The 71,266-nt window shown below is 47.9% G+C and overlaps 1 protein-coding gene and 1 long non-coding RNA gene across 5 annotated transcripts; one reads left to right on the top strand and one right to left on the bottom strand.

The window, feature by feature from the left end:
• Window positions 1–13,063: 13,063 nt before the first annotated feature.
• Window positions 13,064–14,945, bottom strand: LOC142831908 (uncharacterized). The gene is made up of 3 exons (XR_012907086.1): window positions 14,877–14,945; window positions 13,586–13,755; window positions 13,064–13,487 (listed from the first exon to the last, which is right to left on the bottom strand). It is a non-coding gene; the product is annotated as an uncharacterized LOC142831908 (long non-coding RNA).
• A 26,535-nt stretch (window positions 14,946–41,480) lies between these two features.
• On the top strand, window positions 41,481–66,030 carry Lyrm9 (LYR motif containing 9). Of its 4 annotated transcripts, none has more exons than XM_075991456.1 (4): window positions 41,481–41,507; window positions 57,756–57,896; window positions 59,970–60,062; window positions 61,274–66,030. In XM_075991456.1, the coding sequence occupies exons 2-4, from the start codon at window positions 57,771–57,773 to the stop codon at window positions 61,289–61,291; spliced, it is 237 nt and encodes a 78-aa protein (XP_075847571.1). In that variant the 5' UTR covers window positions 41,481–41,507; window positions 57,756–57,770; the 3' UTR covers window positions 61,292–66,030. The 4 variants fall into 4 exon arrangements, with proteins under 4 accessions (XP_075847571.1, XP_075847572.1, XP_075847568.1 ...); XM_075991457.1 differs by lacking the exon at window positions 41,481–41,507 and adding an exon at window positions 49,047–49,068; XM_075991453.1 differs by lacking the exon at window positions 41,481–41,507 and adding an exon at window positions 49,191–49,246.
• The last annotated feature ends 5,236 nt before the right edge of the window (window positions 66,031–71,266 follow it).

Below are 71,266 nucleotides of genomic sequence, written 5' to 3'. Positions count from 1 at the left end.
GGGTTCCTAGTGGGTGCTAAGGCTATTTTCCTCCCGCTGACGATAGGAATTCTTTCTCACAAGCTGTGTGGAGCATCTAGTGCTGGCGGCCGTCATCCTTTCTCCACTTTTTAGTTCTCTAGGCTTGGTGGCTGTTGTTGCTTCCCAGACCCTCCCTGACAGTACTAATGATGTACAACTAATTCAGCATAGTTCTGTTCATGCCAAGTCCTTGGGTTGGCGACTGTGTTTCCCAGAGCGCAGAGGTCGTCTTGGACTTTCTCAAATGACCTCAGAGTCTAGGAGAAGAGGGGGCTGAGTACCATATATCTGGCCAGTTGATTCCAGGGAGCTGTGGAGACTCAGACACAGCCTAGGCTGTGCTCACCCCAGCAAAGTATAGACTTCCTGGCGCCCCCACAACCCTGGTTAAAAACAGAACAGAAACTCGGGCATGGCAAGACTCCACCAGCTGGAAAAACCCATTCTGCAGCCAGTGGGCCCTACCTTGATGGCCCTGAGTTCCCATTACCGCCTGTGAGAGCAGGGGAGCCCCCGTGTGACTGGTAAGGATTGTCCTCTGGGCTCTTTAGTCAGGAAGATAAAATGGACACGATGGTTAAGTGGATAAAGCCCAATGGACAGCTTGGGGTGCAATCCTGGCCTCTTATACCTCAGTTTCCCCAGGTTGCCCATGTGTGCCTCACAGGGGTGTTGTAGGGATTTGATATAACAGAGACAAAGACCTCAGTAGACCCCAAGACCTTAGCACAACTGACTCCATGATGGAAGTAAAACCCAGGCTGTAAAACTTAGCGTGTAGGCAGCACCACCTGCAAACATGAAAACAAAGCCTAATCCGTCAAAGTCTGTGATGGTCCTGGTAAAGTCTTTAAATGTACTATCCTTGCTTCTTGGCTTCTGTAGTTCTGCTTCTGGCTAACTGTTCTTGTTAACTGAACTGTGTCGACTGGGCTATCCTGGGATCCCAAACACCCAGTGAGAAGTTGTTTTCTGGCTAATAGTTTCTATTGGCTTAAGCCCATGTCTGAGCAGTCTTCTCTGGTGACACCTCACAGTCGAAGGTCCTCCCACAGCTGCCGAGTCTTTCATTTCTGGACAAGATTTCATGTAACCCAGACTGGGCTCCTCAAGTTTGCTATGAAGACCAGGATGACCTAGAATTTTTGCCCCTTGACACCACCTTCCAAGTTTTGGGATTGTGGTTGTACACCAGCACTCTCTGATTTTAGGCAGGGCTGGGAATCAAACCCAGGATTTCCTTCATTCTTGGATAGGCACTCTACTAACTGAGCTACACCCTTGGTCCCACATAAACTATTATTTCCATTTTTATCTCATGTAGAACATCTATCTGGAACTTCAAGAAGAGTCTGAGATGCTTTTCAGCCCCATGATTTAGAGTCCTTATTTATTTGTTTGTTCTCTCTTTGTAACCTTGGCTGTCTTTTTGTAGACCCGGCTGCTTCAGAACCCCAGAGTTCCCCCTGCCTCTGCCTCCTGAGTGTTGGCGTTAAGGGTGTGCACCACCGTACCCAGCAGATAAGTCCTCGTTTACATAGGATATTAGCAGGCACAGGAGTGCACACCAACAGTCTGGGTTATCCCAAGCAGGAGAATCATGTGAGTCTGGGAGCATGCAGTCAGCCTAAGTAACATAGCAAAGCTCCAACTGATGATTTTTATCCCTACTCATCTCAAGCAAGATTTTCCGGAGAATCTCTTGTGAGCACTCTCCTGGGCCTGCCTCAAAGACACAGACTGCCATCCTGACTTTGCGGCGTAGGAGTGAAACATCCTCCACTGGGGGGATCTCTCAGTATCCCTGAGACTCACCTGAAGCCAGGTGTCGGGACATTCAGTGAGCTAGTGTGAGTCCCAGGACGATGCAAGCTGGGTCTTGTGGGGAGGGGGTCACCTTTCAGAGTGTGTGAAAAGGCGCCTAGATAGCAGCTTTGTGGAGGGGATCCCCAAGACTCCCACCACCCAGATCTCCAGCCTGCCTTTTCCCGAAGACCAAAGTCTCTGAGGCCAAAGGGACACATCAGAGGGAGGATTGACAGGGAAAGGACGACACCACCTTATTCCTGCTCATCCTGCATCCCTCTGCCTGGCCCTGTATCCTTAATTAATCACCAAGTCTGCAGTGTTAAAATCTCTAGAGAATTATTCAAACCCCAAGTGTCTAGGCACTGCCCGGACCAATGAAATCAGAAATCCCTACCCATGGGGCCCAGGCATGCATGTTTTCTTTTAAAGTCCCCAGGTGATTCCAGTGTGCAACTGAGGTTAAAAATAACCAGATCACCAGGGAAGGTATAATTGCCCAGCCTGAGGAATGACAAGTGTGAGGGACTGTATCCAGGCAGCCCCTTTGAGTCCCACACTTCCTGCATTGTTGCTTCAGAGGATGCTGTTTTATTGGGCCTTCGAGGTGTTCAAAACCTGTGGCTGGGTGCTAATGAGACAGAGCCATAAGCTATGGCAAAGCCCATAAAAGCATCATTTGTGCCATGCCTGTGGTACGCTAATCCTTACGCAAATTTATAAACCGGTTCCCCTGTCTTAGAGATGTGTAAGTTGGGCATTGGGGTTCACGCCTCTGATCCCAGCACTCGGGAGGCAGGAGCAAGCAGATCTCTGTGAGTTCGAGGCCAGCCTGGTCTACAGAGTGAGTCCTAGGACAGCTAGAGATACATAGGGAGACCCTGTCTCAAAAAGGAAGAAAAAAGGGAGGAAGATGCAGTGGAAACTAATGTTCTTCTCATAGTGCCCTCAAAACATACAAGACTGCCTGGCGGTGGTGGCGCACGCCTTTAATCCCAGCACTCGGGAGGCAGAGGCAGGCGGATCTCTGTGAGTTCGAGACCAGCCTGGTCTACAAGAGCTAGTTCCAGGACAGGCTCCAAAACCACAGAGAAACCCTGTCTCGAAAAACCAAAAAAAAAAAAAAAAAAACATACAAGACTGCAGGCATTGGCAAGCTTGAGGGGAGTTTTTGTTGTTGTGGTTTCGGATCAAGGGAACATGTGAGAACCACTTTGAAAAGCAATTAAAGGGCTGGAATATAGCTCATTTGGCAGAGTATTTGCCTGTGTCTGAACCCCTGAGTTTGATCCCCAGCACAGCGAAAACTGGGTATGGTATTGTACACTTGTAACCTTAGCAACTCTGGGAGGTAAAGACAGGAGGATCAGGAGTCAAAGTCCTTCTTAGATTTATAGCAAGTTTGGGGCCAGCCTGGGCCTTGTCTGAGGGTGGGGAAGAGAAGCAAGAAAAAGGAAAGGAGGAAGAGGAGAAGAGAAGAGGCAGCTGGAAATGTAACAAAGATAGTCTAGGTATGGATAAAGACTCTAGGCTGTTACCTCTGCCTGGGGCAGTTATGTGTTCTAAACCAGCAGTTTCACATTGGGCAGATCATATGGACCCCCACCCCAACACACACACCATCACCACCCCGGAATCATAAGAAGAATCCAGATGTCAGGCTACCTCTCCACCGACTAAATTCCCACTCTCAGATTTGCTTGTGCACAGATGTCACATGTCCAGGCATTGTAGTGTTCAGACGGGCCAAGAAGCTGTGCCCTCTGCAGCCCCCAAAGCCACAGTGTGACCCATTGCAGCTAAAGAGGTCTGTATGGTTCTCTCCTTTCCTCATTTCTCCACTGGATACTGGATGTCTCAGGGTTCCATTGCAGGGAAGAGACACCATGGTGATGGCAACTCTTATAAAGGAAAGCATTTAGCTGGGGCTTGCGTACAGTTCCAGAGGCTCAGTTCATTATCCTCATAGTGGCACCGAGAGCTGCTGCACCTGGCATAGGTTTCTGAAACCCCAAATCTTACCCCACCAGTGACACACTTCCTCCAGCCAGGCCACATCTACCCCAATAAGGCCACCCCTACTCCAAGAAGGCCACGTTTCCTAATCTTTTTGAATTGTGCCACCGCTGAGAACCTATGGGGGTCATTCTTACTCAAACCACCACCATGGGACTTCCTGAAATCCCTCCCTGATAAACTTGAGCTTTGGAATCACAGTTTTAGGGATCAAAGGAAGCTGTGATCTTGAAAAGCGAAATGTCTTGCCAAAGTTCAGGGCCGGTCATGGCAGAAGCCACATTGGAACTCTTGTTCTCCAAGGCCACTGTGGTCTGAGGGAGAAAATGGGGATTAGGTAGACTATACTACAAGAGGAAAAGAAAGGCCAAACAAGGACAGGGAAGAAGGCAGCTTTGACTTTTTGCCTACTTGTTCTCACAGTGCTAGCAAGTCCGTTTCCTCGCTGGCATTAGAGATTACTTCAGGATTCCACTGTAAACTGAAGACCAACTAGACACAAGTCAGGCACGATAGCTCACTCCCATAAACCCAGTGCACTCAAGAGGCTGAGCAAGAAGATTGCCATGTGTTTGGGGCCAACCAGGGGTACACAGTGAATTCTAGACATCCCTGAGTTACAGGGAGGTCCTGTCTTAAATAAAAAAACAAAGAAATGCCACCCCAAAACCTTAGACAAAGCCAAGTGTGATGGCAAACACCAATAATCCCCCAGTTGGGAGATGGGGACGAGAGGAGCAGGAGTTCAAGTCATTCTTGGCCGGCTGCACAATGAGTTTGAGGCCAACCTGGGCTGCACAAGACCACGTCTCAAAAACCACACAAAACCAACCAAACTAACTGGCAGTCCATTCCAGCAGGTTCTAGAATCTAGACTCAAAACCTTTAGGAACGTCTTTATGATGAGCAGGATCAGGGTTCAGGAGTGTCTTCCCCAAGCTGGGATCCTCTGCACTGAGCAAATGGGAAGATTTCCCTAAGTGAAGGCATGAGACCATTGCCAGTGTTAGATCAGCTAGAGTGGAGGCCCAGGGCTGAATCCAGGGCAGAGTGGGTCAAGCTCATGGTGGGCTGGGGTAGAGGTGAACTTGAGGTAGGCTAGAGGAGAAAGGTGGGGTGGATGATTTCTGAGGATCAGAAAGTGCCTCCAGCCTCCAGGGTCTTGCCCTAATCTTCCACCCTGTCTCTGCTTCCAAGGCATGGCTGGGTAAGAGTTACACAGTTTGAACCTTCTACTTAGACTGTGGGGGCATGGAAGCATAACCCAAAGCTGGGTCTAGAATTGTGAGAGGGATAGGGGGAAAAGACAGACCAATGTCAAATCCTGTTGGTCAACCTGGGCTGTTCATTCAGGACAGCCACCCCAGGGGGACAGTGGTGAGGGGCCCATTGCATCTCCTCTTCTCTGTTGAGCCACATAGCCCTTCTTACAGTCCCAGAGGCCGAGCCTGTTCAGAGCACAGGGCCCTTGTGGCTGCTGTGCCGTCTTGAAAGCTGTCCCCTCAATTCTCAGACAGATCAGTCCCTTTTCCCCATTACTGAGAAAGCTTCTAAAATGTCATGTCCTCGGAGATGCCCTCCTGGGCTTCCTTCCCTCACGCCCTCCCTACAAGTCTCTCCCATGATCTCATTTTCTGGCCTTACTGCACACACTACATCTGTAATTCCCCTTAGGTCTATCTCTCGTGTCCTCCCTTATCCTGTCAACCTCCTTCTAGACTACGTGATAGGAGGAAATTTCTGTCTATCATGGGTATCCTAGCTCCTAGGACACATAATGACTGGAGTGGGCAGGCCCATGGAGCCATGCAGGAGGGGGTCTGGGTGAGCTCTGAGAGCTCTGAGAGGGGCTCAGTAGTCAGGCTGATCTAATGAGCTGATCCGAACAGGACCAATCAATACAGACAGAGACCTAATCAGGTTACCACCCTTCTCTCCCTGGCCAATGTCAAACCCTGAATGGCTTCACAGCTGCTCAAGGTCAGGTGTGCTGTTCTCACCCTGCTCCCATCCCCCACTGCCTTCCCAGGAAATCCATACATTCTGCACGCACGCACGTGTGCAGCCCACGTCGTTGTTCTGACTGCCTCTTCCTCCTCCTCTTCTCACACACTAGAATGTCCTTTCCCTCCGCATTTTATTTCTGGACCCAAGGTTTGATGTGGTCACGCACACTCTGACATTTAAAGGCTCAGCCTAGAAATCAATCATCATGGTCCGTCCTTCAGCACTTGGGGACCTCCATGGCGGAGCCAGGGCCCTTCTGGCTCACAACTCATTGATTTGTAATACAAGCTGTGTGTGCTAAGGTGACACCGGAGACTGCCTCAAGAAACACAAGGGACTGTGGAGCAGTACGGCCGGGAGTCCCAGGAGCCAGAATGGCCAGACTGAAATACTAACTTCTGTCATTTGCTGTCTCGGTGACCTGGGCCACTTTCCCTACATTTCTGAGTCTCATTTAGTGGGCAATGATGGGAACATCTGCACCATGGAAGGCATGGTGACAGAAAAATGAACCAATGACCCTAGGCATGGAGAATAGCATCTACCCCGTTCTGTCTACCAATGGTCATTGTTGCTGCGGTCTGCAGTATGGGGTTAGAAACAACACTCACCTCCCAAGACTGTCGGTATGAAACAAGGCTGCTCATATATAATCCACTTAGCGCATTGTGCATGCTCTAGCAAGACCAGCTCAACTCCACAGTAGAAGGGGACCCTGTCTGAGACTATAAACAGGGGAAAAAGAGTCTCTGAAATGATACGCATGATTGGGGTAAGAAGATTTGATCCATGCATTCATGTACTTCCCAACTTGTTCAGGGACCGTCACTCTGGGGAGCAGATGGAGCCTGAAACTGGTAGTCAGAAGTGTGCCCCAGCTTTGTCCAACCTGCAGGGAGACACGAGACCATCTGGGCTGGGGTCACGGGACCTCATGTGACTCTGCAGACCTGATTAGTATTTGTGGGAGGTAGAAATCTGACCCCTGGAGCTCTGGGCTCAGATACAATGTCCTTTTCATAGCCACCCTGTGTCTGGGGCCAGGACCCGATCATATGCCTATGTGGATTGAGGGCAGAGGGGATGGAGGCCCTGAGGAGAGAAAGGTTGAAGTCACCCCAGGTCCAGAACTGTGACCGGAGATAACCCTGAGACCCGGAATGTGACCGGAACAGACTGCTTGTTGCCTGGCAGGAGGGAAGGAGGGAACCTGCAGGGACTGAGCTCTGAGCCGAGAGGGCCACAAATATTTGGGGCACAGAAATGATGCTTCTCAAGTCTGAAACCTCAGCTTTAATAGGAGGAAATCCTGGGATTCGAACTGAGTTCCACGGATTCCCAAATCTAATACACTGATGGTGTGAGTAGGTACCCCAATAGAGAAGGGGCAAGACAGAAAACTTACACAGCTGACACAGCCTCCACAAGAGCAGGTCTTGAGAAGCGAGGAGAGCCTCACATTAGGAGGCAGCAGGGTTCTGCTACAGGTCAAGGCCAGTGGAGTCCTGATGTGGGCACTGAGTGTTTAGGATGTGCCGTTCCCTCTGCTTGTGTCCTTTCTCATCTTCAGACCAGATGTAGTTTCCCAGGGACTTGCCAGCAGGTGCACACAGCCTTATTGCTAACATTTCTCACGCGTGACAAGTTTTGGACCATGTGGCAATGTGGTGAAGAGTCTGGCTTTTCCAGTCAGTTTTTCTGCATTCATGAGTTGGCCCATTCTTCCATCCCATTAAGATTTGTTACCTTCAAGCCCTGCAAGACGGGGTTTAATACGAGGCTAGTGCAATTCTTCAGGGAATATAACCAAGTACCTGGTGCACAGCAAGGCTCAACAACAGCTAGATTTTTTTTAAATGCAGGGTCTTGCTGTGTAGCCCAGGCTACCCTGGAACCTAAGACCCTCCTCTGCCTCTTAAATGCTGGGATTACAGGCATGCACCACCATACCTGGCTTTAGGAGTAGATATTTTAAGACATATCGATGTAGAAAGCTTGTCAATCAGATTTTTTTTTTTATGGTGAGGGTTGTTGTTGTTACTTGCTTTTTTTTTTTTTTTTTTTGAGACAGGGGTTCTCAGTAGCTATGGAACCTGTCTTGGAACTCACACTGTAGACTAGGCTGGCCTCAAACTCACAGAGATCCGTCTGTCTCTGCCTCCTGAGTGCTGGGATTAAAGGCATGCACCATCACCACCCAGTTGGCAATCAGATTTTTGTGAGTTGATTACGCAGCACCAGGTAACAAGGGTCAAAGTAAGAATTCTACCAGGTTCTTGAAATCTAGGTTCAAAAAACCCCTCTAGGAATGCTTTAAAAACAATCAGGCAAGGGCTAGGCTCGTCGCTGTGGGAGTCTGGACGGGCAGGCTAAGGTGGTCAGAGATTCTGGGCATGGGATGGTTACCTGAAGGCGCTGGAGGTGACCTGAGTGGAGGATGGGGTCAGAGGAGTATTTGAAGAGACCTGGGAGCTCTGAGAAGACCCTGAACACCAACCAGGAGGAGGCAGGAGGTCCGGGGAACTCAGGAACGTGGGAAACCACCAGCCACTGGGCAACCCATTCCATGCCAACCACTTGCTTGCCCATGCACAGTCCTGGGTAAGCCTCAGAACAGATTCCTGGGCCCCGCCCCCAAAGTTCTGATCAAACAGATCTGGGTGAGGGCACAAAACTGTAGTTTTAAAACATCAGAGAGGAGGCTGTAGCTCAGGGCAGACTGCTTGCTCATGCACAGCCCTGGGTTCCAGCCCCAGCATGGGATAAACTGGGCATAGTGGGGCATGCTGATGATCCTAATACTTAGGAGGTGGGTCAGTAGTGCAAGACCTGCCTGAGCCATGAGAAACATTCTCTGTGGAAGAACATTGTGCATCTATGCTTCTACTTAATATATGTAGAAACACATATGTACATATGTATCATAGACTAAATTCTCTCTGAAGAAATACACAGATTTTCTAATGATTGCCTATGAGGAAAACTAAGCATCAGCTAAAAGAGGAGTCTCCTCAATAAAAAAAAAAAAAAAAGAGGAGTCTCCAGCTATGGGATTGGAATTTTCTTTTTCATTTTTATTGTACTGAAATAATTATATTAACACAGTTAAACATCTTTTTTAAACATAAACTTATTTTATGTTCATGTGTGTGTGCCATGATGCTTGTAAGAAGGTCAAAAGACAACCTGGGGGAGTAGGTTCTCTTCTTCCAATATGTGAGTCCCGGGATTTGAACTCAGATTATCAGGCTTGGCAGCAGGTGCCTTCGAAGCCATATTGCTGGCTCCAATTAACACAATTTTAAAGATAATATATCAATGTAGAATTCACATTATAAAATTAACCTTAAATATTTTTTTTTGATCCAGGCATGACTCATGCCTTTAGTCCCAGCACTTGGGAAGCAGAGGCAGGGGGATATCTGTAAGTTTGAGGCCAGCCTGGTCTACATAGTGAGTTCCAGTCAGAGCTACATAGTAAGCCCTGACTTTAAAACAAAACACAACCACTTTTTCGTTTGTTGTTTTGCATTGGGGATACCCTGCAAGGTCTTTACCACTGAGCCACACAGCTAGTGAAAGGGGTATCTTAAAGTGGATGACTCCAGAGTGTGTCCTAGATAGAATGGTGTACACCCGCCACTCCTACTTAGTTCCAAAACACGTCTGTGGTCCCAAAATGAAACCTTGTACTCAATATGAAACTTTCCTTTTCTCTCCAGCCCTGGCACAATCTTCACTCTGTGCCTACGAATTAACCTATCCTGGGTTATTCCGTGTAAAAGGAATCACACACCACATATAACCTTTGTGTCTGGGTTCTCTCAGTATCGTCTCTTCAAGGTGCACACATGTGGCAGCAGGTACCAGTATACCCTTCATTTTTATGGCAGAATAATATCCCACAGTATAGCTATACCACAATTTGTTTATTCATTTGCATATATCCATTTAGGGTAGAGAATAATGGTGCAGGCCGGGCGGTGGTGGCGCACACCTTTAATCCCAGCACTCAGGAGGCAGAGGCAGGTGGATCTCTGTGAGTTCGAGGCCAGCCTGGGCTACAAGAGCTAGTTCCAGGGCAGGCTACAGAGAAACCGTGTCTTGAAGAGAGAGAGAGAGAGAGAGAGAGAGAGAGAGAGAGAGAGAGAGAGAGAGAGAGAGAGAATAATGGTGTAATAAATATCCCTGTATCCCTGTGCATGGAATGGCTTAAGGCTGGTTTTCAGTTCTTTTGGGAATATACCTAAGTAGTGGAATTAGAATAAATAAGATGTACATGTGTGCACACGCTTGTGTGTATACACATGGGCATGGGCGTGCAGGTCAGAGCACGACCTCCCTGTTTAAGGAAGAGTCTCTCTTCTCACCGCAGTGTACTCCTGGCTCGCTAGCCCTTCAGTTTGGGGGGTTTCTCTTGTCTCTGCCACCCATTTCCTGGCAGGAGCACTGAAAGGGTGGTTACTGTGCCTGGCTTTTACATGGACCCTGAGGATTCGAACCCAGGTCCTTGTACGTACAAGGCAAATACTCTACCAGCTGAGCCATTTCCCCAGCCCATCCACAACAACAATTCTCTTGTATTTTATGTTCATTGAGTGCCCTCAAAGAGAACAAGAGAGGGGCAGTCACCATTTGCCACAACACAACACTGCCTGGATCTACCCTATTTAATTATTCAGAAATCACAGAGAGATTTTTACGGGTATAAGAACAAAAAGAGGCAGAAGGGAAGGTTTGGGGTGAGTTGGTGAATCAGGCTGAGGCTCATTTTAGCATTTCATGTCCTTTCAGATTCCAGTGTTCCTCTGTAATTATATTCATCAATAAAATTGCTATTTCTGTAATGAAGGAATCTTTTTTTTAAAGCATATATTAATTGCACAAAGTAATGGGCCTCATTTCCATATGTGCATATAATATACCTTGATCATGTTCACCTTAAAAATGGAAAGGTTCTAAAGAAGGCTTTGTACACAAAGGGGGCATAGAGGCTCTTTTATTCTTGTTTTCGAAACTGAAAAACTTTCATCATTTCCCAAAAATCTAAGCAGGCGCTTAGCCGGCCAGCTATCGGGCCCTGTGGTCTCTGCTGGCACAAAGAGCAGGGCTGACCGCCCACCCTTTCCTGCCCACCTCGCTCCCTGTCCTTTACACACACACACACACACACACACACACACACACACACACACAGTCACTTGTAACATTGTTACTGACTTTGAAAGAAGCTTTCAGCTGCTCCATTCTTCCTCTGTGTGTTGAAGGCCTGTCAATGGGGCGGGAATTACAACCCTGGCTGCTCTTATCTGTTGCCTGGCTGGCTGGTGTGTTACTGACTGCATGTCCCGGGAATTAATCCCCTAAGTGTAGAGAGCGAATGATGAAAACCTGGCGCATAAATAAGGCAGCAGGCTGTGCTCCACTGACAACCCCCAGTTTGCGACAGTCTGTCTTGTCCCTGTACCGTGTGCTCAAGGCCTCTTAGCTCTGGGCCATTCATCTGCAAGAGACAGCCAGGCTTCTCTCATTCATTCCTCAGTGAACATTTGTGTATCTGAGCCCCTGCTTTATACTACAGTGGTTTGTTCTTATTGTCCTTGCTGGTGCTGTTGTTAATTTATATATTCTCTCATAATTTCATAAACATGAAATATAGTTTGATCATAGTCCCAGCACTTAAATTTTTATTTAGTTACTTATTTAGTGTGTGTGTGTGTGTGTGAGATGGCACACATGTGAAGGTGTGAATACAACTTTCAGGCATTAGTTCTCTTTCTAACCACATGGGTCCTGAGGATCCAACTCAGGTTGCCAGGCTTGGTGGCAAGCACCCCAACTCACTGAGTCATCTCCCCAGCCTCCCCATGATCTCCTATTACCTTCTCCCTCCCACAAGTCTCTTCCTCTTTTACATCTCTTGTTTATGCCTAGCCTGCTGCGTTTAGTTAAAGTTGCCTACGTACACATGGATTAGGGTTATTTTCTTGAGCAAAGGTGACTTAGCAGTGGCTCTAACACTGAGCATGACTCTCTCCCTCAGCAACCAATAACTGCCTGTTTTTCCCCAGGGATGTGGGGGGGCTCATGAGTCTTGAGGTGTCCCTTCCCTGCCCCCCAGCCTGCCATGCAAAACGGAATGTTGATGTAACCTTATGCTGGCCACGGCTGCTATGAGTTCATGCACACAGCAGCCATGCATCCCACAGACAGGGATTCACAGCACTCTGCCCCATCCTCTGGTCCTTATCTTCGTTCTGGTCCCTCTTCCACAACCTTGCCTGAGTGTTGGTGTTTTTCGAGACAGGGTCTATGTAACCCAGGCTGTCCTTGAGCTCCTAGTAATCCTTCTGCCGCTTGTTCTCAAGTGCTGAGACTGGAGATGTACACTTGAACTACAGGGGTCTGGATTGGTGGATTTGGGCGGTGCTGGGACTCTAACTCAGGGCCTTGTGACTCCTAGGCAGGTACTCTACACTGAGCAACAGCTCCTGCTCATGTGTATGAGTTGTATTGTATAAGAGTCATACACCTTTAATCCCAGCACTTGGGAGGCAGAGGCAGGCGGATCTCTGTGAGTTCGAGACCAGCCTGGTCTACAAGAGCTAGTTCTGGGACAGGAACCAAAAGCTATGGAAAAACCCTGTCTCGAAAAACCAAAAAAAAAAAAAGAGAGAGAGAGAGAGAGAGAGAGAGAGAGAGAGAGAGAGAGAGAGTCATACGAGTCTTACGATAGGAAGATGTTGTCCTTGATTCAAAAGGAGAAAATGAAGATTCAGAAGACTGAAGGAATTTCCTTTAAAGAAACACAGCTTAGAAAATAGAACTGGGACTTGGAGCTGGTGTTCCTGTGTACTAAGCCTTCAATACATGAGACTTTGTGGGGGGCATTTCATATGAAATCCATAATATCCTCCAAGAGAAATTTTATCTAAAAAAATGAATGCACCCATTAATTAATAACGCCAAAGACAACCTTGAACTTCTGATTGTCTTGCCTCTACCATCCACCACCACATCTGGCTTCTGTAGTGCTGGGACCCAACGCTTTGTGGTTACTAAGCTTTATGGTTACTAAGCAAGCATTCTACTAGTCAGACTACAGCCCAGTCCTAAAGCAACTGTCTTTAAAAAGAAAATCTTTTTAATTATGTGTGGGTGGGAGGTAGTGCAGGTGCCCACAGAGGCCAGGAGCTTCAGATTCTCTCTGGAGCTGGACTTGCAGGTGGTTGTGAGCTGGAGCTTAGGAGGAAGGGGGGGTGAGAGGGCGGGGTGAGGGGAGCTTCCATTTCCATACTACATACCAAATGTGCACACACGAGCATGTGCACACACCTTTTCCTTCTTCTTGGCTTGATTCTTCTTCCACCTTCCCAGCTCCACTCACCAGAGCTCGGCAGTTTTCAGATTGTATCTCTGGCTCCATGGGCCTCAGTTTTCTGTGTTTGTTAGCATTGCTTGGTCTCTTGGGTCTCCAAGGGTAATTCCCTCAACCCTTGTTTGTGCCTGACCAGCCTATGCCTGCCACCCTACACCTGTGGAGGGGACGCTTCTGCAGCCTTTCTGTCCTGTCTCCGCACATGCTCACCTTCCATTCTTTGCTGACAGATCTCCTGCCTGGGGCCTCACCACCAGACCTAAACCAAGAGAACAATTATTCGAATGAGTCAAACACTCACTCGAGCAAGAGCGATTCTTCCCTTGAACGACCCAGATAATTGTTTGTACTCTTTACCTCATTTTGTCTCCCTGGAGCTGGGACTTGTTCATCCTGTAACTCCAGATAAAAGTTGGTCCCAGTGCTCGATAATTCTAATAATTCTTATCAGACGGTGTCTTTTGACATTCCTCAGGAGTTATCCTCCGAAAAGAGGGTCCGTAGGTAGATGAGAATTAATTTCAATCCTGAGAAGTCAGAGGATGAAAATGAAGCCATCATGGCAAACGTGCTGCCTTCCCCCTTCCTGAAGGGACCCCTTTATTACACTCCCCAGCTCCCGACACACGTAGTGGCAAGGAGCAAATTACCATTTATTGAACTCTAATTATTACTCCTGCTTTTCAATACCGTTCTATCTGTGTGTGATCTGCACACACACACCCGCACTCCTCTGCTGCTAAATTAGCACCAAATCTCGTTAGCATGGCATCATTATTTATGGGCAGACTGGATGATGCCAGGTGACACAGTGCAGAGTCCACGACCTGAGTCTGAAGTGGTCCGGCCACAAACCATGGGGGACTTGAGGGGACTTGATACAGATTTATGGTCTTTTAAGACTTTTAAGCTTTTCATGGAATCCATACATATGCAAACAGAAAAGATGGCTCACTTTTTTTTTTTTTTTTGGTTTTTTGAGACGGGGTTTCTCTGTGGCTTTGGAGCCTGTCCTGGAACTAGCTCTGTAGACCAGGCTGGTCTCGAACTCAGAGATCCACCTGCCTCTGCCTCCCGAGTGCTGGGATTAAAGGCGTGCGCCACCACCGTCCGGCTCACTTTTTTTTTGTGAGGGGGTGTGGGATTTTTGTCATTGTTTCTGTTGTACATGTGACAAAGTCTCATGTAGCTCATGCTGGCCTCAAGTTCACTATGTAGCCAAAGATACCTCCAACTCTTAATTTTTTTTATATGAGTGCATGTCTGAGTACACTTTCGTGCAATCATGCGTGCAGCACCGTCAAAGGTCATGAATAGACGTAGGGACTCCTGGAACTGGAGTTCCAGACAGTTATGAGCCACTGTGTGGTGCTGGGAACTGAGTCCAGGTCCTCTGAAAGAGCATTAAGAGCTCTGAGTCACCAAGCCATCTTGCCAGCCCCAACCTCGATCTTTTTTCATCTTTTGACGTCTAAGAGCTAAGAGCACAGGCGTGTGCTCAGATCATAGAACTGCCTCTCTCAGGCGCTGCTCATTCTAAGAGGCCAGATCTCAAGGCTTAAAAAAAATTGGACCACACCCCCCTCCCCCGAAATGAAAATACCATGCTGAGGCCTCGCAGCCTCAAATTTAGGGTCCGAGTCAATACCTGTCTCCTGCATACTCCTTGCCACATCAGCCTCAGGCTAAATCACACGGCGAGAAACTTTCTGCCACCTCCTGGAAAGATAGAAAAGTCACACATGTTCCTCTGTGGGATTTCTCTCTGGTCCTTCCCCGACCACCTGGCCCTCGGCTCTAAATCTTTCTTGCCCTTACTTTCAGCTATCCCTCTTAATGATGCGTCCCTCCGGGCTTGAAAGGGCAGCCTCTCCTTCCCTTTAAGACTTGTCATGTTGCCTCTGGTACAAGGCTCTGTCCCTTTCTAAGGTTCTCTCAACAGAGCTTGATTACGGCCTCAGGGCTCTTTCTCCTAATAAAGCTTCTTCCTGGAAGGTAATGTACACCAGCTCCTTCAGCACCAACCTGCTGTGCCCTCCCCATTTGTTTAACATGCTCTACCACGCCCACTTTATGCCATGCTGAGATGGACCTTGGTTCACACTTGGCAGACTCTCCACTGTCTGAACTACCTCCCTATCCCCAAAGTCATGCTTTTCATCTAGACGTCCCAAAGACCAGGTAATGGGTGGGAAGAGAAGAGTGGGAAAAGGAAAAAGCCTGGGGTTGCTTTGTACTACCTCGGAACAACTCAGAGAGTACTTTCCCAATCTGGTTTAGACTGGTAGCGAGTCTGTTGTAAGGACTTCCTGTGGCAGGTAACCCTCGAGTGGATGAGAAAGTAATACGCCACGGGCCAAGTCTCATAATCTAGCAAAAGGGGAAGGCTGGCACGGCAGTGGGCACCCCATCAACTAGCTTTCAGGGACACAAGGCATCTGATAGATCTGGCTCAATAAACTCAGGTCTGTAAAATCAAAGGTCTGTGCCTTTTCTAGTAATACGGTGTTTCTCTTCCTACAACCACAGATGCCTTTAATCCCAGTACTCAAGAGCCAGAGGCAGGGGGATCTCTGGTGAGTTTGAGGCCAGACTGGTCTACAGAGTGAGTTCCAGGGTGGCTATGGCTACACAGAGAAACCCTTTCTTGAAAATACAAACAAACAAAAAAGCAGATACCACTACCTTCTGCTTTCCCTCATAGATCCTTCCGCTGGATTTCCAATTCCTGAAGTTCCCAATCACTGCCTAGAAAGGTTGGGGAGGGGACCTGAACCCTCCATAGGGTCCCACTTCTGTCCCGGTTGCAGGGCGTTTGCCCAATACCACCCACTGGGGAAGCTATGTGCTGCAATGGCTCCCCAACAGCCCTTTTGGGGCGCTGGAAAAATCAAAAGACTGTGGCAGGTCCCTGACCAGACCCAGATCTTCTCTGAAGCTGCTGTTTCTCACCCCACCCAAGTAGATTCAGACACCGGCATAGCTTGCCCTGCCTGTTCGAGATGCTGAGGCAGGGGGCTGGAGCTGAAGGTTGGAGATTGCCTTTTTAGGCACCTGGTCCTTTCACCTATTGTTCGCTCAGGCAGGCAGTTCCCTGCAGCCTAATCACCCTCAGCTCATTAACAGGCTCGCTCATTTGCATGTCTAAATATCCCTGCACAGAGAACATAGACCGGCAGTCTCCCTATACCCACAATACAGGGAAAGGGCAGCGAGGGGGCAGCTAGGAAAGGCGGATCCCACATGCCCGTCTCTGGTCCTCGAAGCCCACCTGGAGGCCAGCTTTATTGTGCTGTTTCATTTTTTTTCTGAAAACCTGATGGTTCTTACAGACTGGAGCATTGCTATTTTGGAACGACTGCCTCCTTCTTCCTTTGGAAAAGCTGTGGTCCTTTCCTAGTTTATCTCAGTTATTCTTATTCTCATGTCTTTCCTAGCTCTGCTTCTGGGAGGACCCAGCAGCCCCTCAAACAACAAGCAAACACGCTCCCCCCAGCCCCCCAGCCTTTCCACATCCATCAGCTTTCTGTAAATGTCTCAGCACACCCACCCTCTTTGCGCGAGCTCGGAAACGGGAACTTTCTATGTATAGATTGCCAATGACGTTTCATTTTTATACGGCTTGAGAAGCGTGAAAAGTCACCGGCTCGGATAGCACGGTCCTAAATAGCACAGACCACCATGGCACCTGTAGCAGCGTCACTGGCCTCGGGACCCTCGGTTGAGCATTTGATTAAGGCTCTCACGATGCCTCCTGCCCTGGTAGGCATGAATACATTGGGCGCCGTAATTGCTTAGTTGCCAGCTTCCTCCAGCCCTGGAAGATGAAATACCTGGAATGAAAGCTTGCTCCTGGCTTAATCACCCTTGCCACACCAACAAATATGAACACCACGGCACAGAGAGATTGAACAAGTGTATGAAGTCGCAGGGCTTAACAGATCTTGGTACACCTAGAATCCAAAGGCAGCCAAGCTGGCTCCCCCTGTGGTTTCAGTCACTTTGGGGGGCTCCTGCGGGTGTGGTGGTGGCGTAGCTGAAACAATGAGGGGATGTTGACTTTGCTGCATGCTTCTCCCATATTCCCTTACCCCTCCCCTGCCTGGCATCCTGTTCTTCTCTGAGGAACTCACTTCTGTAGTTGGTTGGGAGAGGGTGTTGCCCTCCTGGGTGTGTGTGTGGGAAATGTTGCTCTTAGCTTCTGCTGGTCTTCAGACCTCACTATCAGCCACCCAGATTGGCTGGGGGCAGGCAAATGGCCACAGAAAGTTGATCTTCCTGAAGGAACTCCTGAAAGAGAAACTCCCTTCTCCCCAGGCCAGTGAGGCTGTCAGGAAGATGCCTGCAGGGTAGAGAAGTGAGAGAGGAAGAGCCCCTGTGCAGAGCTGAAGGAGGAACCCATCATTGGAAGGCAAAGCAGGGAAACAGAGTCATTGGTGAAGCTACAAGTTGCTGGAAAGAGCTTTGCCTGAAGCAAACAGCACCTCTAAACTCTCCAGTTGCTTGACACACAGTGGGTAAACAAAAACAAGTCCCTTTGGTGGTGGATCTGCTTTGAATTTCCATCACTGACTTATGAAATGAAAGATTCCTAATGAATACATATGTCCACTCACAGCAGAGACAAACGTGAACCAGGGTGGGCACTGCATGCTGATGGAGGTTGGCCTTATTACAACAATTCTCTGTAAGGTGGTGATGTGGGAGTGTCATATATCAATCTGTTGATTTCATTGGTTAAGCAATAAAGAAACTGCTTGGCCCTTATAGGTTAAAACATAGGTGGGAGGAGTAAACAGAACAGAATGCTGGGAGGAAGAGGAAGTGAGCTCAGACTCGACAGCTCTGCTCTCTGGAGCAGAGACACCATGCTCCCCTCTCCAGGGCGGATGCGATAGCTCTGCTCTCCGAGACACACGCGATGAAGCTCTGACCCAGGATGGACGTAGGCTAGAATCTTCCTGGTAAGCACACCTAGCTGGGCTACATAGATAGATAGAAATGGGCTAGTCCAAGTGCGAGAATTAGCCTAGAAGAGGCTAGATAGAAATGGGCCAAGCAGTGTTTAAAAGAATACAGTGTCCGTGTAATTATTTCGGGGTATAAGCTAGCCAGGCGGCAGGGGTGCTGGGAACGCAGCCCGCTGCTCCAATTATTACAACAAGGTGGGATTTTGCCTGTGTGTGTGTGTATGTGTACAGGCAGTGTGACGTATGTACGTGTTCATATTTCTGTATGTAAACCTGCATGGGGTGAGTGCACATGTATCGGTGTGGAGACGAGGGATTGATGCCGGAGGCCTTCCTCCAACACTCTTCACTGAACCTGCAGGTCACCCATTTAGCAATACCAGCTGAGCGGCAAGCACCAAGGAGCCCCCTCTACCCTCCTCCGCAGCAGTGTAATTACAGGCTTTCCCACCACACCCGAGTTTTCACATGGGTTCTGGGGATTCGAACTCAGCCTCTCATGCTCGTTTGGTAGGCACTTTCCCACCCAGCCATCTTCTGGCCCCAGTATTTTGCCTCTGACAGGCATGGGGCCCCTGGCCCAGAGTCTGTGAAGTACCAGAAGGCTTCTTTGAGCTAGAGGTTTGCTGAAAGTGACAGGAAGGCTGTGAAGGGGAGGAAGCCCATAGTCTACTCCAGAGAAGAGCTTAGCGTGATGCATACTTAGAGGCTATGAATTCTCGGGCCCCACGGCGCTCTGCACCAGGTCTCCACACCTCAGACATGCGGTGGTCCTCTTGACATGACTGGCGAGAGGGTGTTCATGGCCTGCCAGAATTTGTTTCCTGGGTCCCTGCCTAAAGGTTTCACGGCTCTGAAGGCAGTGCCACCATCTTGGTTCCGAGCGTTCAAACACATGAGCCTATGGAGTACACTTCATTCACAGACTGTAGCACCGCGTATTTAGCTGCGTGCTCAGAGCTGGAACTCAGCTGGTGTCTCCCTTTCAGATGGTCTTAAAGCCAGGCACTTGGTTTGTCACTAGCTTGGAGCTCAGCCTGTAAGAGCTGAGTATCACCAAGTCTGCGCCTATAATTCTAGCACTTAAGAGGTGGAGGCAGAAGGATCAGGTGTTCATTCTCTGCTACACAGTGAATTGGAGGCCAACCTGGGCTACGTGAGAGCCTGCCTCAAACAAACAAAATGGACAAGCCAACTGCTGGCCACTAGGCCTTGCATGTAAAAAGCTCCTTCCTTTTGACATTCCCCAGCACAGCCCCTTACTGAGGGCTCTGTGCTGGCAGTCATGAGTGTCTCCCACCTGTCTCTGGCAGAAATCACTCAGCCAATGAGGAGCAGACAACTTTCCCTTTCCCTTAGGGATAAAAGACAGAAGCTGTTGTAGCCACGTATACCTGCTCTCTGGCTTGTTGTGGCTATGCGCCTTTCTGCAAAAAAAGTGTGTTTTCCTTGCTGAGACACCTATTTTTGAGTTGGTGGTCTGTTAATTTGTGACCCCCATCTCATCTCTAACACTCTATCACTCGCTATCTATCTATCTATCTATCTATCTATCTATCTATCTATCTATCTACCTACCTATCTTTGAGGCAGGGTTTCTTTGTTTAACAGTCTTGACTGTGCTGGAACTAGCTCTTGTAGACCAGGCTGGCCTCGAACTCATGGAGATTGGCCTGTCTCTGCCTCCTGAGTGCTAGGGTTAAAGGCGTGCACCTCTATGACCAGTTTCCATCTTGTTTTTTGAGACAGGCTCTGTCACTGAACCCGAGGCTTGTCATTTGGCTAGATGGTCTAGCCAGCAAGCCCACAGGCTCTGCCTGTCTCCCCCCCCCCCCGCCCCCACAGTCTATTTCCATCTCCCAGCGCATACCAGGCACCAGGCTTTCGTGGATTCTGGGGATTTGAACTCAGTCTCTCCCACTTGCACTGCAGTCACTTTGTGTGCTGAGTCAGCTCCTCAACTGCCAAGGCCTTCTTCAATTAACTGCCCTACAGACACCTAGGGATAGTCATCACCCTTGTGGTTCAAGGCAACTTCTATGTTCCGGAGCGTAGGAGAGAGGAAAGAAAAAGAAAGAAGGTAAATAGAAGTGATGAGGTATCTTGAATAGGAATTTTCCAGAATCTAACATCTGTCATCCTTTTCAGTCTAAACATGATTACGTTGAGGTGCAAGGAAGCCTGGGAAATGTAGTCTTTATTCTGAAAGGCCATGTATCTAAGCTGAAAGTTCTGTTACTATGGGAGAGACAAAGAAAGGATATTGGGGTGTGCTGGGCAGTTGAAATCCCTTCTGAGCCTTCTCTCCGACACCAATAATATATAAGTTAAAAATTATAAATAAAAACCTTGAGACCTTTGGTCTCCACCTGTGCTTGCACATGCATCCACCCACGAACATGCGCACATACACAAGAATAATCTAGAATGTTTCTTCTACCAAATGCATAGACACAGCCTGGAACAAGGTGGTGTCTGTCACTTGCAAGTCTGACTTCTGGGAGCACAGAGCACCTGCAGATGAATGATGAAAAGAGAGACACTGACTCTACTGCCCACCCTGGTGACTCGGAACTGAATATTTGGACTTATTTCTTGGATCTTAAAACATCATTTTCTTCCCTGTTTCTTGAGCTTTAATGACTGGTACGTTTTTTTTTTTTAAATCTTGAAGGATACAACAAGGACTTGCAGAGAGCTTTTGGTAGATTTTAACAGTGGACAGAAATGGCAGAAACCCAGGAAGATGTTGAGGTTAAACAGGATCTCAGGCTTATAGAGATGGCTGATAATGTATGTACAAATCTAAAATTTCAGGCCTGGGTTGGGCCTTGTCACAGACTTGTTTCTTTTCTTTAAGATTTATTTGTGTGTGTGTGTATGTGTGTGTGTGTGTGTGCATGTGTGTATATGGATGTGTGTGTGTTCCATATAGATGGGTTCCCACAGAAACCAGAAAAGGGCATTGGATCCCTTGGAACTGAAGTTACAAGCAGTTGTGGGCTTGGGATATGGATACTGGGATTCTAACTTCAGAATCACATTGGAAAAGCAAGCTCTTCCAGTGACTGAGCCATCTCTTCTGCCCTAAGCCCCTTTATTTTTGTGGGTAAGCAAATACAAGCCCAGAAAAATGAATATACCAAGATCTTGGGGAATGCTTGGATCTGTGCCTCCTTATTCACATTTCTGTCTCAGGACCAAGCAAACAATGAGACTAACCAGAACGAGGGATGTGGCTCAGTCAACACAGTGTCTGCCTAGCAACGGTGAAGCCTTGGCTTCAACCTAAAGCATCACTTAAACCAGATGGTAGTGCACTTCTGTAATCCTAGAGCTCAGGAGATAGAGGCGAGAAGAACAGAAGTTCAAAGTCATCATCTGCTATATAACAAGTTCTAGACTAGACTGGCTTACATATATAACACCTAGTCTCAAACAAACAAACAAAACACACCCAGCAGCAGAAAACAGGAGTTTTCTGCGGGGATCCTCTGGCGGGTGCATTCTCCGTGTCTGAGAGCACAGCAGTGGCCAAGTGCATCTGAGGTTCACACAGTCATACAACGAGGGTGTGGTTTCCCAATGCTTAGGGACCTTCTCCATGCAAGGTCATCTGCAAAGACCTAATTGGAGACTATTATGAAATAAACACAACCCTCACCTTTCTTAGAGCAAGAAACCTCAGGATAAGGTGCTTGGATCTGTCTACTGTCTGGCTCACATCTTGTGTGCATCAGATCTCTGAGTGTCCTCCAGTCTCCTTAGGCAATAAGTCAAATACGAGTCCCCTAACAAACACCAGTGCCCCTTTTACCTTCTTCCCCATCGTGAGAGGTCCAGCCTCTGGCTCTTCCCTTTCACATCGTGATGGTGAATTCTGACGATGATCCGTGAGTCTGACTGCATCCTCACCATCTCCACACTCCTAGACTACTGTACTTATTAGCGCTGTTTCCTACTGACATGAGTGGTGCTTGTCATATGGACATCATGGCTGCCAGGGCCCTCTGCTAAGGCTCTTGCTTCTGGGTCAGGGACCTTGCTTCCTGAAGCATCCAGGCCCATCTGGGGGTCAGCGCTAGCTGTGGTCTCAGCTTGTACCCAGGCTGGAGTGACTTAGGCAAGAGTTTTGTTGGTGACCGTTCAGAGTAATTGTAGCCTCATTGACTCTGGAATTCACTTGATTATGTTGAATGAACTCTGATTCCAAAGGGGATAAGAGATGATTGATTCTGGAACCAAATATGAGTGACCACAGGCCAGGAACATAGATTTATGTCATTCTAAATTCCATCTACCAAAGTAGCAACAGTTTGATGAGGATTTTATAGAGACATAACAAAGAAAGCCATGAATCTAAGCATTTTGCAGATACACTAATAGAAACATTAGGTAGGTGAGTCACAGAAAGTGGGAAAATCTCAGATATTACCTGTTGCCATTCTTAATCTTTTGGTTGGTGGAAGTTAAGTGTCTGTACATCCCAAAGGATTTACATAATTATAACAAAGATATTAACTCATATACAGAGGGGGCAGTAAATGGTCACAATCCCCACCGGGACCCAGTAAAGGGCAGCAGAGGAGGACACTTGGCTATACTCTCAGCTCAGACTCTGTCTTTGAGCCAAGCTCAGTGGCCCTAACTACCGAACAGACTCAACTTCTGTTAGCTGGGTGGCTGTCGGCCAACAGCTGTGCTATTTGACCATTCTAGTTTGTTTGGGTTTTGGCAGTGCTGGAATAGAATATAGCCTCGTGCATGCAAAACAAGCAAGCATCCTTGCAGTGGGTTCCATTCCCAGTCTCCAGCTTTGATCTGTAATTTATGCACACACACACACACACACACACACACACACACACACTTTTCACATATGTCTAAGTCAACAGAGCACCACCCAATGCCAAAGTTTAGACTCTCTTTGATTCCCTGGCTGAGTTCCTCGGGCCTCTTCTCAGTTCTTTTGGCAATCATCACTTTGAGTGCCATAGCCCCAGATGAATCTTGCTTTTCTTGAACTTCATGTAGCAAAAGATTCTAATATAATGCCAGGCAGTGGTGGTGCACACCTTTAATCCCGGCACTTAGGGGATAGACACAGGTGGATCTCCATGAGTTTAAGGTCAGCCTGGTCTACAGAGTGAGTTCCAGGACAACCAGGGCTATCCAGAGAAAGGAAAGACTCTAATGTATCTACACACCATGTGTGACTGTACACACCTGGTTTATCTACCCTACTGTTATTGACTAGGCAGGTAGTTTTGATTCTCAGCTTCTGTGGAGATTTTCTGATAAACGGTTTTCTATCCTTTTTATGTGTAAGCACAGGAATGCACATCGACACTCATTTCTTTTGGGGACCCAGGTGTAAAGTCACTAGAACTCAGTATCTTCTGTCCTTCATGCCTGAGCTTCCTGGAAGGACGATCACCTCCACTGTTGCCACGCCCTCCCCCTCCACTTTTCCTCATTCATCTTCCTTTGCTTCTGCCCTTGCCCCACTTCCTGTCAAAGTGTCTCTACTCAAGCCATCAGAGAAGAACCCTGCACTTTGGAGTCCCTGCACTTGACCTACGGTGACAATGGCATTTGATGCTGACTGCTTTTCCATGTCCTGTGTACCCCACTTTCTCCGGGTTTCCTGCTGCCTCCACTTTCTCCTGGCTTCCTGCTGCCTCTCCCTGACTCCCCCATTTCTTCACTCAGCTGGAGTCCCTTTAACAGTGGTGCTCTTGGGGTGAGCCGAATTTCCTCATTAGCTGTCTCCAATTGGCAGCTCATACAAGACTGGCTTAGCTTAGCTTGGTGCCATAGTGTTTAGACAGGGCTTAATATACATATCTTTAGATGGGGGCACCCTTTTTTATTGCTATTACTTCTTTATATTATTTATTTATGTGTGTGTGTATGTGTGTGTGCACTGTGGCTCTTGTGTGTACGTCAGAGGACAACTTGTTGAAGTTCTCTCTTTCTACCACGTGGGTTCAGAGGATTAACTTCAGACCACCAGTTTCCCGGCACCTTTACTTGAGGAGCCATCTTGCTGGCCCGAGGGGACTTCTTGCCTTCATTTCTCGCTACAGTCTCCACGAGATTACGGCTTTCACTCTTCACGCAGCTAGGTTCCTTCCTTCTCTTCCCCTGTCTTCTTCCTTTCTTTTCACCTCCTTTCCCCTTTCCCTTTCCTCATCTCACACATATTTACCAAGAGCCTGCAATGCACTGAGCACTGTTCTATGCACAGGAGTTAGAAGGAGGCATAAAATGAAGTAAACACTTTCTAAGTTGCTTTGGCAATGGTCTTATCACAGCAATAGAAAAGTAACGAAGACGGAGCAGGCAGTATCTTAACTGGTCATTCAGAACACAGCCACAGCAAGCATGAGGAGGATGCAGAGGCCTCTGAAGTAGGTTCCAGGGATGGAGAACAGAGAAGTTTGGTAACCACACCTACCGTTAGTCCCCTGGCTCCTGGTGGAAGTTCAGCACAGGCTCGGTGTCTCCCTGTGACTGGCCTGCCTCCACAGCTCACAGATTGCTCTGCCGGCTCTAACTTACCTCTTCAACTCTGACCTCTGCCTTCAACTGACCCCGTTTCCTGGACTCAGAGTGTCATCTCTGCCACTGCCCACACCCTCTTCTATCACTTGTCCCAACCCTGACCTCCAGCCAGCACGTGGCACTGGCTGCCTCATCTCACCAGCTTGGCACAACTCCCGGAAAAGCCTGCCCTTGGCTTGTCCTCTTTTGTTTCTCTCCCCAATTTGATGCTGACATTGACAGATAATGACAAGAGAGGCAGCCAAGCCCCAGGGTGGGACCAGAAGGTGCCGTTCCTTCGCTTTCTAGCAGCATTCTATTAAGTGAACCCTCGGGAGCTGGGTTCAGGCCTGCCTTGAATAAGAATCGCCACCCCCTGATCTGGAAGTAGACCCTGGCTTTAGGAATCTCCACACAGAGGAGTCGTTTGTTCATCCAGGAGATCCTAAACATTAGGTCTGTGGCTTCCAGAGTTCAGTGTCTGAGGAAAAGAGGAAACAAACTGATACCATGGAGGAGCAAGGGGCTGGAGAGATGGCTCAGGGGTTAAGAGCACTTGTTGCTCTTGCAAGGGACCTGGGTTCAGTTCCCAGCACCCACATGGTGACTCACAACTCTCTATAATTCCAGAGGATCCGATGTCCTCTTCTGACCTCCAAAGGCAGCAGTCAAACACGTTACACCTTTGTACACACACGCAAGCAAAATGCTCATGCACATAAAATGAGGTAAATCTTTTTTTAAAATGACTTTAAAAAAGAAAAGATAGGAAAGTGTGAAGCTTCACCAAGTTCTGCTTAATTTTCCCTTGCGTGGGCCCGCGGGCTCCTCCTGAGCCCCAAGGAGAAGTGCCCAGAAGCACTTGCTGCATTGGCATTGTCTTCTACCCAAATGAAAGCAATCACAACTAAAACTCTCTAGCCTTTGGTTTTTCTGCAGTTCCCCTGCCCCCACCTGCTGGTCTCCTCTCCCTTCTTCCTCTTCCTGTCAGGGCTCCAACCCAGAGCATGTGACCCCTAGCCTGCGTGCTAACAAGTGTTCTTCTGTTGCCGACCTACACCTCCCACTCCTGATTTCCAACACATTCCTGAAAAAGAAAAATACCCACCACAAAGGAGAACTCCAGCAAACTGCAAAATTGGTCTGGAAGCTGCCTGCACACCCTGAGTTCATAATGGAAGCAGAATTCCCCACCCCCCACCCCCGCCCATCTCTCATACATGCCTTGTCCTTACCCCCAACCCACCCTCATCAGAGTCTGGACACCAGGAAGCTTCCTTATAGCCTAGCCTGACCAAAGTATGGCCGCTTGTGACGTGTTGGATGCTTGCTCTTCTCTGTAATAGTGGGGCCTAGAGAGAAGCACACAGAAGGGAGGAGGAACCTCCAGACAGGAGAAGTGCCCAGGGCCCTCGGAGCCTCCTTTTAGGCCTAACTCTTCCTCAACCCCAAGTCTGCCCCCAGGAACAGTCTTACGTAGCTGAGCTGACCTTGAATTTCTAGCCTTCCTGTCTTGCCTCTAACTCCCAAATGCTGGGCATTACACGTTTGCACAACCACGGCCTGGCTATGAGTGCTGGGAATCAAACTCAGGCCATTGTGTGTGTGAGTCAAACACTGGGCCAATGGAGCCATAACCCAGCCCTCTAATTTTTATTCTTTTTTTTTAAAAAAAAAATTATTTTTGCCGGGCGGTGGTGGCGCATGCCTTTAATCCCAGCACTCAGGAGGCAGAGGCAGGCGGATCTTTGTGAGTTCGAGACCAGCCTGGTCTACAAGAGCTAGTTCCAAAAAATTTATTTTTATGTGCATTGCTATTTTGCCTGCATGCATGTCTGTGTGAGGATGTTGAGTCCCCTGGAACTGGAGTTACAGGTAGTTGTGAACTGCCACATGGGTGCGGGGAATTGAACCTGGGTCCTCTGTAACAGAAGTCAGTGCTCTTAACTGCTGAGCCACCTTACTAGCCCCTAACCTTTTTTCTAACATGTCTTTATTTAAATAGAAAGTGGGTTCTAACTTTTGGATTAAGACGTTACACAATCACCCACTGCAGGAAAGCCACAACCAATGACGCGCGACTTCATTCCTTTTTTTGGAAAGTTCACTGGTGGCAGTGGGCAGAACAGAGCCTTTCTGATATGGGGAGGGAACCTCTGCCAAGTTTTCTTAGATGGAAAGGTGTTGGCTTCTTGTCACCCCGGGGAGACGGTGGCAGAGGAGGGCAGAGTGTGGAGGGGGTGTGATATTCTACCCTAAAATATTTTTTTCTGAAATATGCCGGTAGCTAAATCTGGCTGTGTTTGTGCGGATCGGGTGGAATTTTCCTTAAAGTGACAAAGCCGGGCACCTTGTATCTAAGGCGCTAGCTGTCAAGGGTACTGGAAGGTGTCCTGTGGAGACCTTTCAGGTGCCATCTGGTTAAGAAGGGGACTGCTAGCGGATCCTAGCTCACTCCGTGCTTGCTGAGTGACCTTGGTCGTATAAGTTACTTTTCTCATCGCTGGGACAAAACAGCTAGATGGAGGAAGGATTTATTTCCCCAGTGTTTTCAGTCCAGAGTGTGAGCGAGTGGGTGACTAGGCTGTTGCGAGCAGGCTGGAAGCAAAGAATGAGGAAGAGAGAGACCCAGGAATCCAAGTAGCATTCAAAGGCCCACGCACTGGGACCTAGTTCCTCCAGTGTGGCCTTGCCTCATAACCCTCAAAATAGTACTGCCAGCTGGAGACCAGGGGTTCAGCACAGGAGCCTGAGGGGGTTGGGTGTGGGGTGAGGTGTGGGCATTTCATATTCAAACCATAATAGTGCGCAATTATGTAATCTCTCTAGTTCATCATGTAAATCATATTACCTCATTCTTAGGACTAAATGACACCATTTAGCTTTTACAGAGTGTCGAGAATAGAGCCCGGGCTTTGTGCCAGTGTCCTTCCCTGCCTCTCTGATAGAGTCCACCAGCTATCTACTCAGCCTACACAGGTTGGACATGTTGAAATCATTTAACCCTAAGGATGTAAAGTCATTCTATGCTCTCTCCAATGGCTGAATTTATTTGTATCCAGTTACGTAACCACACACTAATCCAGGAGTGATTGTCCAAATATTTTGTGGGTGTGTTAAATAAAAGTTTTCAGATTTACCAACCCCATCATCCTGTAAACTGATTCCTTAAGTGTCTTTTAGTACACATATACACACTCACACATACACACTGACGCAGATGCAGAGACAAACACACACACAGAGACATACACAGAGCCGGTTGTGGTGACGCAGGCCGATAGGATTTGCTGAAGGAGGCAGAGGCAGGAGGATCACGAGTTCGAGGCCAGCCTGGGCTACACATTTTAAAAAAAAAAAGAGACATACACAGAGAGACACCCAGGCCACACACACATGTATGAGTGTAATATATATATGCATATCCGTAAGTCTTGCTCCTTAGGAGGCTGAGTTAGGAGGCAGGAGGATTGTGAGTTTTGAGGTTAGCCTGGTCTATGGAGTGAGGCTCTGATTTAGAAAAATGATATATATGTGGATATACACATGTATGCATTTGTATGTGTATATATGAAGAAACTGAAGGTCAAGGAAATTGGGGAACTCTGCACGTCCTTCGGCGGAATTCCGCAGGGTCTGAACTCTCACTGCAGAATCCCACTGTAGGAGACGGTTTCTGATCACGTTACCAGCTGAAGGAATCCCGATTTCAGTCTGTTTATAAACCATGATTGCCTTTTTCCTTCCTTCCTTCCTTCCTTCCTTCCTTCCTTCCTTCCTTCCTTCCTTCCTTCCTTCCTTCAGTCTTTCCTTCCTTCCTTCCTTCCTGCCCCCCCCCAGTCGGGGTCCTATTGTCTAGAGTACCTGTTCTCACAGAGATCCTCCTGCCTCTTCCTCCCTCCCAAGGGCCTGGATTTAAAGGCGTTCATCACCACGCCTAGTTTGCTTTCTATTTTCAGAGAAGTGAGATTCTCTCAGTTGTGGAGTCTGCTCGCTCTATTAATAGCATTTGGAGGACAAGACGGGAGTGGGGTGCAGGGGAGAAAAGAGAGGTGAAGATTCTATTCGTGGAGTTTGGGTTTCTTTAACCACAGAGGTTACACACCAAGGTAAGGATTGGCGGGGGAGGGGGGGACCACTGCTGGGGCTGGGCAGACCACAGGGGACAGTGCTCTGAGAATAAGACCAATAAGAGGAAGATGGAGACGGGTTATTAGGAATAGAAGTGGATGTTTGATAGCCACAGTAACAAATTACCACTATAGGTGGTAGGATTGGATTCTTAGATTGGATTTCATCTGGAAAGTGATTTAGAATGTACTCATAACTAAAACCCACAAATGGCCCTTAGAATTTTAGAGGTGTTGTGAAGTGCATCTCTCGGTTTAAGATTTCTTGGCTGTAGGGAAAGACTTTTAATGTATTTGTTTGTTTTGCTTTTTGAGAAAGGATTTCTCTGTGTAGCCCTGGCTGTCTTAGAACTCACTCTGTAGACTGTAGTTCAGGTTGGCCTTGAACTCACCTTCTACTGCCTGCCTCCCAAATGCTGGGATTAAAGGCGTGAGCCACCACTGCCCAGCCAAAAGGCTGATTTTATACAAATGTTTCTGCATGACATATAAATAGTTGTTGGTAATAACCATGGATCTCCATCCAACATCGCAGACTGGGCACTGTTCTAAGTATTTTGTATGCGCCTATCTCCCCTTCACGACAGTCTGGTGGGGGCGGGAGCAGTTGTTACCCCGGCCTTACGTGTGAAGAAACTGGAGAATGTGGAGCTTGACGACAAGCGGTCCGCAGTAATACCCATTTACCATCTGCATCCTGGAGCACTGAAGAGGATGAAGACGTCCTAGCCCGGCAGCTAGTGTATGTCCACTAGGCAAGACTTTCTCTAGCTGGAAAGCTCCTGGGGGCTGATGCTGGGCTTCAGATTCCTCCTTGACGTCTGAAGTGTGGCACTCAGTTCCATTTTCTTAATGGCTGTCAATCAGCTTCCCACTGTTTCCCCTGAGGCTGGACCAGCAGGGGAGTCATCAGCGTTGAGGAATAGCATTAAGAACAAAGCCAGATCTGGGCTGTTTGTTTTTCCCCAGTGAGATCGCCCAACCCTCAACACAGGCAGGAATGAGCCCAGCTTTCACTCAGTGCTGAATGAATCACTTCCCAGATCACTGGGCTTCCCAGAGCAAGCAGAAATGAATCCAAGGAATGCCTACTATTGCTTTAGCTTCCAGGCAGTTTCTGATAGAAATAGAACTTGTGGGCTGAGACTATAGCTTGGTAGATGGAACACCTAGCATGCACAAAGCCCTGGGTACAATGACTTTATTACTCAAACAAGAAGACTCCTGAGGTCCCAAGGTCTGTGCTGTCATTAGAAATAATTATGGGGTAAAATGGATGGTGGTGGTGCACGCCTTCAATCCCAGCACTTGGGAGGCAGAGGCAGGTGGCGCTTTGAAATCAAGGCTAGCCTGGTCTATAGAGAGAGCTAAGACAGCCAGGGCTACACAGAGAAACTGTGTCTCAAATTGAAATAGATAGATAGATAGATAGATAGATAGATAGATAGATAGATAGATAGATAGATATAAGGGTCTCAAAGAAAGAGACCACCATTCCAACTGACTGTCTGGACAAGGCAAACTTGAGTGTACTCACTCTTCTGAGCCAGGGAGGGATTTGTTTTTTATTGTAATTCACATGACAGTTTTACCTTTTTCTCTATTGGCTAGGAGTCAACCTCACAGTCTTGTATGATTGGCTAGTCTGGAAAGAATTGGCGCCTTAGAAATGAAGCAGGAAGGGGTCAAGGGTCCCTGCTCCAGGCTATCAAATTCCTAGACTAGAATTGTGACTTTTGTGTAAACAAAGGTTTTCCTGGGTGTGGAGGATTCAAACATAAAAGGATTTAATCCCTTGTCCTAAACACAAGTTTCACAGTTTTTGATAAAAGAGACTCATTGGTTATTTATTTCACTACCAGGAGTCTGCATTCAAGGAAGGAGAACACAATAGAACCAATAAACAAGATCCTTCCAGGTGGAATAAACCAGAAAAGACACCAGGTGACAGAGTGACTTGAGGGCTCTTGGGAAGGGGGTCAGGTGCGGAGACATTTGAGCCAGATTGAAGGACCAAAGAAGGGTTGTGAAGACAGGGGCCTAGTTCTCCTCACAGGCTGCTGATGGTGCAGGCTGGAGGCTTTGATCTAAGGAGTTGGGGCCATGGGACTCTGGGCTTGGGAGTTTGTCCCAAATGTGCAGAGGGGAGGAGGTTGGGATAGACTCTTACAGCCCTTCTTTGGTTTCGCTCTGCTGGAAACCCAACCCAAGACCTTGAGCAGGTTTAGACAAGCCCCCTGCTGCTGAACTACACTTTGCCCTACTTCAGGTTTTAATGATGTCCAGAAACAAGGTAAGTTGGTCCAGTGGGCCTTCTTTGCTTTTACATACCTCTGCTCTACCACAAACATACAGACATGACTTTCATATTAAAATCAGAAAGCTTAACAAAACTAGATTGAACAGAGCTATATGTTTGAGTTTGCTAGAAAAGGGATTAATAAGGCCAAGCAAGACCTCACAGCTTCTATTGCTGATCAGACTCGAGATGGGGACTGTGAGACTTTTCCAGAATACAGCTGTGGCCTGGCCAGGTGTTTTCATGACTGTCTAGGGCAGGGCATGGTGAGGGCACACAGGGCCTGGGTCTGCCTGAAAGCAGGACTTGGAGCAGGGGTTCTTTCCCCAATGCAGGACCCTGAAAATGATCTCTCATATCCAGGGAGGTAGCCCAGAATATTCTCTTTTACCAACTCATGGAGAGAACAAATGTTCTCTTTGTCTTGTGGGAAAAATAAATCTCTAAACAAGCAGAACTATAGTTCTGTATAGTGGGCAAGAATAAAGTTTAACATGAAAAAAAAATCACACATTTTCAGGGTTGTAGAATTCTTAGATCAGACCACTATAATGGAACAAACTAACACCGGAGAGGGAAACTGGTTTATTGGGCAATGGAGCGGGGGGGGGGGGGGGGGAGGGCAGGGCATTACTATATTCTAGAACGCTTGTGTACCTCAGACTGGCCTCAAACTCACTATGTGACCTTGAACTTCTGATCTCCCAACTCTACCTCCCCAGTTCTGAGATTGTAGCATACTACAACACCTGGTTTTTCCGTGCTACCAAACCTGGTTTTTCCCCTGGGGAGTGGGGTGTGGTCTAACCCAGGGCTTCATGTGTGCTAGGCAAGCACTTACTGAGCTACCCCTCCAGGCCCTGTTCTAGAACATCAGTGTGCACACAGGTAGTTGGTTATCTTGTTAAAAGCCAAATTCTGACTCACCTACCTGGAAGGCTGGACCAAGCCTGAGCTTTTGCATTTTTAGCCAGCTCTCCAGTGATGATGAAGCTGGCGGAGACCCCAGCCACTCCAAGGAGTAAGCAAGATGAAGGCTAGGGTGGCTTGGAATAGGTTGGTGGTGGGATGGGGAGAAGAGACTGGATTCAGAGCTAGGCTGAGGAGAGAGCGGACAGGAGTTACCGGAACGCGGTGTAAGGGAAGGAGATACTGGAGGCTGTACCCTGGGTCTTCAGTTTTGGTAACTGCGTGCCATGGTGCCATTTAGCACCACAGGGAGGACAAGCATAAGAACATGCTTTCAGGGAAAAGGAACACTTGTGAGTGAGTGTGAGAACATTCATGTGGGTGGGTGAGTATGAAAATGTGTGAGGGTATGTGTGTGTGCGTGTGTGTGTGTGTGTGTGTGTGAGAGAGAGAGAGAGAGAGAGAGGAAGACAGAAGGAAGACCATTTAGAGCTGAGGAGGAAGACCATTGAGGGACAAAGAAGGGACCCGAAAGGGTAGTGGAAGACAGATCTGAGCAAGGTACAAAGATAAGCATTATGAAAATGTTATAATGAAACCCATTATTTTGTACACAACTAGAATATTTAAAACAAGAGAAACATGGCCAAGCCAGGCAAATGCAATTGGGAGGTACTCAGGTTGTCTGTTTTCTCAGTTTGAAGTGCTGACAGCCATCTTTCCTCTAAAGCCTGACTCTGGTCAGTCCGACTGGCACAATAAGTAGCCAGCTCTGTACGTGAGTCCGGAAATGACCAGCAAGTTTTTCTATCTGCATCTCCTGGGTCAACATCAGTTCAGGGAGAGACCTTGACTCTAAGGAATAGGAAGAGAGTGCAGAAGAGCACAACATGCCCTATTCTCGTCTTTGAATGATGGCACCAGCAGATGCACCTGCGCACATAAACAAACAAATGTATGCATAAATAAACACATATAGACATAAATAAGAATGGCTAGGACTTGAAGAGAAGAGAGAGCCCAGTTGCAAAACCAGACCCAGTAAGGTAAAGGCACAGCCTCTGCTCACCTCCCTCTGCACCATTAAAATCTGAACTGTCATCAGGGTGGTGGTGGTGCATGTCTTTAATCCCAGCACTCGGAGGCAGAGACAGGTGGATCTCTGTGAGTCTGAGGCCATCCTGGTCTACAGAGTGAGTTCCAGGACAGCTAGGGTTGTTACACAGAGAAATCCTGTCTCAAAAACCAAAACAAAACAAAAAATCTGAACTGGCTCTCCAGGCCCACATCTCCTACCCTCATCCCCTAGGGAGTCTTCTGTTACTTGGCTGTGTCCTCTTTATTGGTTGACTCTTATGCCCGACACACCAAAAGTCACTGTTTCAGTGATGTAACCAAATAGTGCATTGCTGCCACCAAAGAGTGGTAAAAACAGTAGGGTGTGGCACTGCCTTCCCATGATCCCAGAACCAGGAGAGCAGAGGCAGGAGGATCAAGAGTTCAAAATTATCCTCTGAGGACAGAGGGCACATTAGACCCTTTTTCAAAGAGGATGGGAGTGCTGGTTCCAGGCTAGCCTGGTCTACTGAATGAGTTCCAGGACAGCCAAGGATACACAGAGAAACCCTGTTTCAAAAAACCGGTGTGTGTGTGTGTGTGTGTGTGTGTGTGTGTGTGTGTGTGTGTGTGTGTGCGTGTGCGCGCGTGCACACGCACGCGCGCGCGTATGGGAACTGCCCCAATCACATCTATGGCAATCCATTACCAAGCCCTAGGCGTGTGACCCCAAAAGCTGAAGCCAAACTGGGAAAGGGCTGTATGTCTAGGCAACAAGCCCAGGCTCAATTTTCTATTACCAGAGAAAGAGAGTGAAGATAATGGGGCACGGGGATGGCAGAGACAGAAATGAAATGTCTGCCTCACTTTTATATGTTATTTATTAGGGACACTTTGATCTCATTTTGGTCATTTATAAAAAAGAGGCATAATAATGCTCACTTTATGGAGTGGTTGTGAGCATTGACCAAGATAATGCCTGTACATCATGCCTGGCATTTAGAAAACTGTTAATAAATATTAGCATCCTTTTGCTATACTGCCACATGGTAGGCGTCTAGACAGTTCCTCATGATACGCTTGACCTATTCTTCTCTTTCTGAGGTATATCTATTATTGAATTATAGTTGCTCCTCTGTATCTGCAGGCTCACATCCTCGAGTTCAACCAACCACAGATTGAAAATATTCAAACAAAAATGACATCCGTGCTGAAGGGCACATTTCTCTCGACACTATTGCCTAATAATATTAGGTATTTACATAGCATTTACACTGTTCTGGGTATTACAAGCAATCTAGAGATGACTTAAGGCATTCTAGAGGAGATGTGCGGGTTATATGGAAATTCTGTGTCATTTTATATGAAGGATTGGAGCATCCACAGATTTTTGGCGTCTATGATCACAAAGAAAGCCATGTGTGCAATCAGAAAAATCACACATGTTCAACTTTCCTCTGCCACTATGTGTTCTTCCACGGTAGAGGGTGTAACTCACACAGCCTTGCTCTCCTGGCACGCCTCTCACCTAGTGTTCAAGCTGCAGTTGTGGAGTGAGCTCAGCGGTGGAGAAGAGGAGAGTCTTCCTTGTTCGTTATATTCTGACTCTCTTTCTATAGAGTGGGCTGTATCAATGACCTTGAGGCCACAGATAAATCGGTCTGTATTCTCAGGTTGAGATCCCAAAAGATGGCACAGTGTGGGTCTACATCCTCAACCCTGGGCTTTGGAGCCGGGAAAGAGCAGGACCTGGGGCCAGAAACTGCCCAGGACACAAGTCACAAGGATGGATTTACCTCTGCTGTTTCCCTGCCTTTCCTTCCGTGAAGACCACTCTTCCCTTCATGTTTCTAGACAAGCTGTAGTTTAAAGAGACCGATAGCCGACAGAGGGAGAAAAAAGCAATCTCAAAGACCAACAGTTTTTAGATTCTGGACACTGCCCTCCTGTACATTCTGGTCATTTGATGTAGAGATAAAAATCCTGCATTCTGCCTTGGGAAACTGGGTTACATTTTGTTGGTGACAGGCCAGCTGGACTGAGAGATATGTTGCCATGGCAAACAGTAAGGTCACCTTGTGTTTGCTCACTTGACCCAAGCTTGTTACGTCTAGACTTCCATGCTGAGGATGACCACACCCTGGAAGAGAGTCCCTGACTCCTCAGGTTGTTAGTTTGTCTCATTTTCTCCAGCATCCTGGACTCGGACAGGGCTTCCAACTCCTTTCATTTCCTATTCAAGCCTGGCATTTCCTCCCTCTCTGTACTCCTGGGGCTTGGTGGCTCTCAACAGATGCTGCCCCCTCCCCCATCCAGGAGGGGCCCTGGCCTCTGTGACAGTAAATCCATCGCTCCACTTAGGTTTAATTAGAGCACAATGAAGGATGATTAGTTTACACATCAAAGCACTGGAACAACTCTACAAATTGGCCCCATCCCAAAGCTCCCCCCACGGCCCCCCAGGAGCTGGCCTTGAACTCCCAGGCTTTGCCTGCTGGGGCTGGGCAGCCAGCAATGAAGGTCTGGAGCCCCTTGCAGCAGCACTGAAGGCACTCTGCTCCTCAGAGGTGGAGTCCCGCAGCTTGCAGCCCTAACCGTGCCCTTTCTCATGCCCACTGTGGCTTTTCACTTCCAGCTTGCCCCTAGCCATGGATGGGCCTTTGCCTGTAGTCAACTCTCCATCACTTGCAGACTGATTCTACACTCTGCGAGTCACCCTTCTACCTTCGAGTGAGGGCGTCCCTCTTTCAGGACACCTATCAGGGAGTGAGAAAGACAAATCAAATGATCGTGCTACCAGTCGCTGATTTCTTTGTTGCTGGAGGAAGAAGGGGATAGGAATTCTAGGTTGTGCCAGATGATGTAGTGTTGCACGCTTGTTATCCTAACACTCAGAAGATTGAGGCAGGAGGATTGTAAATTCGCGGCCAGCCTGGGGCTAGACATCGAGATACTCTCAAAACCAAACCAAACTCAAACCAAAAACAACACCCCCCACCCCCCCAAAAAAAACCACCAAGAAAGAAATTATAGGCTGCAGCGAGGTAGATAGATGAACTATGGCTGGGTCTCCCCAACATATGCTTTCTTGTTCCTGTGGCTGACCAAGAGGCAGCTAAACTCTCCATTAGACTGTCTTCGTGACTTCTTACAACAGAGCTCTTATTGTCAAGGTGTGAGAGCACGGGTGTGTGTGCGCATGTGCAAATATGAGTGTGAGCAAGTACGTGTGTGTGTGCAAGCAGAGGCCATATGTATATCTTCGGCATTGTTCTTTGCCATCCACCTTTTTATTTCTTTTCCTTTTCTTTCTTTCTTTCTTTCTTTCTTTCTTTCTTTCTTTCTTTCTTTCTTTCTTTCTTTCGGTATTTTGAGACAGGGTTTCTCTGTGTAGCCTTGGCTATCCTGGAACCCACTCTGTAAACCAGGCTAGCCTCAGACTCACAGACATCTGCCTGCCTCTGTTTTCTGAACGTTGGTATTAAAGGTGTGCATCACTACCATCACTGGGCTCCACCTTGGTTTTTGAGACTGGGTCACTCACTGGCCCCAAACTCAACAAGTAGTCTATACTAGTTGGCCACTGAGCCCAAGACCCACCCATTTTTGTTTCCCCAGTACTGAGATTATAAGCATGCACTGCCACACCCAGCTTTTTATATGGATGCTGGGGCCCAGCTAAGGTCCCCATGCTTTCCAGGGAAGTAATTTGCCTTCTAAGCTATCTCCCTGACCCCAGATCCTTTTCCATGATGTCCAGCACCAGAGAGGTTGACCAATGCTTGGAGACAAAAATGTGTTTCTTTTGACAGAGAAGACTAATGTATACTGATGACCAGCTGGCTAACTGAAAATAAACCCAAGTTCACCCAGATAGTCAAACTGGTACTCTGTCTTGACGGACATACAAGCCCACCGAAGCAAGCGGTGTGCCTTTCTCCAAGTCAGTGCAAAGGTGCGTATCAGGCTCCCTTATGGTCCAAGGCCAGGGATTGGTGATTCTTTCTGTCAGAAGCAAGAGGACTGTGGCTACAGGAGAATTTCATGCCCACAAAGGCTTGGGCCTCTTTCCTGAACAACAGCTGGAAATAAAGCACGTGGTTAAACCTGGTTCCTTGACTGTGGGCCTTGAGGGGGAACCGGAGTCAGTTTTACCACTGGACAGACAAACGCTGCATGTGATGGTGGGTGGGGGCTGAACTGGGCTCAGACTGGGGGCTGCAAGGAGGCCCTTCCCGAGGAAGATGAGGCTGCATTGTTAGCATAAAACCTGGAGCCCATTGATCTGGCTGATTAGAAAGCCTTCTGAGGCACTGGGGTAATTAGCACAATTTACAGAGTAGCAGTTATCAGCTTCATTTCCTAATTAACAATGTAAATATCGTTCTAAATGACATTTTATAATCACTGTCAGACCCTCTAGCACAGGCCCCGCTCACTGCTGATCCCTTCTTCTCAGAATTAGAGTTGCCCCCCCCCAACGTGGCATTTCTGCATCACGTGCGATAAAACGATTGTATACGCCCCACATCTCCTCATTTGTATCTTACTAGGGGTCTACTCTGCCTTCATCTCTCCAGCCCCAAATATGCAGTCTGCCAATTGAATTGCCAATTAAAAGTACTTAATTAGACGTGAAAGGGGAGCTCTGTCGTGTTCTGGATTCTGAACTGTTTTTTATTTATGCGCTTAGCAGGATAAGTCATCTTAAATTAGCGTCACATTTTTCCCTCTGAGGAGCACGTGAGAAACGAGGCTATTAAGAAAGGGGGCCCAGCACGGTATTTGCGTGCCCTAGTCATGGGTACAAAGGCTCATCCCAAGCACATATGTTGCCTTGGCAAACAAGGTTCTTCATATTTATTTTATTTCCTTATCATTTTTTATGGAATTAATATTGGCCATAGACTATATAGGACCTGCCTCAGAAAGCATATGTGCAGAGAACTGGAAAAAATTACTTTAAATTCACCTATTACTCAGAATATCAGGGACATATTAAAGATTTATCGTCTTCTGTTCCAAGTTCCAAATGCGTGCAGAGAACTGGGAGTGTCGCTTGGTGATAGACAGCTGGGAGGCCTAAGGCTCTGGGTTCCGATCTCAGTATTGGGGAAAACAAACAATAATAATAATTATAAAAACCCAGATGGTATACGCATCAATCTTTCTTGGGAATAGGAGCTGTAGCTTCCTTGGGAAGAATGCTACAAAAGTTTCCTACCATTAGATTGACGATGGCTTCAGTTTTCGGGTTATTCTCTCTCAATACTTTTGCTCCGACGAACTGCCTGATGGTCATTGCAGTGGCACAGCTACAAAGCAAGTAAAAAAAGAAGGCGAATGAATTTAACGTAAACCGGTTGTATTGTATTGGTGGAAACAGAAGGGGGATGAAGATGAGTTTTTGAAGAATTTGCCGTGGGTTTTAATTAGCCACCTTGCCCTGGTTCCCCATTATCATTGATTTGTGTGATAAGTGACAATTATACGTGTCATAAGTAGACTCCTTTTTGCCGAAGACAAGAGATCTTATGTGTGATGCAAATAAGGGCTCTCAGAATGCTAATTTTGTAATGAGCCAATGCATTTTTCAAGGAGTTTATAGTCTAGAGGGGGAATAAAACATGTGCATAAATAATTAGAATGCAAAGTAGGAAACTGGTGTGTCCTGAGACAGAGCTGAAAGAATTATGGCAGAGAGAGAGAGAGAGAGAGAGAGAGAGAGAGAGAGAGAGAGAGAGGAGAGCGGGTAAACAAATTCTAGTTGAGAGATTCAGGACAGCCTGCTTGAAGGTTGGGGGAAATTGTCATAAAAGTACAAGGAGACCTTTGGTGTGGTTTACAGAGGAGAGGAACACCGGGAGAAACCACAGAGGTGGGACAGCAGGAAATTTAAATGAGGGAACAGGATGTTTATAGGGTGTTAGGTGAGTGGGCTGAGGTAAATCTGTCCTCAGGGCTGTGAGGGTGGGGCAGGGCTCACCCTGGTCTTTGCTGAGCCCCAGCTGTGAGGCTGAAACATTGCAGCACTCTCTGTAGACTAAGGATCGATGACTTAACATTTATAAAGGGCCCGGTAATAAGTAAATGGCTTTGCAGACTGTGTTGTCTCCGTCACAGCAGCTCCTCTCCACCGCGGAAGCACGAAGGCCGCCATAGACAACGTGGAAGTAAATGGGCCTGGTTGTGTTCCGGTAAAACTTGCTGACCGCTGAGCTGTGAAGTTCACGTGATTTTCACATATCACAAAGATCTCCCGATGCTTCTATTGTCTTTGGCTATGGAAATAGGCAGGAGCTTCAGATTGCCGGTTGCTGACTGGGAGGGAACCCGGTGGGCCAGAGACCTCCATGGTCTATGTGTCAAGTGGTCATGACACTGTGTATGGGCGCTGGCAGTCATGGCTCCATCACTGCTGGGTGCTGGGATCAAGCTTCAGCGTGTAGTCAGGAGGCTTCAGTGGGTGGGTAGGGCATATGCTCTTGTTGAACCCTAATAATATTTACAAATGAAAAAGAAATACCCAAGTGTTCTAACCGTTCTTCTAGGCCAAAGGGACATGCCGTCTTCTGCACTGAGGAAGCCAAGAAGCCCACGCTGTGGTGGGATTTATACTGATATCCTGAAAGACCTCCCTGGTCTGAATTGGGACTTTCTGAGCAGAAGCTGGCTAATAATAACCTCCATCCATCCTTCTCCCCTAGATGGTTCTGCGGTTTCCAGCAAATGTCATTTTGCTCTCCCCACAGCTCTTGCTGCGTAGCCTGCCCTTCAGGGAAAAGGGAAAGTGGGAGTTGGATTCTTACTGCTGAGCTGTGGGAGGCCAGCTAGCTCCCTCAGGCTTTCCTTCCTGCTCGGCTACTCTGAGTTCCATCTTAGGAAGCCCAGCTGAGCAGAGAGAAAAAGGTGGGGCCAGCTTTGCCCTTTGTGCCTGGATCAGAGAAATCGCTCCCACTTCCAGACACACCAGAGCCAATACAGGAATTAAAAAATAAAATAAAACAAGAAACAAGATAAAAGCTTACAATCCCAGCACCAGGGAGGTGGAGGCAGGAGGCTCAGGAGTGTATACTAAGTTTAGGACCACCCTTGACTATATGAGACCCTGTCTCAAAAAACCAAACGAACTCAAACTGAAACAAACAAAAACCCAAAAGACAGAAACTAAAATATATTTTTAAGAAAATGGAATGGCATTTTTATGTTTGAATAAAATTTCCTTCCCCGGATTGTCTCTGCTTTCTCCTCTTTTATCCAGGAAAGTCCCCGAATTTCATTTTAGTCAGAGAGGGGCAAGGAAAGGGTTAAGTAGGTGACTTAGTTTCCAATTAGAAGGAAAGTCTGGTCAGATGACCCAGGGGCTACTGAAAAGTCTAGGAAGTTAAGGGCAGAAAGGGGGCCTTGACCTACAATACCACAGAAGCCACTGGAAGTCTTGTTCAGAGCAGGAGACAGGTATTGACTGCAGGGTAAGCTGGCGTGAACAGCTGTAACAGTGCGTGTGAGTGTGTCTGTGTGTGTGTGCTTGTGTGTGAGTGTATTTATATGTGCATGTGTGCACATGTGTGTGCAGTGTGTTTGTGTGTGCGTGTGCATGTGTGTGTACATATGTGCGCATGTCAAAGCTAGAGGCTGGCGCTGGGTATCTTCTTCAATCAGTCTTTACCCTGCTTCTTGAATTTGGCTCTGTCATTGAACCTAGAGCTCACCAATTTGGCTAAACTGGTGAACCAGCAAGCCCCAGATTACATCCTGTCTCGGCCTGCCTGTGCTGGAACAGCAAGTCCGGGCTGTTTCTTCCAACTCTAATGTGGGTGCTTGGGATCCAGTTCAGGTCCTCTGTACCCCCTGAGCTAGCTCTTCATCTCTGGGTGGAGTGGTTGCTTGTCATTTAGGTCTCTGTCTAAGTGTCACAATACTTAGAATGGTACAGTAGCTATTGGATGATAATCACTTTTTCAGTAACAAGTGCCTTTACCCTCTGAGTTGTCTCTCTCACCCACACTGCCATCTTTTATCTGACTGTAGATCAGTTATCACTCATATTCTTTCTTCCTCTCTCATTTTCTGGGCCCCTGGAACACAACATACAAATTGATCATATGCTTTATTTATTAATTGTATTTTTTAATGTTTGTTTTATTTTTTATATTTTAGTGTTTTGCCTTCATGCATGCATATGGACCACGTGCATATCTGGTGCCTGTGAAGGTCGGAAGAGGGCATCAGATCCCTGGGACTGGAGTTACAGATGGTGGTGAGCTGCCGTGTGGATGCTTGGAATGGAACCCTGGTCCTCGGGAAGAGCAGCAAGTGCTCTTAGCCGTCAAGCCAACTCTTTAGCCCCTATTTTTCATTCTTAAAAGGTTTTTTTTAATTATGTGTATGTATGTGTGTCTGTGTTGATGTATGTTTTTGGTGGATGCATTTGCTCTTGCAGGCCAGAAGAGGGCATTGGGTTCCCTGGAGCAGTTGGGAGCTGCCCAAAGTGGGTTCTGGGTACTGAACTCTGGTCCTCAGTAAGAAGAGCAGGTGCTCTTAATCACTGAGTCATCTCTCCAGCCCCCCACATATGCTTTATTTACTCTGCCTCCTCAGAACCTAGAAGACAGGTTGGTATCTGCCAGGGCCTCTATATACATGTTTTGAATGGCTCCAGGGGAGAGTAGAGAAAGTAGTCAGTATGGTGGGGAACAGGACCACAGAAAGTTGTCTGACGTTTGGTTCATTTGTGTTTGAATGAGCCCCTGGTTTAGTACGCATTCAACATTCACAAGCCTGGTGAGCATCATTGGGGATCTTGTTAAATGTGGGCTCGGATTCCACTGCTGTCTGGGTGGAGAGCCCGCATCTCCAACAGGCTCCCAGGCGAGGCTCACACCGCTGCTCCACAGGTCACTCTTTGAGAAGTAAAGCTCTAGACCTCTTCAGAGTGTTGCTTAGGATGAGCAAGCGGAGGTGTGGAGATGAATTAGGGATGAAGCAGAAGTAACTAGCAGCAGAGACTTCCGCAACTCTCCAGGGAGAGAGCCCAGAGAAGCACAGGGGGATGAGTCGTCAAAGGCACACAGCAATATGCCTCATTGTAATGGGGAGAGGAGACAGGCTGAGAACTCTGAGGGATGCTCTCATCTGGTGGTGTTGACCTTTCCCACGGGCAGTTAGCGGGGTGTGAGGGTGGAGGTGGCGTGTGGGAGCTCTGAAAAGCAGTCATTTTCTTCCCGGGAAGTATCCAGGATGCATTTAAAGTCAGACCCATCAGCTCCGTTGTGTAATTTTCTCAACATTAATCTGCTTGAGGCAGATTGGAGGAGGAGGATAGATTCAATCAGAGTGAGGCAGAGGGCTGAGGATGTGGGGAGGGAGCGTTCAGTGTGGCATGACACTGGGACCCTGCTGCTCAGCTCTGTTTTCACAGAGCTGCAGTCGGGAGGTGGATATGACCCGATATAGTCACACAAACACACATCTGTGTACACATGCATGCACTAAATCTGTACAGGTACATAAATGGACAGACTTATGCATGTACACTTATGACTGTTGTAACTAGCAGAATTACCAGTGACCTCGCCCCATCCTCTGAACCTTACCTTCTACCATATTTGACGGATTTCCCGCTGCCCCAAGCAGCTACGTCTCTGCTTGAGAACATGGCAGGCTAACTCTACCAGGGAGTCAGCACCCTGAGAGCATCATCCAACCAGTAACTAAAAGGGACGGTCCTATAAATGCTTCAGGGCACCACCCACTTTGACTCCCAGAGGGAGGAGTGAAGTCTGGCGTGGTGTTGCCTTGCTTGGCGGAACCCTGTATGGACTGTTTCCGCCTAAGCTCGTGTCTCCACTCCCTTACTGAGTGTTTTCTAGATCCCTGTCTAGATAAGCTGTGTGTCCTCACATCCTTGTGTCAACGATTTCTGGGAGATTCCACACTGACCTGTGTATCGTCATGAAGTCTGCCGCCTGCCATGGAGGCAGGGACAGGCTAGTTTCTCTGCTCCAGCGTGGGAGTGTGGATGTCAGGGAAGGGGAGGAAGATACATTTGTGGAGAGGGAAATAGGCTGAATGGCAGAAGGGTCAGGGTACATTTGAAAGTCTGAAAAGTCACAGGGCTGTGGCAAGGGGCCAGAAAGAGGAAGTGAAAGTTTGAAGTTCAAACCCTGCAGGGCCTTGGGGGACACAGTCAGGAGTTTGACCTCTGTTTTCAGAGAATTCCTGAGGACCCAGTAAAGGGTCTATCACAGGACAAAAACAAGACTTGAGCTGCCTCAAACAACAAGATGGGGGTGGAGCGGCAGCGGGGAACAGAAGAGAGCCCAGATGAAAGGGATGCAGTTGTCTCTGTGATGAGCTGGGCTCTAATGATAGTTTGCCTGAAAAGGGTATCAGCATGTGTTTGCCAATGTGGACAGTTAACTATTTAACTACACACTTGATTGACCAGAGCACCCTGTTTTCTGTCTATACAAAAGAATGGTTTCCTCTCATTAATGACCCCCCCCTTTCCCTTGGCAACTGTACTTAACTTGACCAGCCCTTTCTCTTAGGGACAGTATTGACAAGGTTACCTCCCTTCTCCTGCCCCTAGGTCTCTCCTCTCCTCCTCCTTCTTGTCTTCCTCTTTCCTTCTTTCTCCAACTAATCTTATTTAATAATTATTTCCTTCATTTCGGTGAGCTGTGGCATTGAACTCTTTTTATTCTTTTTAAATGATTTATTTATTTTTATTTTGGTTGTGAGCCTAGATTTTAACGGCTGAGCCATCTCTCCAGCCCTATTTTTATTTTTGTTTATGTGCATTGGTGTTTTGCCTGCATGTATGTCTGTGTGAGGGTGTTGAATCCCCTGGCACTGGAGTTACAGACAGTTGTGAGCCGCCGTGTGGGTGCTGGGAATTGAACCCCAAGTCTTTTGGAAGAGTAGCCAGAGCTCTTAACTGCTGAGTCATCTCTCCAGGCCCCTGGCATTGAATTCTTATCTGTGGCCATTTTAAGATTCTTCATGTCCTGCAACTCGAACTGAACCAAGCTGCTCTTGAGCTCACAGAGATCCTCCTGCTTCTGCCTTCTGAGTTCTGGGAGTAAAGGTGTGTACCATCATGGCTGGACCAGTAGTTTTAGTGAAGTCTTGCTGTTTAGTCTAGGATTGTCTCAAACTCATGATTCTGTTTCACCCCACCCTAGTGCTGGCTTCGTAGTCACGCATCTCCATGTCTGGCTACACTTAATCTTTTTATGAAAAGTTCCATTGCAAATGTGATTTATATGAAAATTGTGGATATGGGTGTATATGTTAATTACAGTCTTAAATTGTGAGACATGTTTTCAACAGACAAAAAAGTGGAGACTCAACTCCAGAGATGGCTTGTGTCTAATTATCTATGTGGTTTCACATGCAGCTACTGTCAATAAATTACTAGAGAACACACCAGAGAGGTGGAGAATGATGTGTTTTAGCCAGGCAGGTTGGATTTATGGTGCTGTAGAAAGTAACACAAGACCAAAGTCCTGAAAGATTAGACTCCATCCTGTAGAGTATTCTGGGACTAGTCATGGCTCTGCCTTTCTCTTTTATACTCCTTTTTATAAAAATCCTGCATCTCTGCTCATCCCCCCCCCCCTTTCCCACCCAGTAATTACAGAAGAAAAGACACTCTGCGTGTGAGCACTCATGTAACCTTTCACACCCAATGTTTCCATTGTCTTACTAACAAACCTCTCTTGTCAGCCAGGGCTGTGTTCTGCAACACCCAGGGTGGCAAAGATCCATACACTGGATTTTTCCATTTTTGCCTTGGTGATCTCTTTTGGCATACTCACCTGTCATCCTGTGCCCCTCACCCCGTGTTCTGGCAGAATTTGAGTCATGCAAATTGCAAACTGGTAAATAGCAACTTTGCATATTTTGAATAGAAGAGAACACCAAGGTAGTCTTCATCCTTTGTGCTCAGAGAAATCTGAGCTGGGGGGACTGGGAGCAAGGGCAGATTGAAGGCCCTAAGTATTTTCTTCTAAGTCTTTATCATGCTTATTAAACACATTGTATATTTATGAATTAATTTGAATTATTTACACGGTCAACCTTTGAGACAATAACATGATTTAATCAAAGCATGCAAATGTATCATTTCTCTTTGAAATCTGGAAATGGGGCTAGGGATCTGGCTCAGTGGGTAAAGGAACTTGCTGTCAAGTCTGATGACCTGAGTTTGACTTTCTGGACCCACATGGTGGAAGACAACGGACTCCCTTGGTTGTCTTCTGACCCCACACCACAGCACGTACACACACAACAGCACGTACACACTACAGCACACACACAAACAACAGCACGTACACACTACAGCAGTATACACACCACAGCACGTATACACACCACAGCACGTATACACACCACAGCATGTACACACACCACAGCATGTACACACACAACAGCACGTACACACTACAGCACGTATACACACCACAGTACGTACACACTACGGCACGTACACACCACAGCATGTACATACATTACGGCACATACACACACTACAGCATGTACATACACTACGGCATGTACACACACCACAGCATGTACACACACCACAGCACGTACACACACCACAGCACGTACACACACCACAGCACGTATACACACCACAGCACGTACACACACCACAGCACGTACACACACCACAGCACGTATACACACTACAGCATGTACACACTCTATGGCATGAACACACACTACAGCATGTACATACACTACGGCACGTACACACACCACAGCACGTATACACACCACAGCATGTACACACACTACAGCATGTACACACTACAGCATGTACACACACCACAGCACGTACACACACCACAGCATGTACACACACCACAGCACGTATACACACCACAGCACGTACACACACCACAGCACGTATACACACTACAGCACGTATACACACTACAGCACGTATACACACCACAGCACGTATACACACCACAGCATGTACATACATTACGGCACATACACACACTACAGCATGTACACACACTACAGCATGTACACACACCACAGCATGTACACACACTACAGCATGTACACACACCACAGCACGTACACACACCACAGCATGTACACACACCACAGCACATACACACACCACAGCACGTATACACACCACAGCATGTACACACCACAGCACGTACACACACCACAGCACGTATACACACCACAGCACGTACACACACCACAGCACGTATACACACCACAGCACGTACACACACCACAGCACGTACACACACCACAGCACGTACACACACCACAGCACGTACACACACCACAGCACGTATACACACTACAGCACGTATACACACTACAGCACGTATACACACTACAGCACGTATACACACCACAGCACGTATACACACCACAGCACGTACACACCACAGCACGTATACACACTACAGCACGTATACACACCACAGCACGTATACACACCACAGCACGTACACACACCACAGCACGTACACACACCACAGCACGTATACACACCACAGAACGTACACACCACAGCACGTATACACACTACAGCACGTATACACACCACAGTACGTATACACACCACAGCATGTACACACCACAGCACGTACACACACCACAGCACGTATACACACCACAGCACGTATACACACCACAGCATGTACACACCACAGCACGTACACACACCACAGCACGTACACCACAGCACGTACACACTCTACGGCACGTACACACATAATAATGAGCAAATAAACGTGATTTTTAAAATTCAGAGGTCAATTAAAACTGAAAGCCCCAGGCCTCTTGCCCCTTTCTCTACAGGGTGTTACAAATTTGGTTCTGTCAGGCTAAAATACATCTCAGAAAGCAAGAGAAGGTGGCCATGTATTTCTTAGGGAAGTTGATGAATTCCTCAGTGAGAAGAATCTCCTGTATATACAGCAAACCCTTGAGTGATAGGTTTCTTAAGCAAAAGGTCTTTAAAGTTCTGTTTACCTGTAAATATCACACAACCTGACATGAGGGCACACAGCTGCTGAAATTTCAGTGTAGAAGAAAATGGCATAAGAATGGTTGAGTTTTCATTAGGTTGTGGGCCTGCTGTCTTTTTAGTGAATTTTGGGACTGGTAAGGATTTTTTTAGTTTTACAGCCGGGTGGTGGTGGCGCACCTTTAATCTCAGCACTCGGGAGGCGGAGGCAGGCAGATCTGCCTGGTCTACAAAGTGAGTCCCAGGACAGCCAAAGATACCTGTCTTGAAAAACACCAAAAAAAAAAAAAAAAAAGAATTCTTTAGTTTTTATTGAAATGAAATCTAAAGTTCCTGTCAAGTTGAAAAGAATCACAATTGGACTATTCTATTTATTTATTTATTTATTTAAATTGGACTATTCTTAAAACCAAACTTCTACTGTGACTTGGTAGAATAAAGGGAGTGCTGCCTACACCTTTCCTTGTGGTAATTCTTCTTTCTTTCTTTCTTCTTCTTCTTCTTCTTCTTCTTCTTCTTCTTCTTCTTCTTCTTCTTCTTCTTCTTCTTCTTCTTCTTCTCCTTCTCCTTCGAACAATAAATGCTGCACTCTATAAAGACAGGAGTAACACAAGAGCCACGAAGGTGGAGCTTTTGGCGGTAGAGCTAACAGCTTGCTTCTTGAATATTTTATGAGCCCTAGGTATTAGGATGAGGCTTCTGAAGCAGGAACACAGAGATCTAGGAACAAAAGAGCAGGGATGAGAGAACAGACTGTGATATTGCTGAAAAACGTGAAAGGCTCCTAATGTTGAACTCGGGAGTGGAATGGTGTTGCTGCAGAGTGTTCCTAGTGAGGGCTCTAAAAGTATAATGATTTATTGATTGGATCTGTGCTAATGATGTGCCCTGATTATGCATAGATAAATAAGAGGGCTGATTTATGAGGGCCCGATTGGATCTTTCAGATATATTTGGTCCACGTCTACATATTGAAAATAAATGAAGGTAATTATCTGGGTATTCCAGGGGCGGAATCTTCCCATACTGGTTTGGAGACAGTGTAGTGTGTTAGGTAAAGAGAAAAAGAGGGGTGCTGGTAGGGGGGGTGGAGTGGGACTACAGAGAAGGAACGGGGAAAAGAAAAAGTTCTGTTAACAAATAACCCCTGCTTCCTAAGAGGAAGGAAAATAGATTTCTGGGTGCTGCTAGATAGCCATGTTTTCTTTTTTAAAAATGAAGAAAAAGAGACATTATAAGAAACTGTCTTGTTAAAGCAACTACACAAGGAGTGTGTGTGTAAGGAAATCGGGCTTTTCATACAGACAGGATTAAAAAGCCTCAGAGAAGAGAGACATGTGAAGAGAAGCAATGTTATCCACTGGTCCCATCACTGCCTTTCAGACAGCAGCCCCGAGAAGCTTGCAGCTTCATTGAACAGGGCGTTTGTCTCCCGATAAAGACTCATCTTTATTTCTTTCAGGATATAAAACTTGCATTTAAGTCAATTCAGAGAAGCATTCTGCCTTTAAACATGCGCAAGTGGGAAGAGCCCATTTAATGAATCAGCATTATTTCGTTTTCAAAGAATGATCCTGGCAGTAGCTGTGAGTTGAGATTCTGTATTCTTTCCCTCAATTATAATTATAGCTGAGTCTGAAAAGAAGCATGCCTATTACTGTCATATGTATTCTTCTGACAGGTGTTGTGGGACTGTAATTTGATGAAGCGACTCAAAATGCAGACTCCCTTCCAAACATAATTCTGGTCATCAACACTAGAGGTTCGGGACAAGTCCTCCAAGAAGCCTTTACAAAGATCTTGAGCACCCCTAATATTCTAGCACAATCCACTCTTGGGAATATAAGGAAGAGCTGGCTTCCAGGGCTTGTATCCAAGGTTAAGTAAGGAAGACGAGGAAAAGAAGGCTGTGGGTAAGGTCAACTGGGCGGGGTCGGATCAGGATCCCCGCACCCAGTAGGACACCGAGTCCCGCTGGCGGCCGGCAGAGGGCGCTCAGGCACCGGGCGGGGGCGGGGCTGCGCTGGCTTCCGCTGCGCAGGCGCACTCGTCGCTCGCGCTGTCTCGAGTTGGCGTCCGCCCGGAAGGCGGGTGAGCCCCGCTGCGTGGGCCCAGGGCGGGGACTCGGGCGGCGTGGGCGGGCTGGGGATTACCGAGGCTGTCTGCAGGGCCGGGATCTGTGGAAGCCCTGGGGGCGATCTGCGGGTGCTCCGGGCTTCCCCGAGAGACGGCGGCACCTGTCGCAGGCCTAGTCCCGGCGCCGTGGAGGAGCGTGGGAGGCCGGGATGCGGGCTGGGAGGATGCAGGGAGCTAGTCTCCGCCATGTGCTGCTGGGATCCGCACTCGAATGGAGCAGCTTCGATCTTTGATTTTCAAAGAGGAGACGCGCCCCTCTTCTCTCAGTTGGTCTATGAGAACACTTTGTTATCAGGAGTAACTGGGATCATTTTGGTTTCTGCAATATTTAGCCCAGGCTGGTCTTGAATTCGTAATCCTCCTGCCTCAGCCTCCCACGTTTACTGGGATTATCGGCCAGTGCCCATCTAAAATGCACATGTTTAATAACCTTTAGATGCGCAGGTGGCAGTTGTACATCTGCCACCACTCTGGATTTTAGAATATTTATTGTGCCTAAACGACAACAAAAACCCTGTCTCGAAAAAACAAAAAAACCTAGCTCCGTTTTCAGGCAACGCCCTTCCCCAGTCCCTTTCCTTTTTTTCTGCGCTAGGCAACCACATCTCCACTTTCCATAGATTTGCCAAATTCTGAACACTTCATAAAATGTTCAGAATCAATCATACGTTATGTAGCCCCGTTTTTGGTTTCCTGCATCTCGCACGCCTATTTCAAGGTTCACACGCGGTAGCATAAATCAGCACTTCATTCTTTTTATTATAGAATGTTTTTCCAAGGTCTGCCTGGATCAGGTTTTATCTCGCCATTCTCCCTGTAATGGCTGTTGGGACTCATTTGAAGTCTTAACTATCACATGCCTGTCCTCTGGGTATAAGGTGAGGGGGGGCAATGAAAAGGAAGGCTAAAGTGTGAAATGTCCTTGGGTGGCACGTGAGAACTGGCCAAAAAGGAAGAGACTGCTTAGTTACCTGCTAATCAGGAGCTAGGAACAGCCCCGTGGTAAAAGATTGCCTGGCGTGGTCATCCCCCAGGATTCATCTCCAAAATCCTCACCTCCCACAGGGATGAGCATAGAGCTATACCCTAAGCTTGTGCCAGTGGGAATGAGGGGAGGCTGGGCTGACCTTCGTTCTGTGGTAGAGGGCTAGGGGAGGCAGGCCGGCTGGCAGAACATAAATATGCCAGATGGAGCCCTGGGGTGGGCGGGGGCAGGGAGCACACCATTCCTATTTTTCAACTTTCCTCCATCAAGAAGATTAATTGCATATTTTAAAAAATGGCTGGTGCAGGCTTAATTTAGCTTTTATCAGTGCTCAATCGGGCATGATCTCAGGTTATTTTCTGCAGTTCCATTATCTTTTTAAATGTATGACTCTTTTTTGAATTATTTTTAGATGCCCTGTGCTAGGACACAGGTGAGGAAAAAGGGCAGTGACCTTACAAGGGCTGGGTCCTTTCTTCTTCGCCTGCTGTGCCAGCAGTACCACTTGGCACCCAGGAAGTCCCCTTGTGCCACCGCCCCCCTTTCCTGTAATAGATCATGGTCTTTTTTGAGTTTTGTAAATTGGTTTTGTTTTAAAATAGGATCTTGGATAGCCCAGGCTGGCCTCGAGCCTGCTCTGTGGCCCGGGGCTGGACCTTGAACTCCCAAGTCTCTTGCCTCTACCTCCTGAGAATTGGATTACAGCGGTTTGCCACCAGGTCCATTCGTTTTTGTAAATTGTGTGTGATGTCACAGGCGGAGGTCAGAGGACTGCCTTTGGGAACTGGTTCTCTCCTGCCACCTTGTGGGATCCAGGGTTTTGGACTCAGGTTGTAAGGCCTGTGTCTAAGTCATCCTACCATTCAGTGAGGTTTTTTTGTTTGTTTTGTTTTGTTTTTTCCTCTGTGTAGCCCTGGCTGTCCTGGAACCCAATCTCTAGACCAGGCTAGCTTTGAACTCACAGAGCCCTACATGTCTCTGCCTCCCCAGTGCTGGGGTTAAAGGCGTGTTCCACTAATGCCCACCTTAAGATTTGTTTTCAAAGTATTCCTTTCTTTTTTTCCCTGTGTAATTGACATTAGTCTGAATTTTTTCAGTCTCTGTGAGAGAGGGTGCTGTAAGGCACGTGTGTTCCAGAAAGGCAGGGAGAGCAAGGATTTGCAGCTGAGTTGTGAATTAATAGTCCAGACAAGTGTGTGTGTCAGTGACTGAGCCCGCTCTTGCATAAGCCCAGGAGAGTTCTTTATGGGTGGGGACCTTGGTCATGATCTGGCCAGCACTTTTTTCTTTTTTAGTGCTGGGGACTGAACTCAGGGCCTTGCACATGCTAGGCAGTCCACTGGGTTACCCTCCAGCCTTCTGTAATGTTCTTATACGCATTTTAGCAGATGGCAAAGAGGCTTCAGAATCAAATAGGCTTAGGGTTAGTTCCCTTCCCGACTGCACAACTATGTGGCCACTGACAAACCATAGCTTCGCTGAGCCTTGGTTTTCTTATCTATAAAATGGGGGCAACAAGACCTACCCTCTAGTATTGCTGTACTTAGTGAGGTAGTACGTGAAAAACTGTCACAATTGCTAGGGGCTAATTAGCCTCTTTGTGGGAAGGTGATCAATTACGACAGCAGCTTTTCGGAAGATTCTGGATAAGCAGGTCTTTTCAGTGGTTTCCTGAAGACTGCAAACTCAGCTGCTTGGAGAGACATTGCATGGACGAGCTGTGCTGATGGCAGACCAGACTAATTCTCTTTGTCCGTGTGTGTGATTGTTTCGTGCTTTCATTGTATCCAGATGACTTAATGAACAGTCAGGCACCCCAAAGACTGTGCGACCGACTGTGATTGTCTAAGGCAGTACAAGATGGGGAGACAGACTTAGTAACAGTTCATGGGGAAAGGTGCTTTGAAGTGGATGCCAGGGTCCTAGGGTCTGAGCAGAGAATGCAGTCTGGGCTGCATTCCTTGAATTCTCAGGTCATAGGGAGTTGACAGAGTCAGTGCTCACGGAACACGTCAGAACAGTCAACCTGTTTCTCACACGCGGGCCGTGTGCTTGAGAGTGGAGGGGCGAGGGGGAAGGATGTGGAAGCATCAGAAGTACAGACTGGGGCAGGACCTTGGGGAGATGGCAATGTCTTCACCCTGTGCTGGAAAGAGGATGACAAAGAGACCTCGAGAGTTAGATGTGGGTGGTGGACTCGCTGGATCAGAACAGAACTCAGACCTTGAGTAGAAACGCTCTTAACATTTGTGTCTCTTCTTAGTCTGCCCCTTCTCTCTGCGGACTGGCTTTTGTTGAACTGTTTGGGAATGGCTGCAGAGCCTGTAACGTATTTCTTCTTAATGCTTGCACCTGCATCATCTGCGGATAAGCGCGAACTACACAACCACAGTATCAAGCAATCCTCATAATGCTGGCAGAGTCTCGTACCAGCTTGACAGCTCGACAGTGTCAGCTGGTGCACAGCTGCGGAAGGTTTTGGTGGGAGGTTGATAAAACATGAACCTCCCTTGGAGAATGCCTGGCAGGGCTGTCCTTGTACACAGGTGCTGGAAGTCAGGGCTAGCGCGAAGCAGGGTGGTCACCACAGGTGACCTGAGCATGGTGCAGGGCGGTGTGGAGTGTTCTGTGTTCGTGAGGGCCTCCAGGAGGTGCTGGACCCAGAGCTGAGTGTGGAAGCGTAAGGCCAGCGGTTGGATGCCACAGGGGCATTGCAGGCTGAGGGAAGAGGATTGCCAACAAGTGGTTGTAGACTTCTACTAGGAAGTTTTCATTGTGTGTCAGCTTGAATGGATGCAAGTGTTATTCTGGGTGTCTCCGGGAGAGTGTTTTTAGGTTTAAATTAGTAGACTGAGTCAAGCCGACTGTCTTCATTCATGTAAATGGGCCCCATTCAGTCTTTTTAAAAACACGTGTTTAGACTTGGCTTGGTGGCACACACCTTTAAATCCCAGTGCTCAGGAGGCAGAGGGAGGTGGAGCTCTGTGAACTCCAGTCATCCTGGCGAGCCACATCTCCAGTCTCATTTAGTCCCCTAAAGGCCTGACCACTATAGGATATTGTAAAAGAATTTAGGAAACCAAAAGGATTTGTTTACAGTTGAAGCCACGTTCTCTCTTCCTGTTCTCTACCTGTGCCTGTGGCAGTCTTACGGTTAGAGATGTAGGTCAGAAGATGTGGAGTTCCCTGCTGCACAGTTCAGTGGTCCTGGGTAGTCCTTGGCCTCAGTGGCTGCTATGTCTGTACTATCTGGAGGGCGTTAGATGTTTACAAGTTAACTGTTGTAGATTGAGTAGCCTGAGCCTTTCCAACATAGGAAAGAATTCTCTTCTCTTGGAGCCCTTTGAACTGGGACAGACTCTTCCTGGTTTCTTGGCAACTTTCCCACTTAGGGTTAGAGTCAAGCTTTGCAGATTTGGGGCTTGCCAGTTTCCAGAATTACATGACACATTCCTTGTAATACACGCATATACTCACTCAGTGTGGTAGTTTGAATGTAATTGGCCCCTATAAGCTTATAGGGAGTGACACTATTAGGAGGTGTGGCCTTGTTAGAGGAAGTTTGTCACTGTGGGGGTGGGCTTTAAGGTCTCCTATGTCCAAGCTACACTTAGAGAGACAGTTCACTTCCTGTTGACTGTGACATCAAGATGTAGCTCCTTCTCCACTCTCAGTTCCTTCTCCAGCTCCATGTCCTGCCATGATGATAATGGACTAAACCTCTGAAACTGTAAGTCACCCAACTAAATGTTTTCCTTTATAAGAGTTACCATGGTGGGCTGGAGAGATGGCTCAGAGGTTAAAAGCATTACCTGCTCTTCCAAAAGGTCCTGAGTTCAATTCCCAGCAACCACATGGTGGCTCACAACCATCTGTAATGAGATCAGGTGCTCTCTTCTGGCCTGCAGGCATACACGCAGACAGAATATTGTTTACATAATAAATAAATATTAAAAAAAAGAGTTACCATGGTCCTGGTGGCTCTTCACAATAATACACAGACACCCCCACATACTCACCCCCCCCCACTCACACCCCCCACCCATGCCCACACTCACACATACTCTCGAACACACAGTCACCCCCTTACACACACACTCACCTTCTAAAGGTTCTGCTTCTCTGAGGAACAAGACTAATACGTCTGTTTCATGTCAAGCCCTCTGTCGCCTGTCACGGTGTGGAGACCATCCCTAGACACAGCTGCCCCACACTGCCCCATCTAGAGCTCATTTTGCCTGAACTTGGCTTGAGGGATGGGCGAGGCAGACACCGGACTCCCTGGGCCGTGGGAAGGAACCTGGGTGTGTTCTGCAGGCCGGCACCATCCCCTCCTCAGTCCCACTCTCACTGTTTCTGCCAGCTCCTCATTTTGACTGCATCTTGATTTGCTTGGTACAATTCTGTGCCCATTCCTTAAAACAACAGCAAAACCAAAACTGTTTTAAACATAATATCTATGAAATTGAATTTTTCTTACTTATGTAGGTAAATATTACATCATTATGATGAAAAGATGTCCATTCGTAGGCTGCTTAAAATAAATTCAAGTAGCTGTTCCCCATTTTGAGGAAAGTTGCCAGAATGACAAGTTATGGGAATGAATACTGGGGGTTTGGAGGGGACTGAGTACCCTGAGATCCATGTTTCAGGTTCAGTCAGGCTGTGGGGTGGAGAACAGATAGGGGAATGGGGAGAGGGCAAAGAGGTTAGCTCCAGACTGTGTCAACTGAGACAGAACGGATCTGGACTAGAAGGGGCCATAAATCTAAGAGGCACAGAGAGGTGGAATTCAATGGGATTTCAAGCCAGGGGCTCAGGGATCGAAGGAAAGGGAGTAGTTGGGTTGCAGGTGGTGATCTTAGTGTGGTTGCCTGGGAGATGGAGCTCTAACCGAGGCCCAGGGCTGGGCTGTGAGGCTAAGGTCAAGTCCTTGGGCACTTGAAGGGCACAGTGAGAGAAATGAGCATTCCCAGGGTCAGAGGGCTTGACTGTAGCTGCGCTAATGGAGCTGGGAGGTTCATGGCCCCTTAATAATAGTAAACCCACACTTTAAATTAAATTAAAACATTTTTAGTTCAGCTCCTCTCAGTGGACCCACACATGCATTCTCTACTTGTTATTACTGAGAATGACTAAGTAATATAATTGAGCTGAAAATAATCTTCCGCCCATACTTGCTGGGTTGGTTACTAAGTATTGCTTGGGTTTTAAAGCAGCAAAGCCAAGTTGTTCTCTTTCCAAATGTTAAGTTTGAGGATGCAGATGGTAACCATCTGTTCTGGACTAGCATTTTACAATATTTGATTAGCACTTTATATAGTCTGGGGAAGCCTGCCAGCCGAGCTGCCTGTCGTGTGGGGACTGCAGTGTGTCCTCTGTGCTTGCCCTTCAGGGTCCTGCCCATGACAGCTTATGGGGTTCTCCTTTGCTGGCCAGGCCAAACCAGGGCTAGTCAGAAGGGTGATAGCAGGGACTTGAAGAGCCTGTCCTGCTTAGACATCCTTACCGCCGGAACCATTGAAGTGGGTTATAGAGTTTTATTTTTTGAGACCTGTAGCTCAGCTTGTCTTAAACTCACTAAGAGGTGGATGACCTTGACCTTTGACTTCACTGCCTCCATCACTGTAATGCTGGGACCAGAGGCCTGTACCATCATGCCTTCTGTTTGTAGTGTGGGAGACTGAGCCCCGAACTTCCTTCATGCTAGACAGGTGCTCTGCCACCTGAGCCACACCCCCAACCCTTGGAAGTAGAAGTAGGGAGTCAAGATCTATGGGAATTCTTTGGGTCAAAGGTAACAGAACCACCATTCCAGGCTGGTTTGGTAATCGGAGTGAATGATCCGGCTATTGAGAGTTCTGGTGTCCAGGCTTTTTTATGGGAGAAGCGTTCTAAGGCTTAAATGAGGTCTTTGGACTTTGTTCTGGCAAGTTCCAGCTCTGCCTTCTGCTTGGAGCCAAGAGGAGGCAAGATGGCATCTTTTGAGGATTTTGAGTCTGGTTGGGGAGGGGTCTTGTCCAGTCCCATCCCTGTGTGTGTGAATCCCGGAGTCTGGTTGGGGGGGGGGGTCTTTTCCAATCTAATCCCCGCGTGTGTGAGAATCCTGGAGTCTGGTTGGGGAAGGGTCTTTTCCAGTCCCATCCCTGTGTGTGTGAATCCCAGAGTCTGGTTGGCCAGGCAGGTTGAACCTGTGTGCACCCTGAGTTCTGCAAAACTGGCATTTACTAGGAGGGAGAATGTATGGTGGGGGACCACTCCAGTGGCAGAGCACGAGCCGGAAGAGACGTGAGGAAATGGCCAATGTAGCTGTGGAGACGAGCGTGTATTTTTCAGAAAGACATGCTTGAAATAGAACGTAGTTGCCTCTGAACTCAGCCTGTCACGGTTCCCTTTTATTGTCTGGGTATCCGACGGAGCTAGAGTCTGGGGCATTCTCCTACGCCCTTGCTTCTTTAAAACTAACTCCTGTCACCCAGTCTCTACCTTTGACTCCTCCTCTGGCACACAGGGAGCACCCCCACCCCAAGCCTGTACTGAAGAGATAATGGGTCAGTTGGTTCAGTTCGTCCAGTGTGAAGCCTGCTGAGGGCCAGGCACAGTGCCGAGGCTTGGGCACAGCCCAGCGGTGAGAGACACCTGCATGGCAGCAGCGAGTCCCTCCCTCCCAGGAGGACAGTCAGAAAGAGGTTCCCAGAGGGAGAGGGGTCCGCCAAGGCAGCACTGCCATGTGGAGCTGTAGAGAACTGATGTCCTTGGTGGTCTGGAACTTCTGGAAAGAATTCCTGGGGCTGACATGGATGCGTCTGGAACAGTGGGTCAGAGCTCACTTGGTCCCAAGTGTGGGAGAGAATGGAGTAACAATGGGGTGTCAGGTCGGGTATTATGACACACACTATACACACACACACACACACACAAAGAAAAAGTTCATATTGACTCGTGGGATCTTTTTAAGAACACGTGATAGAATGGTTACAAGAACAGACTATTCTTCCAGGGGACCCAAGTTCAGTTTCCAGAATCCTCATCGGGCCGCTCAACACTGTCTGTCGTTCCATCTCCAGGAAATCTGAAGACTCTGGTCTTGCCAGTGCATCTGGCTTTGGGGCAATACTTTGATTAGCAGCTTTGGACCTTTGGGCTTCCCGCCCTCCTGCCTGATGCCCTAACTAGGATATATGTGCTGTCGGCAGCCTTGATCGCTGCCTGGCGTTTTCTGCCCATTTCCTCTTTCCTCCTCCCACCTGAGCTTTAGAAGACTGTAGGCTGAGGTGGCATATCTCCCTCCACACTTGCATGGGGTGCTTGTGGGCCTGCTCTATGCTAAGGCTCGCCCAGCCCAGGGTGTAGGCTTCTGGGATTGGGCCACTAAGGGGCCTAGCCTCTGTGCAAATGGGTCACAGAGGGCTGGGATGGGAGGCCAGGTTCTCTGGAATTGGCCTGATATCTATGAAAGTGATATTCTGTGTTTTTCAGGGCCGGGACTCACAGATGGCCCCACTGCCGGGGGCAGAGCTTGTCCAGACACCGCTGCAGCTGTACCGTTACTTGTTGCGTTGCTGCCAGCAGCTGCCAACCAAGGGCATCCAGGAACACTACAAGCATGCTGTCAGGCAGGTGGGAGCAGGTCTGGGGGAGGTGTCTGCTGGGGGGCAGAGGCACAGCTGCCATGGAACGGGCCTAGACATTTTGTAAGAGGCACTGCAAAAGTGGACAGCTGACCTCTGGCTTCCGTCTGTGGCACAGTGGCTGTGTCAGCTGGCATCTCAGCACTGTGCTGAGCCCTGAAGGAGACAGCTCAGAGGATATGAAAATAGACTGGGTAGAGGTGGGCGAGGAAGCGCAGTTGACAAAGTGCTTGCCATGCTAGCAAGAGGACCAGAGTCCAACACCCAGAGAGGGCTGGGCGGTGGCCTGCACTTGTAATCCCAGCGTTGGGGAGGCAGAGACAGGAGGATAGCGAGCCCCAGGTCCCAGTAAGAAGACCTATCTTAAATAACAATAAATAAAAGCAAAACAAAGTTTTCTGGACCACCAGGAAAGGCAAGCAGCTCTAGATTAACAGTGACTGAAGCGATGTCATTGGTAAGCGAAAGGCGATGCCAGACCCTGCGCTAGAGAAACAGGTAGCAGACGGGAACTAGAGTGCAGGCCGTGGATTAGGTAATGGCTACATCTGATGCCAGTTTTCTGAGTTTGGTTGCTGTCCCTTTGTTAGGAAACTCAGGTTTTCAGAGGACACAGGCACAGTGCCTGCAGCTTCTTTAGATGCTTCTGTATGAGAAGGGCAATAACGCCAGCGCGGGAGAGTGTTAACTGGGAAGTCTGGTCGGCAGTGCTTTGCATTTTACGCTCCCTTCGTATAAGAAATCACTTCCTGGGCTTGGGAGATGGCCAAGAGGGTAAGAGCACTGGCAGCTCTTCCAGAGGGTTCAGGGTCTAGTCTTTGCACCCATGGAGCAGCTCCAGGGATCCAGTGCCCTCTCCTGGCCTCTGCAGGTACTGCAGCCACATGGTGCAGGATATACAAGGCAAAACACCCATACCACAAACAAAATAATAAAAAATGTAAAGAGCTAAATGGTAAACCCCATACAGATACAGGAAAGAAAAACAACTGAGAGGGGCTGGAGAGATGGCTCAGTGGTTAAGAGCATTGCCTGCTCTTCCAAAGGTCCTGAGTTCAATTCCCGGCAACCACATGGTGGCTCACAACCATCTGGAATGAGGTCTGGTGCCCTCTCCTGGCCTGCAGACATACACACAGACAGAATATTGTATACATAATAAATAAATAAATATTAAAAAAAAAAAGAAAAACAACTGAGATGCAGGGGTGGCACACGTCTTTAATCCCAGCACTCAAGAGGCAGAGGCAGAAGGATCTCTCCAAGGTCAAGGCCATCCTGGTCAACGTAGTGAGTTCCAGGCCAGCCAGGACTACATAGTGAGATCCCATCTTAAAAAGAGAAACAGTGGTAGCAATGGAAGGCTGTGGGAAACAGAAGGGGGTAGTTAGCTTTGGGGGAGTCAGGGAAGACGTCCTGGAGGTGGCACAGAGTGGGCTCCTGGCATGGTAGGTGAATGTGGGGGTTGGGAACACAGGAAAGGGAGGGAGGAGTTCATTCTCTTGGAAGACCCCCCAGGTTCACCACACCAGCGAACCCAGATCGCAGGTCACTGGTCACAAGCCTGGTTGAATTTCCCCAGGCTCTGTTGTCCCCCATGCCTGCCTTCCCCTCTCTGTTGCTTCCCCAGCACCAGCACCTGGTGTGTGTGTGTGTGTGTGTGTGTGTGTGTGTGTGTGTGTGTGGCGGGGGAGGGGGGCAAGCCAGTCCTTGCCCATCACACTTTGATCAAAGCAGATTCCTTTGCTGAACAAATCAGACCAGAGATTGGCAGCTCCCCTTAGCCCTGATCAGCTGCCCGGTAACCTGTGGGCCTCCTTTTCATCCTCCCTGCTGGCTGCGCGACCATTTGTACTGTCAAGTAGACTAGCACTCAAACGCTGCTGTCTAAGAGCAGCAGGGTCGGCTCTCCAAGCTTCATCGTGTCATCTCCAGGTGAGCAGGACGAGCATACTCAGCAGGGCTGAGAGGTGACCGTACCTCACAGCCTCTTGGGACGTGCGCTGAACTTACCAACCTTGTGAATTTCACTTGGTCATGTTCTTTTATGTGAACCTTACAGGGTTTCCGGGTTCACTCAGATGAAGACAACCCTGAGAGAATCCTGCAGATTATCAAAAGAGCCATTGAAGATGCCGACTGGATCATGAACAAGGTCAGTGCTTGCTTGGCTCCAGGGATGCTGTAACCTTCTCAGCCACTAGGGGACGCCTGTGCATCACAATTGAAACCAGGCTGTCCACGCCACCTGTTCACCCAGGTAGAAAAATGATCTTATATGGTTGCAGTCTTTTTCAGCACCCTTAACCCTGGAAGGCCGTATCACTGCTTAGCAGTGCGGAGTGGGCTGTCATGGGCACAGGAGCGCAGGTTCCCCTGGAAGGACAGCTCTACTGTCTGCCGTGGCATAGCTGTGTCTGGCTTGGAGGGAAGCTGCCTGAGTTCTCTTACTGTGATAAAACACTGACAGAGGCCACCTTAGGGCAGGAAAGCGTTTGTTTGGCTTCCAGGATATCGTCCATCAAGGGAAGCTGAGGCAGGAACAGGAGCAGACACCACAGAGGAAGGCTGCTAACTGGCTGCTTCCCATGGCTTTCTCAGCTAATCGTACACACCCCAGGGCCACCTGCCCAACAGCGGCTCTGACCACAGTAGGCTGGGTTCTCCCACACTAACCGTTTATCAAGAAAATGCCCCACAGACACAGACACAGGCCAATCAGATGGAAGCAGTTCCTAAATTGAAGGTGCCTTGTCCCAGGTGACTCAAGTTTATGTGAAGTTGACAAAAACTAGGCTATGTCTAGGACTTCCACCAAGTCTGATGTGGGGCGCTGGAGTGGAGCTCCACCCGGACTCCAGGTGGGGAAGACGGTCAGAAATGCAGAAAGTTGGAGTGGAGCTCCAGAGTCTTGTCCTTCTAATCCAGATGCTCCAGATGTGGGGTTTAAAATCCATTTGGAAAACTCAGATTGGGCATTCAGCTCAGTGGGAGATGCTTGCCTACTGCACAAGGCACTGGGCATATCCCTGACAGGAAAAACAAACAAACAAAAAACCAACCCACACACAGAAAAAGAAAACCCTGTTTTCTTTTGGGCCTCCTCTGCCAGGGAATTTTCTCCCACAGACAAGACTCAGCTTCAGGAGGACCGTGGTGAGTGCCATGCTTAGTCCCAACCTCCAGCCTCTCAGTCTCTCTCCCTTGAGCCCCTCACCTTTTCCACTAGAGAAGAAGGGGTTGGGCATCAACCAGAGATGTGACAGTGGAGGGTCTCCCCATGGATTCTACCACCTCCCAGAACCCCCTGCGGGGAGGTGGGGACATCGTGTGACATGACCAGAGTCCTCCTCTACTTTCTTGCAGTACAAAAAGCAAAACTGAGAATCCGGAGCTCGCAGCTTGACTGACCTGGGGACATTTGGAACTGAGAAGCACCTCTGCTTTTGGAGCTCGGCAGCAGCAGCAGCAGCAGTTCTGGAATATTCTTTGACCTTGTTGGCTGAAAGCAAGAACTTATAGCTGGCATTTGGTCAGGTGGCTCTTGTCACCGCAGCTATGTTTCCAGCATCTTTTATGTCTGCTCTTCTGGCCCGGAATGATATTCAATTTGGGGAGAACTTGGTGTTTTTTTGCTTCTTCTCTGTGTTTCTTATTTTTGTCTATCTGCTCTTTTACGCTGCTCTGAAGGGAGTTAATTTATTCTGGAGGTCCCTGCACCATTCTCAGAGCCCCAGAGCAGATGTCCCTTCAGACGACCACCTGTACACAAAAAATAGATCGGGCTTGAGACCCAGGCAGCATCCACGGCTTCAGGTGCTGCCTGGCTGAGCCTGGCTGAGCCTGGCTGAGGGGCCAGTGATGTGTTGATTGTGTGCCGTGCTCTGACTTTGTGCACAGAGATGAAGGAAGCCGCTGAGCTGCCCTTCCCCAGCTCCAGCTCTGTCTCCCATAGTCACATCCTCTCTCAGTGACTGTTTGTCCTGTGCCATCTCAAGTGCCACCACCTCCAGCTGTGCTCTATGGTGTCTGGAAGTCTGCTAAGGAGCTGCTCCTCCTGTCACTGTCCCCTCCAACATGCTCCGAGCAGAAGTCCTGGCCCTCGAGGTGGTGAAACGTATACCACGTGAGACTGGGAAAAAAAATGCAAGCAGCCAGAGTAGACACCAGCAGGTCCAGGCTTCTGTGACTCCACAGTGTGTCCTCACTGGCCCTCTTGGGCTTTGACCCCCAGCGGAGGAGACAAGGAAAACAGGTCCGGGAAAAGAAGCTCAAGTGGGTGGAGGTTAGAGAAGCCACACTGGGACATTCAGCCAGCAGGGTGAGCTGGTGCCTGCGTGCGTCCTTGCAGTTATATGAGTTGGAGTGACCTCTGTCCTTGCAGAAGGGGTTGACAACACTGAAGCGCCTGTGCCAGTTTGTGAAAGCTCACGTTTCCTCCCCTTCACTTTATTTATCTTAGACAGGATCTCACTGTGGAGCCCTGGCAGGCCTTGAACTTTTGAACTTTCAGCAATCCTCCTGCCTTTGCTTCCCAACTGCTTAGATTATAGATGTACCCCAACACCCAGCTTATTGTTTTTTTATTATTTTTTTATTTTTTATTATTTTGTTATTTTATTATTTTTTAAATATTTATTTATTATGTATACAATATTCTGTCTGCATGTATGCCTGCAGGCCAGAAGAAGGCACCAGACCCCATTACAGATGGTTGTGAGCCACCATGTGGTTGCTGGGAATTGAACTCAGGACCTTTGGAAAAGCAGGCAATGCTTTTAACCTCTGAGCCATCTCTCCAGCTCCAGTTTTTTTACACTTATTTATTTGTATGTGTGTGTGCGTGCATTCACATGTGTGGACATATGGGAACATTTATGTCATACACATGGAAGTCAGAAGACAATTTGCAGGAGTCCGTTTGTTTCTTCAGGTGTGTGGGTCTGAGAGAATGAGCTCAGGTCATCAGGCTTGGTGGCAAATGCCTTTCTCTGCTGAGTCATCTTGATTACTTTTTTTTTTTAAAAAAAGATTAATATATTTTATTTATGTGTGTATGCCTGCATACGTTCATGTGTACCATGTATGTTCAGGTGCCCTCAGAGGCCAGAGGACATTGACTTCGTTGAGTTATAGACAGCTACGAGCTGCCTGATGAGGGTGCTGGGAACCAAACCTGGGTCTTCTGCGAGAGCAGTTGGCACTTTATTGCAGGGCCCCGTTATTTCTTCTTGACTGCTGGTCTCTGAACATGGATTGTTCCTTTGCTGCATGCTGTCAAACAGTGCTCAGGACTGAGAAAGTCAGATTTCCGCTTGCCAGGAGGATCATTCCTCAGAGATGACCAGGTGCTGGCCCCCTGCTGGACGACAGTGGCCACGGCCAGGTCTGCCCTCTCAGATGAGGGCAAGGCAAAGGGGTAAGAGCAGAGCTGAGTCACCTCTGTCCCCATTGCTGTTGTCCAACCCCTCTGAGCCCAAGGACCAATCATTATTGTTGGTGATCATGGGAGCAGGGTGGCCATGTGTGACACCATGCTTGACCTTAGGTAGAAGGGGTTTTTTGTTTGTTTGTTTTGAGACAGGGTTTCTTGGTATAGCCTTGGCTGCCCTGGAACTCTCTCTGTAGGCCAGGCTGGCGTCAAACTCGTAGAGAGCTGCCTGCTCTGCCTCCCAAGTGCTGGGATTAAAGGCGTGCACCACCACACTTGGCTTACGTAGAGAATTTAATTGGAAAAGGGAATAGCACTGATTTGGGGACCTGGGGCTCCACTCACAGGGATATGGAGGTACCTTAGTTGTAAGAGGACTTTCCTGTGTAGGATACAGATCAGTGTCCAGGTTATCCCTGAGACATACGGCATCGTCCTGTATCTGGAGAGGTGTTCCCTTTTGATAAAATAAGGAATAAGGGACAGGCACATGTCGTTTATTGGTAGCGAGGGAGAAAAACAAGTGAATCTCATGACTGTGTCCCTGTCATTTTATCCCAGTCATGTGTATGTGTGTGTGCCTGTGTTTGTGCCTGTGAGTGTGTGTGTGTGTGCCTGTGTTTGTTCCTGTGAGTGTGAGTGTGTGTGTGTGTGCCTGTGTTTGTGTCTGTGAGTGTGAGTGTGTGTGTGTGTGCACATGCACAAGGAGGGCAGAGGTTGATGTTGTCTTCCTCTCTTGCTCACCACTTTCTATTTTGAGACAGGGTCTCTCACTGAACCTGAGAGCTCACTGTTTTACTGACTGGCTGCCAGCAAATTCCGGGGATCTAACTCATGCCCCCCTCCTGCCACACACACACACATACACACACCACCACCAGCCAGTAGTGGGGTTTCGGGTGTGTACCGGTGAGCCCAGCTTTTATGCGGGTGCTGGGGGATCTGAACTCAGGTCTTAATGGTTGCATATCTGAGCCGTCTTCCCCCAGCCATTCCTTCTTGTTCTTTTTTTTTCTTTATGTGTTCAGTATTCTGTCTGCATGTATGCCCGCATGCCAGAAGAGGATACCAGATCTTATTACAGATGGTTTTGAGCTACCATGTGGTTGCTGGGAATTGAACTCAGGACCTTTGGAAGAACAGGCAGTGCTCTTAACCTCTGAGCCATCTCTCCAGCCCTCCTTCTTGTTCTTAAGAAAGCAGTGGCATGTGAAGTTCTGACTTCTGGGCCAGCTTCAGGGCTGCTTTGCAATTGCTGTTCCCACCTGATGGCTTGGGCATGAGATCCATGGCATAGGCTGTGTCTGCAGTGGGTGGACCATGTATCAACATCAGTTTGATTTGAAGATGACGGTGTAGAGAAGCCCCCCTCTACAACATGTTAACCATACTGCTAAAGTTGAACCATGGTCAGTGCCAGAAGCCAGGTACAAATGAAGCAGCATTTGGTGCAAGCCTTCCGTAGGTGCCTTTATCATCTCGTAATGGCCATTCTGCTTCTTTAATAGAAACTTCTACTTGTCCTGGGCTTCGACTGAAGCGTAGCAGGTGGCATTCAGGAGCACACACCCCCCTCCTTGTTCTGCTAATGAGAAATCGAATGCTCTTGTTTTTTGTTTCAGTACTGACCATGGGATTTAGCGACAGTGGGAAGCCAGCTAGTTCATCTCCAGTGTTTTTGAGGGTTTTAGTTAAAGATTTTAATGTGACCAAATGGTGAACTAAGCCACGCTATCCATCAAGGTATGTCCTAGGGGCTGGCAAGATGGCGTAGCAGGTAAACGCACTTGCTGTGCAAGCCTGTCGACTTGAGTTTGAGCCCTTGATTCTGCGTTAAGGAGCAAAGAGAAAGCCAACTCCGTAAGGTTGTCCTCTGACCACGTTCAAGCTCATATTCACACATCATGCACACACAGTAATAATTTTAAAAACAAAACCAATAACTTAAAACACATTATTATGGGGCTGAAACCATGGCTCAGTAGCTGAGTGCACCCACTGCTCCGGCATTGACCAGAGTGAGAGCCACATCTGGTGGCTCACAATTGCCTGTAATTCTAGCTCTGGGGGATCTGGTGGCTCACAATTGCCTGTAATTCTAGCTCTGGGGGATCTGGCACCTCTGACCTCTGCACACAACTCCACACATGTGCACATACCCACATACAAACACATAATTTAAGAAATTATTTTAAAAAGCTAGCTGTGTAGCCATGGTTGTCCTGGAACTCGTTCTGTAGACCTGCCTCTGCCTCCCAAGTGCTGGGATTAAAGGCGTGAGCCACCACCATCCGGCAGGAATTAGTTTTCTAGCATGCTTATACTGGCATGTACCAGTACTGTACCAGTAGCCCAGGTGTCCCCCAGGGCAGTCTCCTATGTTGTGTTGGTTATCATTGTACCCAAGTCTAAGGCAATCTGAAGTTTTGTATGAACTCCGCAAGAGATGCAACCCTGAGAAGGCTACTCGGGTGGCTCCTGGGCAGAATCAGGGCTCTGTAGGATGCTGAGCATTGAGGAACAAGGACCACAGAAGATGAGTGTTGTTTAAACATTTCCTCAGCACAGAGAGATTGGCACATACTTCTGAGGAGGAATGCTGGGTATTTAGACTGAGTGAGGGCATCTGGGGCTATGGTCACAAATGTACGTGGCTGCCCAAGGAATTGACTATGAGTTTTGCATTTTTTTTTTCATTTTTGAGACAGGGTTTCTCTGTAGCTTTTTGGTTCCTGTCCTGGAACTAGCTCTTGTAGACCAGGCTGGCCTCGAACTCACAGAGATCCACCTGCCTCTGCCTCCCGAGTGCTGGGATTAAAGGCGTGCGCCACCACCGCCTGGCTTGAGTTTTGCATTTTTCTAAAGTTCTGAATTGTTCCAAATTTTAAAGCTTTTTTTGGGGGGGAGGGAACATTTATTTATTTTTATTGAGTGTGTTTATGTGCCAAAGTACTCAGGTCATCAGGCTTGGTGGCAAGTGCCTTTACCTACTCAGCCATGTCATTGGCCCAAGCTTTTCACATCATCGCCTTGACTGACTTAGGATCCATCCCACTGATGTCCCTTGAAGTGAGTTATTGCCACCTGTTTAGGGATTTGTACTAGCAGGGGGTGTAGTCACATTAGGTCAGCGGAGGTCTGCAAGCAGCTGTGTCTTTGGAAGGAGAATTCAGAGAAAAGTAGGCAAGCATCCTTAGCCACCTGTCTAACAGGATGTGGGGCAGGTGAATCACTGAGAGACCTCACTCCCAGCAGTTGTGATTGGAATTTCAGGGGCTCAGTTGTGACTTCCCCCTTCTTTCCATGATGGAATATTGATAAGCCCCATCTTGTGATGGTCTTGTGCAGTGGTTCCCAATCTTCCTAACACTGTGACCCGGTGACCCCCAACCATAAAATTATTTTGTTGCTACTTCATAACTGTAATTTTGCAACTGTTATGAATCATAATGTAAATATCGGTTATACAGGATATCAGGTATGTGGTACCTATGGGGTCGCGACCCACAGGTTGAGAACCCCTGGTCTATTAGGTTCATCACCAATACTCTGCTTCAGAATGATGACGGATGTGTTCAATCTGGAGGAAACATTGTCATTATAATAGCTGAATAGTTGCAGTTCCTGTGTTTGAACAGTGCCGTGTCCCTGCCCTCACATCCCCCACCCCTGTGCCCTGGGTCATTTGTAGTTTGGAAAAATGAGACATTATCTCTAGATATGTCCCAGTTTAGGGACTTAAGACCCCCTAAGCCCAACCTAGTCTTTTGTATACATAGAGTGTAAAGGGCTTTCTTGAAGCTGGGGCATGACTGAGGCTGGCTTGACTTGCTCATTTGTTATGGAAAATTTTCGGGTAAAAGATTGGACTCTTTTTTTAAAATATTTATTTATTTATTATGTATACAATATTCTGTCTTTGTGTATGTCTGCAGGCCAGAAGAGGGCACCAGACCTCATTCCAGATGGTTGTGAGCCACCATGTGGTTGCCGGGAATTGAACTCAGGACCTTTGGAAGAGCAGGCAATGCTCTTAACCACTGAGCCATCTCTCCAGCCCAAGATTGGACTCTTGTAGCCCCACCATGGAGTCTTAGAAATCCTTTTCCAAACAAGCCAATTAAAGAGGCAAGTCATAGTGAAAGCAGAGGAAGGTTATGCTGTGTGGCCATGTTGGGAAGGGGAACAAATAGAGGGGCCTAGTGATCAGCAGCCGAAGAGACACATCTCCACGTCACAGTGGAGACACCTACCAGACGTGTTCATTTTGGAGACTCCACCCAGGCAAAACTCATGGCTTTGACGGAGAAGTTAATGTCAGAGTGAGCCAAATGTCAAAACAGTTGGATTTATTAAAAGCAGGAGAGACGGTGCTGGGTGAGAGGGAGAAAGAAAGAACCTGATAGACGAGTGGCTGCTCCGGAAACACTTCTTCACAGAGGGATACATGGAGGACTTCAGTGGCTCTGGAGTTATCTTTAAAGCTGCCGAGAAGCCCATCTTTTAACATTGCTCAGAGTGCAGCTTGCAACACGGCTAAAATTTAAAGAATTTCAGCAGGGTGCCGTGCACACCTAACCCAACACTCAGGAGGCAGGCAGACCTCTGTGAGTTGGTCAGATCTACACAGCAAGATCCAGGATAGCAGGGGCAACAAAGTGAAAAAAAATAAAGAACAAATTTCCTGTGTGAACAAAGTCGGGAGGCGAATGTGAGGTGCCATGCAGGCTCAGTGAGAAGGAAAGCACACTAGAGGCCATGCACAAGACCCGCCTTTTACATCCTTGACAAGATGTCCCCAGAAAACTGTAGGTTGTCTCTGGGAGCAGTTTTGGCTTTACCCGTGGTGGCTGAAAATTTTCAGCTTGTCAGCAGGACAGACAAGCCAGACTCTCTTCTTATTCTTGCTCTCCCACGGCCTCACAGTTTTTCCTGTCTTCCTCACAAAGACCTCAAGTCCATCTTCAGGATGCTGACATGAGGTTTACCCTTTGATGGATAAGAGATGTGCATAACTCAGCAGTCCCAGTCAAGGTGTGGTCCAGCCCATCAAGGACTTAGCAAGATGATCCAATAGGTTGTTGTTAATCTGTCAATCATCTTCTCATTATTGATCCCGCAGCCATTTCCTCTTCTGGGGGCATGATCTGGCTTAAAAGTTTGCTCTTCCTGGAACTCAAGATGGTTCAAGAGGAAAGGTTAAGGTCGGTGACCTTTCTGCCTCCAAAGTTCAGATACCATATGAAAATAGAGATGCCAGGCTTTTGCTAGTAAACGTGGGGTTATAGGCTTTACCTCAAGAAGACAGGTTCAACTACTTGTCCTCCAGAAGCCAATTAAAACAGCCAAATTCATAGCAAAAATCAGAAAAAGGAAAGGCACTAGAGAGCTGTCTCAGTGGTTAAGAGCACTTGCTGCTCTTGCAGAGGACCTGAGTTTGGTTCCTGTTATGATCTACAGGCCTGTCCTGTTACCTGGGTTTCCTGTCTCTTTAAAAGACAAGCCCCAGCCACCACTGCCTGCACATCTTTAATCCCAGCACTCGGGAGGTAGAGGCAGGTGGATCTCTGTGAGTTTGAGGCCAGCCTGGTCTACAAGAGCTAGTTCCAGGACAGGCTCCAAAGCTACAGAGAAACCTTGTCTCGAAAAACGAGAGAGAGAGAGAGAGAGAGAGAGAGAGAGAGAGAAGCCCCATCCACTCCCAACCCTCCCCTTCTGCAGAGGCAAGTGGATTTCCTGCCTCCTCCAGCATGCACTCCCCCCCCCCCAGAGGTAACTTCTGTTCTCTCTCTTCCCACCATCTCCCCCACACCTCCTCTCTCTCTCTTCTTCCCCCTCTCCCCTTTTCCTTCCATAACCCACTAAATAAACTCTATACCCAAACTCTCTCTGCATGATGTATCTATCTGTCCCTCAGCCGCCAAGGCCTCAGGGGACTCGCCAAGGCCTGGGGATCCCCTGAATCCCTCCTGGGACCTGTCCCCACTACCATATCATTATAAGAATAACAGTTCCAGCACCCACATCATGCCAGGCACGTGCATGCACACCAAAAGAACAAAAACAAAATAACCCAGTCTTTGAAAAGGAGAGATAGCTGGGTTCTTGTCTCTTCCCTAAGTGATCACTTGGATGCTATCTTCCATGATTTACTGGTCTAGTTATGCTCTACTTTCTACCCAGTTGCTCAGTGTGGAGGCCCGAAGAGGCCAAAGGTCAGAGAGTTTGGGACTTCTTTTTAGTTCATTTGACATTATTGTGCTTCTAACTCAAAGGTCCCACCTAGTTGTAAATCAGAATTCTGCTCTCTCAAGACTACTGTAAACAGGTGTGGCTAGTTTCTGAAATAGGGAAGTAGTTGGTTCCTACCTAAAACAAGAGTCTAAGGATCCAACTAGGTTCTAGTTCCCTTTATAAAAATAACTTGGGATTCCACCAGGGAGTGGTTTGCCTACAGAGTATTTGGTCTAGGGCATGAGTGTTCAATATACTTCCTGACTTTCAATTTATATGTTAATGTAGTCCTTTTGTTCTGCCCCTACCCTTTGAAATCAGGGGGATATTAAGCTGATGGAAATTAAACACAGACGAGTTTTCAGTACTCACTGAAATTCCCTCCCGATACTATCCTATGGTTTCTGCGTTTTATTATTTTTGTTTATGTCTTTGTATTCTTTACTATATTTCTAAATTCCCATGTCTCCACTTTGGAAGAAAGGTAATTTTGTTGAGGCTGACCCCCAATAACACAGCAAGGAAAAGTTCCATTTCTTCCCTGCAGACCTCCTTGTGCGTCCAGTCTTGGGATGGCCTTGGATGGTCTCGGAAAGTATGACAGGAAGGTCAAGGAATTCAAGGCTAGCCTGGACTACAGGAGATTCTGTCTTAAAAACAATGGACAACAGCAAAAAGAAACAACCAAATAGGTAGTACAAGGTGTTGCAATGACTTAGTCATCTTTATCTCACGCGTGAATGTTTGCCTATGCACCATCTGCATGCCTGGTGTCCACAGACGCCAGAAGAAGGCATCAGATTCACTGGAACTGGAGTTACAGACTGTTGTGAGCCATTATATGGGTACTGCGAACTGAACCCTGGTCCTCTGTAAGAGCAGCCAGTGCTCTTAATCTCTGAGTCATCTCTCCAGCCTCAGTATGTGTTTCAGAAGCAGAGGCAGTAGGTGGAGAGCCTTGGCTTCAAGAGATTGCATTCTGGGTCCTGAAGGGGGCTCTCACACTGGCGGGGCTCAGCTGGATTGGTCAAAGACTGCAAGGGAGGGCATGTAGTAAGTGCAGGAGCCGGGCGGCGGGCCACTGAGGGCACAGTGAAACCATCAAACTAGACCTCCCTGCGGGAAGAAAGAAAGGTTTGGTGGGGATCAAACTGCCATGGCTGTCTTGGGGGGTGGCAGAGAAGAGCAAAATGTTGGGAGGAGGAGGCAGATTTTATGTGGCAGTCAGCAAAGGGAGAGGTTTTTGAGCTGATCCCGGCATGACTGACCCGGAACTAGATGGCTTTGCCTTGGTAGCTGACCTTTGGAGTAGATTAAGGGAGATAATGTATTAAGGGAGGTTCCTGGTAGACAGAAACCTGCCTTTGGTTTTGGTTTGTGTTCACCAGCCAAAGTCCTTCTAGGAGGTTGTCATGAGCACTGCCTTTTGGGGTCCCACTTTGATGTCGACACTAACACTGCCCTTTTGGGGTCCCACTTTGGACCTAACAGCAATCAGGAATTCTTTTCGCAAAGGCTGTTCAGAGTTTATGAGAGAAATGGGAGCCATTGTGGAAAGGAAGAAATAGAAAAACCTCACCAAGGGACTTTGACATGCCACCTCAGTCACCTGCCAGTGACTTTTTTTAGTCCAGGATGGCCAGTCCTAGGGAGGTCTGCCTCCTGCTGCCCCTTGGCTTGACCACAATAGGACT

This window comes from Microtus pennsylvanicus, chromosome 11 (assembly GCF_037038515.1).
Source record: "Microtus pennsylvanicus isolate mMicPen1 chromosome 11, mMicPen1.hap1, whole genome shotgun sequence".
NCBI lineage: Eukaryota > Metazoa > Chordata > Mammalia > Rodentia > Cricetidae > Microtus > Microtus pennsylvanicus.
This window is presented reverse-complemented; position numbering and strand designations above follow the sequence as displayed.

What these genes read in the sequence shown, in the direction of transcription:
- Lyrm9 (XM_075991456.1), top strand. Translation starts at nt 57,771, where the DNA reads ATGGCCCCACTGCCGGGGGCAGAGCTTGTCCAGACACCGCTGCAGCTG. An exon ending in ACAAGCATGCTGTCAGGCAG is followed by an intron (nt 57,897 to 59,969) that starts GTGGGAGCAGGT and finishes TGAACCTTACAG; the next exon opens with GGTTTCCGGGTTCACTCAGA.